At 46.6% G+C, this 72,089-nt stretch overlaps 1 pseudogene; it reads left to right on the plus strand.

The window, feature by feature from the left end:
- The first annotated feature begins 24,773 nt into the window (after positions 1 to 24,773).
- Positions 24,774 to 29,664, plus strand: LOC127225621 (iroquois-class homeodomain protein IRX-2-like; annotated as a pseudogene).
- The last annotated feature ends 42,425 nt before the right edge of the window (positions 29,665 to 72,089 follow it).

Genomic DNA, 72,089 nt, shown 5'->3' on the forward strand with positions numbered 1-72,089 from the left:
TCATTTTACAACACAAGCACAGGAAGAATGCATTGCAAAAGGATGCTAGGGAACAGTAACACACAAGGCCACAGTGCTTGGGGCTCCACGGTACTCTTATAGGAGAACTGTTATGGCTTCAGCCTGTCTGCCACAAAGCAGACTCCACTCTCTCATTTTTAAATGCTTTTCGATTTCCATTCGGATCCATAGGTTTATGAGCTATGGATTTCTTCACACTTGGCCAAGTCCCGAGTCCCAGGGCAAACATGACTAGTGTTGAAAATGTCACAGAAAAAGTATCTAGAAACATGGGTTACGGAAAGATGACTTTCTAAGAGGGCCAAATCCCACATTCCTGAGGAACACATGCTTTGACAAGACTCAAAAAGAAGGGCCTGAAGAAGATTCAGCCAAATGATACAAAGGCCAGGGGTTCATACTAAGATGGGATGATGACCCCAACCATGGCTCTGATGACCTCCCTCATCACCCATTCCAAGCTTGTGAAGTTGACTCCGACTATACAGCCAAGAGTTGCAGACTTCTCACAACCAAAGGCCAAGGCTCAAACCAAAGCCGGAGGCTGCAACTCCTGCCTGGCCCCAACTCCATCCCAGGCCCTCACGAGGGTCTTGCGGGTAAAAGCACTATTTACCCATGTGAAGACAGATGGACTGGCGTGATCACCCCTGCACACATGGCTCACGTGACTCTCCCCACTCTGGCTTGCACATGGCTGGTGTCCTCTCTTATTCCCTGTAATAAACTGACTGTGCTTAACACACACACACACACACACACACACACACACACACACACACACACACACCCATATCTCATTACATACACCGCCACTCAACCTAGAATCCAGATCATAATGTCACACTCGGCTGTCAAACCTAGTTTTCGTGTTGAACTTCTCCCACTCAATGTTTAGCAAAGATCTACCTGAGAACCAACCAGAGCTTCTAGAGGCAAAGCTGTCAGCATTTTAGAAATGGCCACCACTGTTCTGTGTAGACTTAGACTCCATGCCGAGGAAGAGTGCTTGGGGGCATGGAGTGGGGTCCAGAGAGAACAAGTCAAACAAGAACGAGTACAGCCCAGATGACACTGGCTAAAGTGCTAAAGTGTGGGCAGCACCCTGGAATTTCACACCTGAGCTTCAAGTAGAGATGCTGTCAGTGGAGCGTTTGAAAACCCTGCTGGAAACGATATTTAAATTAGGAGCACAAACACCTGTTGACCTGAAGGTTCCAGACTCCAGCAGGTAGAAATAAAATGAAGGAAGAGATGTGTGGCAGCTGGCGGGAAATGATATAGTGGCCTCTCAATCAGGGAAAATGGAGGAATAAGTTTTGTCTGGCTTAGTTTCATTCTTCAGAATATAAAGCTACCATAGAAATTTAACAAAGGGAACCATATGGTTATGATGGACAGGCCAGGGACCTGCACTCCCTCTCTCTCTCTCTCTCTCTCTCTCTCTCTCTCTCTCTCTCTCCACACACACACACACACACACACACACACACACACACGTTTGTAACAACAATGAAAATAAGAACCATAAATTTGAAAGAAAAAAAAGGAGGGATAGATGAGGGATTAGAGGGAGGGTAAAGGGAAGTAATTTTAATCCATAAAAATTATTTTTAAATGCTTAAAAGTTTTTTCTTCGACTAGATGTCTAACTATGAGTACACACAAATGAAAATAATCACCAAAGCTCAGCCATCAGCCCCCAGACACCTCCAGAGCAGCCAGGGTGGGTGGGCCCCGCCCCACACAGGAGCCAAAGATCACAGAGACCACAGACATCTTATAAGAAACATGAAAGTCAAAACAGTAAGAAAATCTATAAAGTGCTGCAAGCTTAGAAAGGCAGCCTGTCACTCTAGATCCAGTGCAAATATTCCTTAAACAAGACAAAAATAAAGATTTCCCCCAGGCATATAGTCTTAGTGAATCTGTTGCCAGTGGACAATACCACAAGAAAAGCTAATAACAAAAGCCTTCCTACTGAAACAGAGTGACATCAGAGGGGAGCCTGGATCTACCAAAAAGAAACAAAGAGTTCCATTGATTGAAGCTGAGCATGTAAATAACACAGGCATTTTTGTCACATAAACTTCCAGGAGAGCAAGTGGCCATGGAAAGCAGAGCTGGCACAGCATACTGTGAGGCTTGTGTTCCTGCTCTACACCAAGGCAAGGGAGAAGGGAAATCATCATCTTAAACACATCCCAAGATGTGTTGTGCCTGTCGAGGCAAAAGACTTCCCAAGATGTGGATCCTACCAAGTTTAAGCCCAACTTCTAGGGATCCTAAAATAGTTTAGAGGATTTTTAACAAATATACTAATAATTGAGACAAATGGGAATAGTAATTACTTTCACTTAGGGATTGGCCAGTAAATCTGAACACATTATTAGTATGATTACTGACTACTTGTATTTATCCCCCGGCTTATTTCATTAGCCCACTTATTGATTGAGTTGTTTGATTTCTTGTTGTTTATTGGGTTGTTGTTTGTTGTTGTTGTTTGTGCATTCCAGACATGAATCCTCTGTTTGATATAACTTTTATAGGTTCCCTTATTGCTGCCTCTTGTTTCATTTTATTGTACAGAGGATTTCATTTTAATTCCACTAGATTTCATTTGTTAATAATTGTGCCTTTATTTCTCTAAACTGGGCTCCATGGGGTTTCAAACTTAGTTTTCATTAACTTGACACAAACTAAAACATATTTGGAAAGAGAGAATCTCAACTGAGAAATCTCCTCTATCATAGGCCTCTGGTCATGTCTATGGAGTATTTTCTTAACTGCTAATTGATATTGGAGAGTAAAGCCCACTGTGGGTGATGCCACCTGACACAGGTGGGTCTAAGAGTATGAGGAAGCAGGCTGAGAAGCCCATGGAGATCAAGACACTCAAGCAATGTTCTCCATAGTCCACACTAAGTTCCTGCTTGGAGTACCTACTCAGGCTTCCCTCAGAAATAAACTGTGATCCAGGGAAAACAAACAAAATAAAAATCTCCCCTCCCTCAAGTTGTTCTTGTCAGTGTTTTATCACACCAACAGAAGGCAAATCAAGAAAGAGATTGAGGGGGAAGATGTATAAACTTTGAAATATACTTACATTGAAACAATGAACTCCAATGGACAAAAGAATTTAAATCTCAGTTTCTAAAGGGCACAAGAAGCAGGGAGCAAGGGAAAAGAAAATATTGAACAAATATCAACAAGGTTGATTTAAACCAAGTGAATAAAATAGTTGCAATTAAGTGTAAATGAGCTAAAAATCCCCAATTAAATGGCAAAAGTTACTATATTCTAGAAAAACAAGAAGATACTATATCTCTGATAAAAAAGACACTTCAGATGCACACATGTATAGGGTTAAAATAAAATGACACACATGTAAGAGTCATGTCAGAATGTGGGACAAAAGGGATGACTTAAGGTGAAAAATGCTCCTTGGGGAGCTGTGAGAGTGGCTCCAGGAAAAATAAAGGCTGAGCGCCCTCCTCAGTGCACCTGAATTCGTATATGGCTATCTCCCTTGCTTTGTGCTTTCTCAGATATAACCTAGTACATACCAGGCAATTATGTTTAAACTGGGTCTGACTGGAGTAAGAACTTAGAAAGAGCTCTCTCTCTGTTCATATTCAGTATGTGCTTGCTGGTGTTTATTTACATCTTTTACCAATCAGGTTTTTCCAAACTCTAACATCTTGGGTCATTGTGTTCTTTGTTACATTCACAGTTTGCAGATATTTGACCACATCTTTGTAAAGATGCCCCCACTGTGATTGGTTTGATAAAAAGCCAAATGGCCAATAGCTGGACAGGAGGCTTAGGTGGAATCCTCTGAATATCATGAACTCTTGCAAAGAAGACAGAGAGGAAGCAAGGTGGGGAGTTCACAGTAAAGTGTGTCCAAGCTGCATTTAAAAAATGTAGATTTTTAAAAATATGGGTTAATCCAAGTTATTATAAAAACTAGTTAAGAAGATGTGGGCCCAAACCAAGATTAACCTTGTACAATTAATAGTGGGTCTCTGTGGGTTTTTTTTTTTTTTTTTTTTTTTTTGTGAGCAGTAACTAAAGAAAACCTCCTTGCAGCTTTGTGTATACAAGCACACCAACACTGAGGTAAAGTTGCCTGCAGCATTAGCCTGTAGATTGCCCCATTTTCTAAGTTCTTAACATGCCAGGTCTCACAGGCAGATTGCAGAGGCTGGGACAAAAGTCAACAGGACTGTACAACACTTAAACTAACCATCAGCATAAAGGGGTGACTGCCTCGGGATCAGAGTGACATTGTAGAGTCATGTCTTGATCAGAATAAGCTTGGAGAACCATGTGTATGAACACACTGTGAGAGAGGTGTGAGACTGGGAGAAGGTGTGACCAATCCAACACAGATGTTCACAGGGCAGGATGAAGCTGGGAAACACAGCATCAGGGAAGAAACAAGGTACACAGGGGGTGTGTGTGTGTGTGTGTGTGTGTGCTGAAACATATGCCTATGATCTACAAAGTCATTCACGTATGCTTCTGACCCTTGTGGGTCTAGAAGGTAGGCACAAGTGTGTGTAAGAATGTTCTACATGTCTATATGTGCATGAATATGTAAGGAAAAATACTTAGAATAAGTCTTAGACAATGTACAAGGGATGTGAGGAGGGGCAACAAGATCTACTTAGTGGTCCCTAATGGGTTGAAGAGATGTGTCACACTAGGGAAATGTCCATGTCTAGTGCTAGTTAGATGGCTCAGCAAGGAAAAGCACTTACCTCATGAAGCAGAAAGCATAAGACTTCTGAGTTCGCAAATCCCAAGAACCCATGTGCAAATCCGACATAATTGTACACCATTACAAGTCTACAACTTGGGAGAGAGAGACAGAGAGACAGAGAGAGGAATTGGAGGATTTTTAGAGCCCAGCTCCAGGCTCAGTAAGTCAAAAAGCATTCCTGTCTCAAGGGAATAACATGGGTAATAATAGAGCAGAGCCCTGAAGTTATCATCTGGCCTCCCAAAACTCATGGGCTATTGCACCTGCACACACTTCATACAATTGAATCACATAAATAAAAATATTAGAAGGGAAATGTCCGTGTCCTCAGCCTCAGAGCTGTGCATGACTTTGGGGTGTAACTGAGTTGGACCATTTTGATCTTGTCACCCTTGATTACCCGCATGGGTCACTGACAGTTAACTTGCCTCACAAAAGACAGAGGAGGAATCCAACCCAGAACACCAAGAAGTGGAAGTGAGGGGCTGAGCCTACAAAGCCAGCAGCAGAGGAGCTAAAGGCCCTGGGAGATGGGAGGATTTCCCTAGGTCCTAGAGGGCGCCAGACCCATCTGCACCCTGATCTGGCCTCCGTGCCAGAAAGAGTGGGGTAGTTGGCTGCCTTGAGCCACAAGTTTGCGGCAAATTCGTACAAAAAGCCGGGGAATCTTAACTTGATCAATAATCTCCAAGTCATTTATGGGAACAGTATAATTATGTAATTTATGTGAACAGTGTTTGATTCCCATCGCCAGCAACAACCCTGGTGAAAGTGCCTGTCCCATATTCAATGCTCCTCTCTCCTTCCCTCCTCTCCTGCTTCTTCCCTCTCCCTCCTTTTCCCTCACCTCTCCTTCTTCTTTATCTTTCTTCCTCCCTTTCTTCCTCTTCCTCCCTCTCTTTGCAGTCTGAAAGCCCCCTTTTCTGAGGAATGGGTCTCCATGTTAAGTGACCCCTGGTTGCTTTGTTCAAGCGTCCTGGTGCCCAGCATGTGTCCACTGCCTTTGTGTCCTTTCTGCTTCAGGACTGTAGTCCCACACTCTTTACCAAGCAGCTGTGTCTATTTTTGCTGATGTCCTTGAGTTCCCAAATTTGCGTATTTCAGATTTGCTTCCCTTATTTATTTCATGCTATAATAACCTCACTTATTTCTTTGAAACTTTGGAATTCTGAAGTAATTTTGTAAGCTTAACTAAGTATTGTCATTGTCTATGGTTTCCAGTGTACCTTATAAACAATTTCCTTTATGAAAACACACACACACACACACACACACACACACACACATACCCAAGGCCCATGACACACTTCAGTACAGCTTATCTGGTCAGCACAAAACCTTTTTTTAAAAAGATTTCCATTCATACTACCCTTAACTGGTATATGCCTGTACGTAAGGGGTGTACATGTGTGCTATGCCAGTAGGGAACAGAGGGTGTTGGATCTTCCTGGCTCTGGAGCTATGGGTAACTGTGAGCCACTGATGTTGGTGGTAGGAACAAAGCAATGAACTTATGGCCTTGTCAGAGCAGAAAATGTTCTTAATTGCCGACCCATCTCCACAGCGCACATATATATATATATGTATGCATGCACAGGGTCTCACCATGTAAACTAGGTTGATGTGAATGGACAAAGACCCACCTGTCTCTGCCTCCCAAGTGCTGGGATTAAAGGCTTGCCTTTGTTCTCAAACCCTTCATTTTAAAAGAATTTAAGACTGGCAATTGAGGTGTTGGCACATATGTCTTCATTAAGACCTTGGTCTGTGATTGCCCTGCTCTTCGTAATTGGGGGAAATCTAGTTTTCTTTCTTTCGATAGGAAGGAAAAAGCTAACTAGGGGAGCCCTCTGATAAGAGCAAAGCACGTGGGGAACACGACTGAAGGAAAGCAATGTGAAATACTTGATATGAAGGCTCTTTTTTACCTTGGGCAAGCCCCACCCACTCATCTTCTGTACCTTCCACATGTCAGCAAAGCTCAAGGGATCTCAGATAAGAACCACATAGCAGTTGGATAGAGAGCCAAACCAAAACCTCTGGGAACCAGATGCTCTCTACCTCCACCACCCGTCCACCTCTGCCCTGACCTTGAGGCTTAAGGACTTAGGAATGGACACCAGTTCCACCTAGGGCTGATCTCCTGGTGAGAAACAGGCTGGACTAGTTGTATTCATCTGCACCTCTCACCTGCCTCTGAGGTGTGGGGACAGCACCAGAGGGCACATTCTTTGAGTGTGGGAGGCAGTGGGGACAGGGTGAGCTGAGAGCAGCCAGGCCTTGCACAACAGGCTGAGGCAACCAAGCAGGCACATAAGCTCCAGCACCCTGGAAGACCTGGGCTAGCCTGGGCTAGTATGAAGGGAGATTTCCTACAGATTGACACATACCCCTATAACCCTATGGAAGCCCTAACCGCTCCCCCCAAGGATGTGAGGATGCCTGGATGCAGTCCTTTGGGACAATCCTAACTTAGGAGCTCTCACATCTTCTCATAAAAGGAGACAGAGTTCATATTTTATCTTATGAGGTCACTGGAAACCAAGAGGCAGACTAAAGTCACCCTTCAGCCTCAGGGAGACTCCAAAACCAGCTAATACCCCAGCCTTGGTCCTACAGCTTCCACAGCTGGATGTGGGAAAAATACCCAGCCAGCCCTGAAGTCATCCAGTATGGGGCTGCTCTGGCACTCCTTGACTGATCTGGCAGCCTTGATTGAGGCAGTATCAGCAATGTACTGTTAGACTGGACTAAAACTGGGCACTCTTTCTCCCTTCATGATAAGACCCTTGCTCTGGGACTAGTGAATGTGAGGGAAGATACAGAGACAAGTTTTTATCCAAGGGGCATAGGGAAGGGAGAAGGGGAGGGGGTGAGGCTGGAATTGGGTAACCCTGAAAACCATAAGGATGAAAAGAGAACAAGACTCCCCAGATGCAGAAAAGGACAGAAAAATGGGAGAGCAAAAATGGCCTGCTGTGGCCATCTAGGCTAGAATCAGACACCCTACTCCCCCAGGGGTCTCGCTAATCTGTTTATTGATGGCATGGCACTGCCTATCATGCATCCTGCTCCTCTTGGGTCCCCTGAGTCTCCCTGCTTGGGGGCAGCACTTAACGGCATATGCAGCTGCATTCTCCCCAGAATATGGCTTTCAACTCTGGAGACTGAATCCGTGCCTCCCAAAGTGACTAAACTGGTAGGGGGTTCCCCAAGAATCCGGCACTTTGTGAGCTGGGAGATGTAGGAAAGACCATGCCTTCAGGCCTCCAAACTTGGCTCTGTGGACACCTTCATTGTGGGACTCCTGCTCTCTAAGACTGTATGTAGCTCAAATTCTTACGGTCTTAGTAAAAACCCAGAGTCAGATATTAGGAGATGAAAGCTTAAATGATCAGAGAAGCAGAGCCTCTAAAGTTCTTACCTCCTACAAAATCCTCAGACCGAAAAGGGCTAAGCTCCTGTCTCCAGGAATCCTCAGACTGAATGGGTGAGAGATCCTGTCTCCACCAGCCTTGCGTTCCTATCTCCACCTCCCTAGTGCTGGGATCAAAGGCATGAGATCCCAAATGCTGGTATGAAAGCTATGAGCCACCACCACCCTGCTCTGTTTCTCTTTTAGACTCGTTTTATATCATGTAGCCCGAGTGGCCTTGAACTCCTGATCTTTCTGCTTCCTCCTCCATGTTCTGTGATAAAGGAGTTTGCCACCACTAACTAGCCTCTGTGGTTAACTAGTGGTTAGCTCCACCTCTGATCTTCAGACAATTTTATGTGTTACAGCACAACTGTAGGAAGATAAATTTTTGCTATACTAAGCCAGCCATGTATGGCCATTTTACATCAGCCACAGAAGCTAACACCCCCTGACTTCTGTCCTGCAATTGGCTCCTCTTACCCCCTGATCCCTTGCTTCCTGGGAAACAATATAGGCAGGCACACAAACTAGGAAATCAGAGACCAGAGACCTTGCTCTGGACTCACAAACTAGGGTCCAAGTGGTACCCTGCAGACTCTCCATGGAGATGTTCAGTACAAAAGCATCCTGTTGAGTGATCTCAATCCAGTTGGGATGCTGCTGATCCTCCTTGGTCCTTATCTAATTACACTCACTCCTTCCTCAAGACCACACCTCATGGACTTAAGGGCTTGCCATTAATCCCAGTCCACAGCACAAGCTTCAACACATAGTCTGGTCAAGAAGACAAGCCACAATTCTTTGATAAAACGTCATTACAGTAAACGGCCTGGAATGTACTAGTAAAAACAGAGCCCACTTCACTTCCCCAGAGGAAATAGATGTCATCCAAGGGATGTACTAGAAGAGATATAATGCCATTTCTAATAGTGGGAACCTGGAACACGCCACGCCAGGAAGCAGGAAGGTAGGGTCCTCGGTGAACACCGGCAACCAAGAGCAAGAACCAAGGTGAACTATGGCCAATAGGAAGCAGATGACAACTGAGCTTCTGTCTGGTGTTTTTATGAAGTTTATAGTCACTACAACAAAATTATATGAATATGACAGGAAGGTACCAAACATAAAATTTGGCAGGGTGGCATGCCTTTAATCCCAGAACTAGTGAAGCAGAAGCAGGAGTGGGGGGGAATCTCTATACATTCAAAGCGCGGTCTGGTCTACACAGTGAGTTCCAGGCTACATGTATGTCACCATCCAGAGCTACACAGAGACCCTGCCCCAAAACAAACCAATCAAAACAAATAAAAACCCAAGAAAACAAAATGAAAAGCCTTTTAACGATACTGAACACAAAATGTGAGGAAAGGTTTCAAATTCTAACTTTGGATTAGGATGGTCTTGCCTGGAAAAGACAGGGAAGGGAATGGGTAACTGAACGTGTTCCCACAGAAGCATAGCAGCCAGTGGTCCCCACACAGGCATGATGACAGAGAACTGGGTTTAGCTCTGTACTGCAAGGGCCCAGTGAGAAGCAAGGTCAGGGTAAGCACAAAGAAAATACATGCAGACATCACAGCTGATGACACCCAATGTGACAGCGTAGGCAATAAAGGGTGAAATGGTGACACCCACCCCCCCACCCACACCAGAGCTATTAGAGTCTGAACAGTACATTAGGGGAAGGCTAAGCACATCATAACCTAAAGTAACTGTTTGGACAGGAGCCTGGGGTAATCTAAATAGATAGATTTGGATTGTGAGTCCATATCCTGCCTAGAGGGAGGACTTGTCAACCTTGGCCACATGTAACAGACATGGTGACATAAGAACCAAGCATCAGGGAAGCTGGAGAGGGTGCTTGAAGCTCAGCATGATCTCTGCCATTTTCTGTAAATCTGAAATTATTTCCAAATTTAAAGGTCTTTTTTTCCCCCTCAAACTCATGAGCATAATTGGAAAAGAGAAAAAAGAAAAAAGTAAGATTATAAGATTATAAATACTTGGGGATATTTAATATGCAGCAGTTTGATTTCAAGCAAGTAACTAAATGAAGTGAACAGGGATTTGGAGAAACTTGATTTCTGTTTAATAAATATTACCTCGTGTGACTGAAAGTTTAAATTTAAGATAAACAAAAATAGTAATTGGAAGACCCAATAGAGTAAAAAAAAAAAAAAAAAAAAAAAAAACAAAGCACAGATGTTTTTAAGTTTTAAGTTTAAGTACTTGGAAAGAATTGTTTCTAGTCAAACAAAAAGTCATAGCCCATTTGGGGGAAAAAAAAAAAATCAAGATTTCAAAAATCAAAAGTTCAAAGACTCTTTTTATAAGATTATAATTTAATTATAACATTTTCCTTCCCTTTCCTTATGCTAATTCCTTCCATATATCCCTCCTGTTCATCTTCAATTCGCATGGCCTCTTTTTTTTTTTCTCTAATTGATATTTCATGTATATATTTTTTTCATGTGATGTATATTCCTAAATATTACCCATTTGGTGCATATAAAAATGTATGTTTTCAGGGACAACTGGCACTGAACAACTAATTGATGTGTTCTTCCCTAGGGAAGACTACCCCTCCTTCCACACATTACTCAGTCACTTATAGTTCTCGACGTTTTAATGAAAGATAAAAATCCAAGAGGAGCATAGTTTTAGCTATGGATATCAAAGGTATAATAATATCAACTATGAAGGAGCTCTTCACGAAGACAGAAAGACAAAAACAGCAATGGCAAAATAGCAAAGGTCGGTACCTTCAGAGTTCCATTCAGACTTTGCTAAATGGAACACCACGACCAAAAAGTAAGTTGAGGAGGAGAGGGTTTATGTCAATTTACACTTTCAGAAGATAACCGTCCTTCACTGAGAGAAGTCGGTACAGAAACTCAAGCAGGGCAGGAACCTGGAGGCAGGAGCTGATGCAGAGGCCATGGAGGGGTTATATTTACTGGCTTGCTCAGCCTGCTTTCTTATAGAACCCAGTACCACCAGTCCAGCGATGGCACAACTCACAATGGGCTCGACTCTCCCACATTGGTTACTAATTAATAAAATGCTCTACAATGGATCTTATGGAGGCATTTCTCAATTGAGGTTCCCTCCTTTCAGATAACTCCAGCTTGTATCAAGTTGACATAAAACTAGCCAGCACAGGCACCAAGGATTTCTTGTGAATGGAAAGAGGATAAATGTAAAATGATGCCCAGAACCTAGTATAATAAGAACGCAAGGGCTGGGGAAGTGGCTGAATGGTCAAGAGTAGTTGCTGCTCTTCCAGAGGTCCCAATTTCATTTCAACTGCCTTTCCAACTGCCTGAGATGCCAGCTCCAGGAAATCCAGTGACTTCTTCTGGCTCCCACAAGTACCTGCAGTTATGTGACATACACACAAACACACATGCACACACACATACACACACACACCAGATACATACACACAGATGCATGCTCAGACATGTACATAGACATACTCACACACAGATACACACAGATATACACCCATATTGAGGCACACAAACATACACACAGAGAGACACACAGATACATACATACACAGAGACACAGATATGCATGGCATGCCCTCTCAAAGACACACTCACATACAGAGGAGACACATGTGCACACATGGACACAGACACACACTGATAAACTCACACACACAGAGACACAGGCACACTGAAATACACACACAGATACATATACACACAGAGACCAACATATTGGGGGGATATTTGATCTCACTGTGTAATGATGTATGCTTGGTCTAATACAAAGTTAAATGGCCAATAACTAGGCAGGAGGTATGGGTGTGACTTCTGGACAAAGAGAGCTCTGGGAAGAAAAAGGATGGGGATGCCAGCCATCTGATACAGAGGAAGCAGGACATGCAGGAGGGAGAGGCAAAAGCCAGGAGCCATGTGGCAGCACGTTGATAAACAGAAATGGGTTAGTTCAGTTATAAAAGTTAGTTAGGAACACATGCCTAAGCTAAGGCCGTGCTTCCATAATTAATAAGAAGTCTCCATGTTGTAATTTGGAAGCTGGCTGGTGGGACAGAGAAAGACTTATTACAGAGACACATCATAAACATATACTTAAAGGGAAAACAAAAAAAAATTGATCCAAAAAGTAGTTAGGCTAAAACCAGAATATTCCCCATCTATCATCAGATAAGCATTACTCAGAACAACTGCTTTGGCAAGAGTTTTAGACTCTGCCATGCAAATATGAATTCTTCATTCTTCGGTGAGTATTCAAATATTAATTCATCATTTCAGTAAAAACATAAGCAGTCTGCTTTGTTAATGGAGATGAAATTTAAACGTCATGTAAATCACAAACACTAAGTTTAATTTTTTTTAATGTTGTGACGCTGATTCTTATAAAATCCCTCCTTCATTTCCACCACCCCAGACTTCACATGACCTTCGTAACCCTGGACACTGCCTGTTGTGAAGCAAAGATACACAGGGAGGGGACTCACACCACGCACATCCTTGTATCTGCCACTCACCCACTGCTTCCGGAATTCATCTGCGCCGCTTACCATTCACACATCTCCAAACCTGCATGTCTGAATAGACCAAAATTCAGTGGTCCATTCATCTGCTGACACTCAGGGTGTCCAGGCTGAGGCTGAGGTTGCCACGGGCATGGGTCAAAAGGTATCTTTGGTGTGTGTTGGGGTGAACATCAGGAGCAGAACTTCTTAAATGATTGGTTAGTGAATTCTCCATGTTGTATTACGTGTCACAGTTACATGCACAGATAGGGCCTTGCTTCACAGCTACCAATGGCACTCCACTGCCTCAATATCCCTTTCTCATTCACTTTCAATACTGGTATTTTAAATTTAGCCATTCTAGTGGCTTGTCATGTGCAAGTCAACAAGGTTCCGTTGTGGCTGCCGATGTTAAACATTTTCAAAATAATTAATAGCAAGTTTTATATCTTCTTTGAGAAGTATCCATTTGAGACATGAAATTTTTTTTATCTGATTATTTTACTGTGGTAGATGCATTTACAACTACAAATACCTCACTAAAGAATATACTATAATAATAATTAATAATGACATCTAATTTATACAAGGATTGGCTGTGATTTGCCTTTTCATTTTAAAATTCACTTATTTTATAGTCATATGCGGGTATGTGCATGTGAATGCAGGTGCCTGGAGAAGCCAGATAACAGCATCAGATCCCCCTGCAGCTGGAGCTGAACCCCCTGGTGTGGATGGTAAGACCTAAACTCAAGTCCTCTGCAAGAGTAATATGAATTCTCAACCATTGAGCCACCCCTCTCCAGCCCTAGGTTGACTGTATTTTCCACTCAAAACAACTTTTCAACCAGAGTATGCTTTTTTTTTTTTTTTTTTTTTTGCTACAATAAACAACTTTGGTTGGATAGTAAGAAAAACTTCTTGAAGACCTATAACTTGTGAGATTTCAATCCCTCTTTTTTTCGCAAGATGTTTTGTACTTTGTTCCATGAGCAATTTCTAAATAATTCTGTAATGCCATGAGGTGAGAGGCATGGTTAATCTGCTTCTTTCACTGGGTGTATGCTTGTTCTAATGACAGAGCATCCATCTCAGAGTTAACAGGCCAGACCTGTGGAGCCTGCTGCTGTTCCTGTGTTTCCTGACAGCAAGGCAGGAAATGAAGTCACTAGCTCTTAGGCTGGTCCTCCTGTCTCACTTCAACATTATAAACTTCCATGATTCCATACCAACTTGAACATCAACGTTCCCATTGCAGAACAATGGATACTGGGACTTTGACTGACATTTCACTAACTCTGCACCCCACTCCAAGAAGAAGGAGTTTCTCATCAATGAGGCATCTCAAGCCATAGCTTTTGAATCTCATTGTATTTTAGTGCCTTGACTGACTTTCCATACTGTGCTGTGATTTTAAGTGTTGTGTTTGACTTCATTTATCCCTGCTGTTTTAATATTTTGATAATACCATGAGTGACATGTAAAAAAAGTAAACATACTTACTGGTTTTTACTATAATTCAGAAATATAAATACATATTTTGGGGGGGGGGAACCAAGAATTTTGTACTAGTTATTTTTATTGCTGTGATAAAATACCATGACCAAAAAGCACTTGTAGAAGAAAAGTTTATTTTTGTTTCTGGTTTCAGAGTGATGAAAGGCCACAATGGCAGAATGGCATGCCAGCAGGCAGTCAAAATAGCCAGCCTGGGCAGACAGCTGAGAGACCACATTTCAGTGCCCACATACCAAAAGCAGTATGAACTAGAAATGAGGCAAGACTATAAACTCTCAAACTCCTCTCCCATCTTTCTGACATACTTCCTCCACCCAAAGTTCCAAGCCTCCCCAAACAGTGCTACCAAGGGGACTGAGTGTTCGGAGACATAAGCCCTGTGGGGGATAGTACTCATTCCAGTCACTGAGTTTTTAATCCTGTGGCCTCTTTAAACTCTCATGTGGAGATAAGGGAACATTATGAAGACAGCTGAGGGGGGGGTTGTAGACACTTTCCAAGTGTGTCTCTTTTCTGTCTATGTGTATGTATGACTGCCTTATCAAACTGAGGTCCAGTAGTACAATGATGAGTAGAAGGGGATACACCTTTCTTTCTCCTCAGCTTCAGCACACTTGTGTTTCTCACCCACAATAGATCGCTTTAATGTCAATTCAGCAGGGTAAAGACTCTGTCTCACCTGCATTCTCCTGGATGATCTTGATTCAGGAGCTGCTTTTGTTGCTGTTGCTGTTTGGGGTTTTGTTGTTTGATTATTTTGCAGTTCTGGGGATGGTACTACAGTTTTGACCATGCCGGGGAAGCACTCCACAGCAGAGCTACAACCTCAAAACCAAGAAGCTGTAAAATGTTGAAATAGTCTGTAGCTGGTGTTTCTTATCCCACCATGTCTACAGCTGATTTGCCCCAAATAAACACTCAGATGCTATATTAACTATAAAACTGTTGGCCAATGACTAGGGCTTCTTATTGGCTAGTTCTGTCTTAATTATTAACCCATTCCTATTAATCTATGTATTTCCACATAGTCTTGACTTACCAGAGAATGCCTGGACCTGTTACTCCTTTGTGGTCTATATGGAGTCTCTCTTAGCCTCTCTCTGCCCTCTCCTGCCTTCTCCTGGTCTGGCAGCTCCACCTATCCTTCCCGCATGGTTATAGGCCAAACACTGTTTTATTCATCAACCAATAAGATAAACATATATACAGAAAGACATCCCCCACCAATAGTTCCGTGTGGTTTTTCCCTAATATATTAAGTTCCTGCAGAGAAGATGTCTGTGCTGCCCATTGGTATGAAGCTTTGTTCTCGAACATGCTTGATGATTTGGGTTCCTATGCTCATGAGAGACTTGGCCTGTAAAATAGTCAAGTCCAGTGGGTGGGCCTCAATAATGCAATCTGAGTTCAACTTTTGAAAATCAAGTAGTGAAACACATATTGATAGATTGAAATGGAATTTCTTTTTTTCATTAATATGGAAAAGTAGTTCCAGAAAGTTCAACTGCTATTCACAAAAGCCCTTATTTGGCTTAAGGGGTGACAGAAAACCAAAGTCACAGCCAAATCTGCTGCTGAATGAAGTGCCAGAAGCTGACCTCTCCCAGGACAAGGATGAGGCAGGGCTTCCTCCAGACTACCCACCCAATACTAGGGTAGCGAAAACAAAAGAGGTCATTGGTGAAAATAAACTTTGGGCATGGACATAATGAGGCCTTAATCAAGCCATAAAGGAGAACAAAATCATGTCATTCACAGGAAAGTAGATGGGACTCAGGATTATCCTTCATGTTAAGTATAATAAGCTAGATTCGGACAAAAAAATATCGCATTTGCTCTCACATGAGGAATCTACAGGTAATGATGAGAGTAGAAGGGAGGCCTTCACAGAGTAGAAGAGGATTAGGGGAGAAGAGGTGGGTCAGAGGTAGGAACAGGTGTTGTGGGATACCTTGATCCCACTCTCTCACTCCCCAGACTGTTTACCTTGAATCAAGGGGGAGCTAGCTACTAGCTGACCAGAAGTAGTCATAGAGGTTTTGGAGGACCCAGGACATATAAAGAGACACAGGAAGTAGTAGGTAAGCACTTAGAAAGATATCTGGGCCCCTTTTAAATTGAGGAAGGAAGGAGAGAAGAGGTCACTGGTTGCTTCTCAGCTGCTCTTTTTCAATCAGGTTTTTACTTCAATGACTGACTCCTGAATTTCACTCAATAATGGAACAATATAAGTAATCACTTTACAAGAGGAAGTAGGCATGATCAGAGTACTTTATATACAGGTATGAAAATGCCATAATGAAGCCCACAGTATTTCATACAATTAATATTGTATAACTAATGAAAAAGAAGGCAAGTAAATCAGAAAGAAAGACATAAAATTTTGGTGGACATCCAACAGAGAATGTTTTTTAATTTACAAAAAGCTAATGTAATTAACTGCCAGGTGCTAGGAAGGTTGAAAAACATAAAGTCAGTATACAAAACTCACTTTTATGTCTCTAAAATTGTCATTAAATTTTTTTGCATTTTACATTTGCTTTTCAATAGCAAATAAATAAAACATTGTGGAATATTGTTAATAAGTACAGTCAAAGTTTGCATGCTAAAAGCCATATAGCAATCCCAAGAAAACAATTTAGGAGTCTTACTAAGGGGAAAAATTGTAATATTTGCACATTGAGTGAGGCAATACGCTTTTAAGAAAGCAATCTCCACAGATTGATCTCCTTTGCCAATTGAAACCCAGTCAAAACTCAGCAGGCTCTTTGTAGACATTGCAAAGCTAATTCAGAATTTACGTGGAGTCCCCAAGAAGACCTTTATCAACGCAGAAGTAACTGGTGTTGCAGCAGGGTGGAGGGACACAAATCTGAGACTTTGCTATTGTTTGCCTGCAATGTGCCAAAGTGAAGCAGACTGGAGCTACAAGTGCAAGTGAGGTTCTTCTGACTTCAGATTAGACAAACACAGGCTCATCTAAAAGCTCTCCAGGTGGGGCTGGGAGTGAACGCCTCAAAGAAATGCCTACACCATGTTTTCCTCCACATCCAACCCGACCGATCCTAATGCCTTCCAGAAATGACCAGCTAAGAGCCAGGTATTTGTTGCTTGTGTATGTATTCATTTCATTGATCCTTATCTAGTTTGTACACTGGATAGCATAGAGATGGGTATGAAATAGAGAGGCATGAAGCAAGCAGCTATGTTGACTAAAACATTACCCCTGGAAACTCTTGTAAAATGGAAGGCTTTACTGGGGAAAGTGGCCAGAAGAAGAACCCCTGCTGTGGACAGGAGGGACAAACAGAAGAGGCAGTATCTATCCCAAGGCTGCATTCTTATCAGGTTCAAACCACAGAACAAAGGAAAAGAAAGCCTTGGAAATATATTGCCCTCCTCTCTGCCTCTGTAGCAGGTAAATACAGGAAGACCTTCCGTGTTAAAGAACTTCTCCCCCTGAGACTTAGGTTTGCAAATACCCATACCTCTAGATGCAGCAAGGACAAGGGGGCCTTCAAGAAAGGCCCAGGTAGCCTGAGAGATGCAAGGGGGCGGTGGCAGTGCCTAACACTCCTTCTTCTCTGTCTCCTTCTCTTTGCCTTTCAGGTTTTATGCTCTTTTCCCAGGCTCTTCCCATCCCCTGGCATCCCCTCTCTAATTGTTATTTGAATTCTCTAAAAGACCTTCACTGTTCACTGTGGTATAATGAGAATTCTATACAGGGCAGGAGTCAAGCACTTCCCACAAAGGCATACAGGTGACCTGCCTGCATTATACCTCTTCTAGTAGGATCTATGCCTACCAGACTTCCCCTGTATACAGTCCAGAACAGAGCAGGTCCACATCCCAGATTTCCTGTGAGAAAAACACCCTGCCCAAGTCCCTGCCAAAAGTCAAACAGCACCCCCAAGCACACACACACAGACACAGAGAGAGAGAGATACTATTTGTTTTAAAGGTTAAACTGCAAACTCATACATCTTTTATTTATTTATTATGAAGAGAGAAGAGAGATGCAGAATAAAAATGTTTAAGTGATGTTTTAAAAATCAAACATTTCGCACAAGAAGCACATTGCATTTCCATGCCTAGGATGCTCCTTTGTAAGGCTAGTGCCTTTCAGAAACATAAATAACCCACATACAGTCACAAAAAGTGCACAGCAATATAGCCCCATGCAACTGTTCTTCCTGGTTAAGAATTGTTAGTGCCCTGAGTTGTTTACCTACCTCATCTCAGGAGTGTCTTTCAGGACAGAACCTTATTGACAGAGATGAGAGCCAGCCAGCCCGCCCCACATGAGTATCCATCCAGTGCCTGAAACAGAGTGCAGACTTTACTGCAAGATCCCCCCTCACTCTGTCTACAGGCACAAAATGCTGCCACTTGCTTTTAAATTCCATCTTCGGCAAAGTCCCTCTCTGCCCTCTCCCCTTCTTCCCCAGTCTCCTATTGACAGGACTGGGTCCACTCACCTCCACGATGGGCAACATTTGTGTACCAGGGAATATACCATGACCCCATCACCAGGATTGCCACTGGAGAGTCTGAAGCCTGACATTCTGTACCACAGTCTCAGCACCCATGTAATATTTCTTGTGCTCTCTAAGTGGACAGCAGCTCTTACCGCTGGATTTTCTGGTGTCACCAACTGGACCCCCCCACACACACACACATTTCTTTGAAGTAATTTGAACTGTCACAGCCAAGATAGTTGGGGTGCCTTCTACTCTGGGTCGTGGATGAAGTGAATCTCTTTGTCTGGAGGCCTCCCCAACACAGTGGATCCAGCCATCTTCAGGTTCTTGTAGATGAGAAATCTGCCCCTGTCTCCCTCTGTTTCTCCAGAATCTGAGTCTACATACCTTCTTACCCGTACCTGCACCTGAGCCAATGCCATTCTCTCAGTTGATGTGCCTTACTTTTGATGCAGACTTACCCATTTTTAAAAACCTACATTCCCTGTCTTGTCTCTCTCCATCCCTCCCGACGTCCACTTTTTCTTTCTTAAAAAAAAGTATAATGCTCCTTACACTATGTCCCTGAGTGTGTAACAGCATTCTGAGTGAGAGTGTGTTCGAGGTTAAATGCCGCCCAGACTCTGCCCCACCCCCCCCCCCCACACACACACACACTCTACAGGGTCTGGCTTTCCTGGAGAAAGAAATGTATGAAGACTTAGGGTTTGGTGGCTTTCTTGCTGCGCTTTCCTTCCTGCAAAGACACCTCCTGGGTTCAGGCTGATTTGCAGTTTCTCCTGAGGCCTGGCTCAGGCACCAGGTGCACACTATGTCTGCAAACCTGACTGTGAGAACCCTGAGCAGCTACCCCTGAGGGTAGGGGGGACGTTGTCTCCCAAGACTGCAACTCCTAGGAACCCCGAGGCCAGCTTGTGTAGGTCGGGGACCCGCATCTGCAGTGTGGGCTACAGGCACACGTGGGTGCCCGGCTCAGGGAGCCCGCTGTTGAAGTTGCTCTAGCCGCTCTCCGACTAGTGGCTCTCCGACGTTTCTGGAATGGAACAGGCTCTCATTTTAACTCCCTCACGGGTTCCTGGACTGCAAACTAGCGCCTTCTCCGAAACGTCTCTCAGTCTGCTCGCGCTGCGCTCCTCCTGGCGGCACCGCGGACTCCCAGGAGCTCCGGCCGGCCAGCGCAGCCCCAGTCCGGCGGGGTGCAGGGATCTGGGCCCACTCGGGGGACGCCTTGCTGTGAACACCGCAGGATCGCATCTGAGAGACCTGGAGAGGGGAGAAGGAGCGAGCGGAAGCACGACACCAGCAGACAGGGCAAGGACAGCGACTGGAAGATGTGGGAGAAGTTAAGGCTTGTTGGCCGACTCAGCTCAGGGAGAGAAACTTCATGAAGCCTGTGCTAAGCTGGGCGTCAACCAGAGAACGGGAACTCACGCTGCCCACTTAACGAAAACCAGGAGATAACAACTGGCCGAGTAGGATCTGGGGCGAGCCAGGAGTGTTAAGGAGGGAGCACTGGTATTGGAATTCTCTATCTTCGGAAGGGAAAGGGGGGGGGAGTGCGTGCTTTTAAATTTTATTTTATCTATTTTTAGGGAGCTCCCTGCTCCGCAGAGACAGGCGTCTCGGATGCCCACCAAGGAGGTCAGGCCTCACAAGACAGTTTGAGAACCCCAGATGAGGCCCAGATTTCTCCCTTCCAGGATGCCGGTGTCAAAGACCACTCACCTTCAGTGGGCTTTCCCCGCATGAGCGTATTTTAGGAAAGTGCATTGGCTGTAGAAACTAGAAATACCGATGCAGCCCCAATACAACCGAAGCCCGAGGGGAGATTGCCTTTGCATGTGGAATTAAAGTTGGTGCAATGAAAATCTTTAAAAGAAAACAAAACAAAAACGAAACTAAAAAAAAAAAAAACAAAACAAAACAAAAGCGCTTTCTCTCTCTCTCTCTTCCTCTCTCTCTCTCTCTCTCCTCTCTTTCTTAATGAGCGCCACGAACATGCCAAAACGTCCTGGCTGCGAATGTAATAGGAATATGATTTAATACACTGAAAACTACTTACATTTTAAATGTCCCTCATTAAAGTAAACCCACTTAAAAAGGCGTTTTTTTTTTTATGAAAAAAAAATCTGCACACACCAAAGTGGCATCTATTTTGGGTCCCAGACTTAAATAGTTCACGAACCCTAGAATTGAAGCAGAATGAGTTAGAGCCTCTGGCTTTATTGAAATGCCCTGGTATTGTTTTCCTTCTTTCCTGAATAAAACAGGCATGGAAAGAGGCAGTTTCGGCCACTGGCTGGGCGTCAGTTACGCGTCGGTGGCGCGGTGGCAGCGCCAGGTTTTCGCAGCTGGGCCAAAGCCGGCAGGCGCGAGCCACAGCGCCCCTCGCCGCCTGCCGGGAGACTCTGGCCGGCATCGCCTCCAGAAAGCCACAGGATAGATAGGACAGCGTCGAGCGACCACCTGGGTCTCCGAAACCAGTTTTGAAGGTGCGGTAAAGCCCTGACCATGTTAACAGTAATAGTTTTTATTCTGCTACAAAACCGAGAGAATCCACAGGAAGTACCCACAACCTAGGTAACTGTTACAGGCGGTCGCTTTCGCTTTCCTCAGTGTCGCACATTGTTCACCCCATTTAAGTATCTGGGAAAACAGGACCAGGTTTCCTAAGAGACTGTTACACCTGAACACCCTTCCTACCCTGGACCACATCACCCATGACTTTTGTTCTGTTGTTGTTTTGTTTTTTGTTTTGTTTTTTTTTTGTTGTTGTTGTTGTTTTGATAGGGAAGTTGTTGGATAAGAGTCTTAGCAGTGAGTCTTCAGAGCAGTTTGAGCTAACCCCGTGTATGACCTGAGAAGCCTCAGTGAGGACTGTCTCCCAGGCTCCACACTTGGAAGTGATGAATTTTACTCATTGATTTTGTTGATGGTGGTTTTAAAAGATCAAGCCAGCTTTAACCCAAGAAAAGAAAAATTGGCTTTTTCAGACTTAGGGAGCATCAATGTGAAAGGGGAGTTTAAAAAAAGCCAACAATAGGGAACTCACTCGTTAATGTACCTGTATGGTCATTTTAATTCGCCATACTTGATACCAATAAAATCAGCATGTAGTCAGAGTTGATTGTTTAATTGCACAAAGCCAATAAAATCAGCATGTAGTCAGAGTTGACTGTTTAATTGCACAAAGTAGCCAGTTTTTTTTAAAACAGGCAGCAGTATGGAAATTTTATATTTTGGTAGAGGATCATTGCTAGAAGAAATACAGGGATTTGATCTAAATAGGTTGCACCCAACAAGAGGGCTGTATTTCTAGGATGTTTTGCACAGAGACCCTCCAAAGTCAAGCATGCTTGTCTAGTTATGTAGCTAACTGATGTCCAAATCAGCTGCATCTAGGCATAAGGGACCTGCTACTGGCTTTTTATAACTGGCTATTTTCTCTTCCATCCTTGGCAAAGGTTAGAGGGTAAAGCCACCCCCACTGAAACTGTGGCAGTAAACTAGTCTTTACAAATGAAAAGATCAAGATTCTTACAATCACCACCCCCCCGTAAAATGTAGAGACTTCATATAAAAAACTTAAACCAATCTAATTGGTAGTTAATTGAATGCCTGAGTCAAACCTGTGATTGTTATACAGTATGTGGGATCTCATTGAAGGCCTCTTCCCAGAGGAATTCCTTCCCAGGAAAACATAAATAGCTGAATATGCAGATTTGGCTCCACCCAGTTGCCCTGCACTGAGATGCTGGGTTGGCAGGTATTTCTGTCTCCTCTCACTCTCTCACCCTCTGTCCTCCTCCTCCCATCTCTCTCTCTCTCTCTCTCTCTCTCTCTCTCTCTCTCTCTCTCTCTCTCTCTCTCTCTCTCCCCTCCCTTCCCCCCTCCTTTCCCTTTCTTTCTCTCCCCTGAACTAGGTAGACCCAGTGTCGTGGTCCCAGTAGATGCTTTGCAACATATCATGGCCTAGTTCTGGGTCTTTGGGGGAAGTGAACTCTGCAGATGCACCAAGACTCTGAGGGTGCTACTGGCTAAAGGCTCTTGAAAGTTTTGTAGGGGAGAGTGAGAAGAGCCCTGAGAAGGGAGGATGTATTGGTATAGTAACACCAGTGTTTGTAGAGTGCATGGGAAGTACATACCAAAAGAGATAGACACTCTTGCCTGCCTGAATGCCTGCCTGCCTGCCTGCCTGCCAGCCAGCCTGAGGAAAAAGAAAAAAAAAAAACAATACTCAATCCATCACTGCAATTGACTCCTGGTTTCTTGAAACTGGGAAAAACAAAACGCAAGCTGGCTGCCTACTGCGTTCATTGGGTGCCTTGGATCTGGAACCGGGGAGCTGGAGTGCCACTGCCCAGGCCCACGCAGAAGCTGGGCACTCGCACTGGAGACCTCTGCCGCCCTCTACTAGCTTCAGAGCCCACCAAGGATGAAATGGCAACTGATCTGAGCTCCAGGCTCGCACCACAACCCGAAGCATCGTCCTCGTGCACCACCTAGCCGGCTTCAAGGGGAAGAGACACCTGTTGGGTGGGCGCCCCCTCCCGGGCCAGCTCACACCTGACCCCCTGTGAGTCTCTGAGCGCCCCCCATTGGCAGTCCTTCAAGTCCAGTGGACTGGACCGGTGATCCCTCTGGCCACCTATCTCCTCACATAGGGGAAAGGGTGCAGGTATGGGCGGGAAAGTTTAGGGGCGGGGGTCCCAAGGGTTTTCGCTAACCACTTAGCCCGAGGGACCTGCCAGTCACCTCCCCTGAACCTCAGGTTACCTTAGCTACTTGTGAAGCGATGTGCCACCTCACTGGCTGGCCTCTGTCCCTTCAAGAAGTGGCGGTGAGACTCTAGCAAAGTCAGAAGCAACTCTTCTGTCGGGAGCCTTCCCCAAATTCGAAGATGCGTTCAACTAACAAAGAAAACAAAACCCTTTTAGGGCCAGGGTGACTGGGGTCTTGTTAGTTACTTAGTTTGTTTTTTGAGGCGAATCACTCGCTGACGCGTTCCAGACGTTAATAGGCACGAAGTTCCTAACACGTAGTCTGACATCTTCTCTCTGTACTTGGGACAGAAGCCGCGTCATCTAGGGGCCTCCTGGGAACAGCTCCAAACCAAAAAACGCTCCGGTTCCGGGTCGATGCTTCGCAGCACGGGCGCCAGGAGCAGGCAACCAGAAGCGAAGCCACGCGGGCAGCCTGGGCGGTGAGGCTAGGCAGACAGAGGACCGTAGAAGTGAGACCGCCCAGCAACTCTGCAGGTGTCTCCAAACTGCCCTGGAGCTCTCTGCGGCATCTGCACTGGACACGGGATGGAACCTCGGCTGGTATATTTAAGGGGACGAGGGGTGCCTGCCTGATCCGTACGTCCCCCAGGTGAATCGGACCGGCCTGACTGTGGAAGGCCTTTGCAGATCAGTGCGAGGCGAGCCAGAACGCCGGTGGTGGTTGAATGGGGCCCGGGAAATGAGGAAGGTGGCTGGGCCGAGGCTGGAGTCGGCGGCATCGGAGTGCGCGGACGTGGCTGGAGGACATGCCAGTGGGAGGGGGTGAGAGCTACGCCCAGTTTGGCCGGGCCTGACTTCTCCGCGGCGGGCCGCGGGCTGGGCGGGAGCTGCGAGAGGAGGCTGCGCGACAAAAGCCTGCGCGTCCCTCCCTCCTGCCGATCGCTGCCACTCCTCCGCCTTCCCCTCACTCCCCTCCCATCCGCTTTCTGCCCCTCCCCCGGCCTGGGCCAGGGCCTCGTCAGCGGGCGGAGCAGGGGAGGGGCGAGCACCAGAATATGCAAATGAGAGTGTGACGGACAGCTCCGCGTTCCAATGTCCCTCGGAAACTCTAGCGCTCCTTCCTCAACTCCTCACTCCCGACTGCAGACTCCCCCCAAACCCCGACCGCCGGCCTGGCGCGCGGCTGCGCGCCCACCGGCTTCGCGCTGCTGCCGCCGCCGCCGCCGCCCCGCAGATCCGCCTGCCCGCGGGCCTCCCAGGCTAGTGCCTAGCCCAGCCTGGCCCGGCCCGAAGCCCCCGGTGCGCCCCCGGCCGGGCGTGGATGGAGGGCGCCGCGCGCGCTGCCCGCTGCTCTGCGTGACGCGGGCCTCGCGCCCCGCGCCCACCATGTCCTACCCGCAGGGCTACCTGTACCAAGCGCCCGGCTCGCTGGCGCTCTACTCGTGCCCGCGTACGGCGCGTCCGCGCTGGCGGCGCCGCGCAGCGAGGAGCTGGCGCGCTCGGCGTCCGGCTCCGCGTTCAGTCCGTACCCGGGCTCGGCGGCCTTCACAGCGCAGGCGGCAACCGGCTTCGGCAGCCCGTTGCAGTACTCCGCAGACGCCGCCGCGGCAGCTGCCGCGGGCTTCCCGTCCTACATGGTAACCGCTTTTGGGTGGGGGCGGGGAGACCCCCATCCCTGGCTTGGGTTGAGCGGGGTACTGAGAACACGGCGCGGGCGGAGGCTCCGGAGTCACCCGCTGCCGCGCGAAACAAGGGACCGGGCTGACACGCAGCGGTTGTGCGATGATTTCCCCTAAGCCTGTGCGAGGTGCTACTCCACCCGGGCCGGGACCATGAGTTGTCTCTAATCCGCGCCTTCGGATTGCTGGGGCTGCGGAGTCGGCTCGCTGCCCTCCCGCATGGTTCCAGGCCGAGGGCCGCCGCTCTCCGAGCCTCTAGGGCCACTGCCGCACGGTTCGGGTTTCTTGGCCACGCTAGTGGCGGGGTCACCGAGTTAGGTGAGACACCGAGCCTCTGGCTGCCGCCCCTACATCCAAGCCCAAGCTTTCTAGTCTTGGCCTTTAAATGTCTCTCAGATCTGACTTTCAAAAAAATATGTTGACCGCTTTGGGACCCGCTAAGTGCTGCCAGAGTTCGTGTGCGGCCTATGGGCACCAGCTCCAGAAACTGAACATCTCTGGGTTCTGAGAACGGGCCCCTCCGGAGTGGGTCGTAGCAGTTTGGGGGGCGTGGGAGGACATGGGGTGGCGGGGGCGGTTAATACCCTAGGTGGAAACCAGGCCTTGGGAGAAGGTTACAAGCATCTCCTATTTAAACGTTAAAAGATGAATTAAAATGCTAATTACTACGTAGTTGAAGAATTGAAAAAGCTGACCGGCTTCTGAGTTGCAAATTGGATTTACTCTGCTTTAGAGGGTGAATAGCAGAGTAGGATTCCGAAGTATTTTTTTCTTTTTCTTTTTTTCTTTTCTTTTCTTTTTTTTTTTTCTTTTTTTTTTTTTTAACTATATAAAGGACGGAAGGGGGTGAGAGAGTAGCGCGGGAAGCATCCGATGAAATTTAGATATCAAGAAACTACCTGCAGAACTGCGGGGCTATCCAGAGATTGTGTTTGCAGACACTGTTCCAGCTACTCGGGAACTTAGGTAGTTTGGGGAGGGGGGAGTGAGATAGTTAAAAATAAAATTCTCAAATCAAAAGCCAGGAGTTTTGTTTCCAACAGCTGGCCTTGTATTTCTCCTTGTGTACTCTCTCTGCAGAAAGGTTCACAGCCCAGAGAAGCCAAACAAGAAAGGCAGTGGGGGGGGGCGATAGGGTCGCCTTTGGGGGGGGGCTACGCCTGAGGGCCCATTCACCCTCCACTCACAGGCTGTTGTGGCTTCCAGGGCTCGCCATACGACACGCACACCACCGGCATGACTGGCGCCATCAGCTACCACCCATATGGCAGCGCGGCCTACCCATACCAGCTCAACGACCCAGCATACCGCAAGAACGCCACGCGGGATGCCACTGCCACACTGAAAGCCTGGCTCAACGAGCACCGCAAGAACCCGTACCCCACCAAGGGAGAGAAGATCATGCTGGCCATCATCACCAAGATGACCCTCACACAGGTCTCCACCTGGTTCGCCAATGCGCGCCGGCGCCTCAAGAAGGAGAACAAAATGACCTGGGCCCCGAGGAACAAAAGCGAGGACGAGGACGAGGACGACGGAGATGCTGCAAGGAACAAGGAGGAGAGTCCCGACAAGGCTCAGGACGGCACAGAGACCTCCGCCGAGGATGAAGGTGAGCGGGGCCGAGGTCGTGCGAAGGCTCAAGGAGCCTTTCTTCCCAGGCGGGCTGTGGTTGGGGCTGAAGCTACGCACCTGCCACGCAGGGCCAGGGCCTACAAAAGCGGCCAAACGGCTTCGTTCTGGCCCCCTGGGATTTGGTTTGGAGTTCTCAAGGCTTAACGCTGCCTTGGGGCGAGGTGCAGGGTCATGGGGAAGCCCAATGCAGGACATTTGGGTTGGGCGGATGGGACTGTGGGTATCCGCTCTGGCCCAACTTTGCGCCCATCGTGTCTGCGCCCCGCAGGGATTAGTCTGCACGTCGACTCGCTCACGGACCACTCGTGCTCGGCGGAGTCAGATGGGGGAGAAATTGCCCTGCCGCCCCGGGGATCCCTTGTGCGAATCGGGCTCAGAGTGTAAGGACAAGTTTGAGGACCTGGAGGATGAGGAGGATGAGGAAGACGAGTGTGAGCCGGACCTGGCGCCTCCCAAGCCTGTGACCTCCTCGCCACTCACGGGCGTGGAGGCACCCCTGCTGAGCCCGACGCCTGAAGTCGCGCCACGCAGTGGCAGCGGTGGCAAGACGCCCCTAGGCAGCCGGACGTCGCCTGGAGCGCCGCCGCCCACCAACAAGCCCAAGCTGTGGTCGCTGGCAGAGATCGCCACTTCGGACCTCAAGCAACCAAGCTTGGGCCAGGGTTGCCGGACCTCCGGGGCTGCCAACTGCCGCTGCGCCCGCCTCATCTGGGGCCCCTCCGGGAGGCTCACCCTACTCTGCTTCTCCGCTGCTGGGCCGCCACCTCTACTATACGTCGCCTTTCTATGGCAATTACACAAACTATGGGAACTTGAATGCAGCCCTACAGGGCCAGGGCCTTCTGCGGTACAACGCAGCAGCCTCCGCACCAGGCGAGACGCTACACGCCATGCCCAAGGCGGCTAGCGATGCGGGCAAAACGGGCTCGCACCCGCTGGAGTCCCACTACAGGCCTCCGGGCGGCGGCTACGAGCCCAAGAAAGGTAGGCTGCCCGAGGCCGGTGGGGAGGGATCCTGGTGAGTCAGAACTAGCTAGAAACCTAGAAAAGGGCTCCTGGAGTGGGAGACCTTTGGACAGACCGAGAATTAGGGAAGCCAACTTGAGGAGGAGGATTGTAGGTGAAAGCAAAGAGGACTAGCCAGCCCTCTTTTTAGATCTACCCTGTTTTATTTACTCTTTATTTAATTTACTGTTAATACTATCATCATCGTTAAGTATTCTGTTTTGGCAAACTTACTGCCAGGCCAAAAAAAAAAAAAAAAAAAAAAAAAAAGAAAAAACTGAGCTTGCCTCTCTGCTGGGTGTAGTCTTCCCTCTGTGGTGTTGGTTAAATGGATTTTAGCTGAATCTTTCTGTTTTGGGCTCGATGAAAATACAGGTCGGGAACTCTCAGAGGCCCAATTTTCTTACACTGCCTACATTGTTCCTAATTTGGTATCCCGAATGGGGTACTGATGGGGGGCTCAAGAGAGGAAAGAAAGGAAGGAGCAGGTGGGGGGGGGAGCGGCGCATAAATAAACTGGATCTTAGATTCCCTGGGAGTGTGTGTTTCTTGCAGAGATAAAAGCTGATAGGTACTTAGCTGCCAGGGTTTGCAGCCTGTCCTCACTAACTGCCCCTCCCTGACAGATGCCAGTGAGGGCTGTGCGGTTGTTGGAGCAGGAGTCCAGCCCTACCTATAGAAGGGCCAAGCTCAGCAGTTCAAGTAAGTGGGTTCCCTCTGTGTCCTACCGTCCTACAGCCCCAAGCCTATGCCCTGTGTGGTGTGGTTTTGTTTGTCAAGGGTTGGAGAATAGAGTCTGGCTTCCTTCTGCCTCTTTGCCTTCTGTTTTATAGATCCCCCCCTTCTCCCCCTGCTCAAGTTGTGCTTTGGAGAATCACTTCTTGAATCTGAACACACACACACACACACACACACATCACAACCATACACACACATCCTCAAACATGTAACATATACCCCCACCTCTACTCCCATTGGTCCATGATGGTTTAAAAGTCGGGGCATCTCCTTGTCATTGAGAATTGTTTTAGATACATAAAGGACACCTTGCTTGATGAGTGAGTTCTTCAGAAACGGGCATTAAAATCTGTAACGGATGTTGTTTTCAGAATAAGATTGAAGGGATATTGGCAGGGGCTGGTCTTTCATAGAACACACTACTAGACTCTATAGTTCTCCTAGCCCAGAGCTGTTATCAAAATTTACTTTCCTACAAGGCAGCATTACTGTTCCCAGACCCTAAAGATGGCAAAGAGGCAGAGCTAGTAAACACAAGCTTGTGGGGTTTTTTGTTGTTGTTGTTGTTTATACTTTGGTTTGGTTTGGTTTTTTGGTAACGTGTTGGTGTGAAACTGAACAATCTGGCATGATTTGGTTTTTTCCTTGGTCCACAGGTAGGTGTCACAATTGCTTTGGAAAAAAAAAAAAATAACAGTCAGGAGGCCATTCTCCTTCCCCAAGCTCATAAATACACAGATACAAACCCCAGATGTGGAAATCCGGACCACATCTTGTGCCACTGTAAAAGAGGATGCATACTGCACTCCAACCCACAGACATTAAAGACTGGACACACATTGTTGGGCATATGTGAATCTGTTGGCATAGTATAGATTCCCCATGTTTGTGTTTGGAAACAATCTGTTTTTTTCTCAGGATATCTTGATCACTTCATGCCACGGTATATATTCTATAGGTGTAATAGGACTTGCTGTAAAATTTATTTGTAAAAAAAAAATGTACACGGTAGAACTAATGTGATTGAAGAACTTGAGTCCTTCAGAAGCGGAAACAAATTTGATATTTATTTTTATAATGATATAAAGCTTCTAGTAATTTATGCAAGTTGTATTGCAATGATATCTAAAACTTTTGTAAATAAATTCTGCCTGGTTTTTATTTGAACATTGCTGGTTATACAATCTCTGTTGGTTGTCTAACATGAATTCTCTACTAATTTATATCTAAAACTGTAAATAAAAACAAACTAGCCTACAAGAAAATGGTGTTCAGGGCTCATTTTTACTGGAGACTGATTTGGGTAGGGAGGCCTAGTAGCCCGTGGTTCCCCCTCAGCCCTCCCCCCACTGCCAGGTGATCCTACCTCGTTTTTTTAAATAAAGAGCCTAGGCAGTGAAATAAACTCCTTCTTGAGCTTATTTGAAAATTAGAGACAGGAGCAAGACATAAATGTTCAACAGGGAGATGCCTGCGGTTCCAGCTGATTCCCATACAGATGTGTTGCAAAAAAATAATTCAGATGTTCTTGTTCTCAGAATATGCAAATCCCTACTTAGTGTACATTTCTAAAATGTGGAAAAATAAAAGGATATGCCACCTCTCTCGGTATTTTATCTTCTTTTGTGGTACTGGAGAAGGATCTTCCCATTAATGCTGGAGAGGACCCTCGCACAAGAAATTGCTGATGGGAAGAGTTGTTTTCCTGAGCCTGAAATGTCTCAATCGACATAAGATCCTGAACATTTATTGAAGGGCTCTTTCCTTTCCTTTCAGTTTAGTTCCCATTACCAGGAGAGGGGCGGGAAGTAGATTCTTTACTGTGGTGCTCTGCTACCCTTACCCTCAGGGAAAAGAAAAGTTTAAACATCCTCAGACATTGTCTCTTTATTGTCTCCTCACCTCGTAATTACAGGACCAGCCTGGAATTTGCAGCCAAGTAACCCAGCCCCTTTGATTAGTATCATAAAAGCAGCCACTCTGTCACTTCAGCTTTTCTCAAATTATGTAGATACCCATATAATAAAATTTCTGAGAAGTGAACAATCATTTATTTCCTCTGCAGAGATAAATTGAGTGAATATAACTTACGTTTATAAAGCAAGAATAATGGTTCTTTAGATTGCCCTTTAATCAATCATACGCTTATTTTCCAAGAGGCTCACCTATTTCATCCCATGATTAATAACAGTACGGCAGGGGAGCGTTATTGGAGCCCAGCGGGGAGGTCTCTGGTGCTTTGGGCTGCTCTGGAATGGTCAGTTGGGGTTCATTATGGGCTGAGATTGAACGATTTATAAAATCTTGTCTAAACATCTGCCAGCTCCGATAGGCTGATGTGGCCGAGGATGGGAAATTGCTAGGCCAGTTGATATTGACAAAAGGATCTCTCTCCAGTGGCTTTTTGTGCCATAGAAATTAGTGGCCTCTTGCTGGGGTCTTGTTAGAAAGGGTATTGGAAAGTCATCTTATGTACTTGAAGCAAAGCCCCCAGCAGGCCAGCCTGGGGAGGAACTGAGTCGGTATCTCTAGAGGGGGGAAATGAAGGCTACTTGGGCTTAGGGGATTGGGTTGAAATGCATGGGCATTTAGAACTTGGATCTAAAGTCCTGGGTTTCTGGATAAGAGATACTTTCCTCTCCCTCCCTGCCTGGGGGGGGGGTTGCCTTGAGCTGGGGGAGGGGGCAAAAGAAAGTATTTATTTTTAAACAAGGACCCTTGCTACTCTGGAGAGATTCCAGGGATGGCCGGGGGAGTCAGAGGGTACTTTGGTTGTCTGTCTGTGTGTCTGTCTGTTTGGGTTTCTTAGGATTTCCAGAGATGCCCATCTCTCATCCCAGATGCATTTTACACTGCACTACAGCAGTAACACCGCCCTGCTTTACTGAAGTCAGCCATGATTCATAAATATCAGGGAACTGAAAGGGCTGGGTGTCAGTATCTCTATCACGTGTAATGCTGTAAGTTGAATATTTTGAAATTTTAGGGGAACGTATGAAAGTTAACAATATTTAACAAACCGACAGCTCGAGATAACTGTAACGAAGATGCATCATTTAAGGCAGAAGTGTGGCCACTTCGTGGCAGGAAAAATATCTCAAACCCAAAATATCCTTCCTGCATGTAATCAGAATTAGAAATCTGATTAAGTGGCTAAAGTGGCCCCTCTCCTAGGGCAGAAAAGATTTTCTTACCTGGGCATACAATCAGGGTTCCTTTTGCAGCTCAGGCCTCCGCACCCCCCACCCCCTCCCAGAGGACTGGCATGCTTCTCTGGGTGACAATTCAGAGGCCCTCAGGAGATTAGCCAAAGCTAATGAAGCTGCTTTGATGTTTATATGCCCAACAAATTATCAGAGATTTCCACAGCTTATCCACCTCCCTCCAGACCTGAATATATATCTTACTGGGGAACTTGGTTTTCAAATAAGCACTAAGAACATAAAATTGCAGGTGTTTAGAGGGACCTTTTTAGAAATGTAGAGTGATTTATGAGGGGTGGGGGAAGAATCACTGTTTAGGGAAGTGACCGCCTAGGAGAAATCAGCCTTGTGGAGCTGGGTCAGGGCAGCCATACTGCCTGCAAGCCCCATTGCGCCAGTGGCTGCTGGGCCCTGCCACTGTACTGTCAGGCCTCCGCAGCCTTTCTGCCCTCCACAGCTCGGGCTGCTTTAGAGCTGATTTATCAGAATTCGTGCTTTAATCTCAGGTGGGACCCGGGGCCGGGCACTGCTGAGAGCTAGAGCACCCGGGGCGCTAGCCGGGCGGCGGGCCGGTGGGGTGCTGCCTCCTGCGCTCGTCAAATGTCAACATTTGTTCCCAATAAAAGAGTTATTGTCTCAGCAAAGCTGCCCAGCAACTGCCTTTGAAACTTGAAAAGAACTTCATCCACCTTTGTCTGCGTGTCAGGAGGGGCAGGGAACGGGGGGGGCAGGGGCAGCCAGCAGCCTGCTAGGATTTGGGGTGAGTCTTCCAATGCACCCCCTTGCGGGCTGCACCCGGTGTTCATTCTGAAAGCAGGAGAAAGCAAGGACTGCATAGTGCCAGAGGTCTGCAGAGTTTTGTGGCTCGGAAAGCTCCGCGAATTTCCAATTGGTCCAGGTGCACTGGATGGCACCAAAGCCCCATGCTTTCTAGGGTCAAGAACAGACTTTGAAATAATTATGGAGGAGGCTAAAAGGTAATGAGCGCCCTTTTGAAACCCACCTAAACTAACATTATGAGATAGTAGTTTCACAGACATCAATTTGGAAAAAAAAAAAAGTCATTTCAAATCAATACAGGGAGTTGGAGAAACCTTTCTAAAATTTAAATGTACTTCGAATTGTTATAAAGTTCACTCTAACTAGCCACATACTTATAATGATTGCCACCATTTAATTCTTTTAGTTAACCAGTCCATCAAGATCTCAAGAAAACATCCACTTAGACCCCAAATAAAATCTATTGCTACATTAAATATGCTTTAAAATCGCTTTTATGACAATAGCATTTCAAGTGTTTTAAGGATGTTAATCCAAGTGGATATTGGAAACAATACACAGCTGTCTGCCGCGAGTGAATGTTATGTTAACGTCATTTAAATTTCTACAGATTGGGAGGGGGATGTAGCCCTTTGATGTAGTCTCAAAACTTCATGCAAGTGACAAATCCCTACCAATATTTTAAAGGTTTATTTTGAAGAGAATTAATCTATGACAATATAATTTCCCCCATCCTGGTGGGGGAATGCTCACAGCCTGCCTCGGACCTCAGCCACAGCTTAATGAGGGAGAAAACCCAGCTAACCCCACATTCCTAGGTTTTCCTAGGAGTCTTTACCAGAACTCTCTGCAGTCTCTCAGGGCACCTCCATCCCCTCCAAACACTTAGCCGAGTCCTGACTCTCGTCCCCTGGAGTGGGTACAGAGTGCTGTCTTTTCTAAGAAAAATGAACATTGAAGACATTATTTAGGAAGACAATACTGATAATACAGTTAAAACAGTTATGAAACACCCTGTCTGTTCTCTTGCAATCCTAGGTAGAAGGGGGAAGAAGAAAGCTTGTTTGTTTAAATTTGGCCCCAAGCTGTTAGGGGAAAAGCTTTCAAAAAAAAAAAAAAAAAAAAAAAAAAAAAAAAAAACCAACACTATTTGTATCTATTTGATCTATTTGGAGCTGAAAAGAAGTTAAATCTAATATTCTTCAAGGACTGACTGTGAGGATCCAGGCAGCCTGTATAAGCGGACTGGATCTTCCTAGGACATGCCCAGGGGAGGAAACTGAGCTACACTAGCAAACATTTTTTATGGGGAAATAAATTGACAATTTATTGTGTGTAACTCCTGATCAATTATTAATCGTTAGTGTCAACAACAGGGTTATAATTACCTTCGGTGATTTTAAAAATTATTTGCCTTTTCGTGGCTCTGATCTGGTGATTAGTTAATGCTCTCCCGTAATGAGTTCCAGGAAGCACTGATCAGACCCTCCTCCCCCTTCCTTCTCCTCTCCCCTCCCTCTCCCCTCCCCCTTGCCTCCCTTTTGATGACCTTTAAAAGGAAACACATTCACTCTCTTGTTTCTCAGAAATTTACTCCTTGCCTCGGTTGTTTCCAGGGAGCACCTTTTATTTTTCTGCCATAAATAATGATTCCGGAGGAAAGGGGGAAAATGACAGACAAATAGGGCGCAGCTGGAATGAATAAGGCCGATCAAAGGGTGTGGGGCTGGGCTGCCAAGGCAGCACAGGTCTGAGCGACCAGCGTGCCCGCCGCGCTAGTCTCAGCCCGCAAGATCAAGGGCAGGGTAACCCGAACGCGTCTGGAGGAGATGGTCTGGACTGAGGACCCTTCTTCTGACACCTTGTCCATTCTGGAACACTGGCCTGTGGTGCTGCATTTTCGCCCAGCGAGGGTGCAAGTTCCCGTTCCCCAGTCGATCAGAGAGAATGGAGAGATAGTTGGCAGGGGTTGCGGAACAGGACTGATCAAAAGTCAGTTATCAGATTAGGGGAGAACATGAATGTAGCCCCCAGACCAAGAGTTAGGAACACAGCCTTTGCTCTCGGCTTTAGCTGAGCAGCAGTGGCGCACGCTGAAGGATATCGGGCATTGTGTCCCTGATGTAATCCACCACCCCAGAGCCTGCCCTGTGCTGACCACACTGTCCCAGACCAGAGGCCTGAGCTGAAGGCATCTGAGGCACCACTTACTGTGCCCTGAGGGGGGCTGCCCTGACCCCGTTTGTCCGTGGGATCCTCGTTTATGGGTGCCGTGTGTGTGTGTGTGTGTGTGTGTGTGTGTGTGTATGTGTGTGTGCGCGCGCGCGCATTATGAAGTACATTCATGCCCTGAGAATGACACCAAGGTCTGCTCCAAGCACACGTTTTGCTAGTCTATTACAATCCTTGTATTTCAAGGACTTGTCCTGTGCAAAGCTCTCGCTCCATCCATCCATCCCCATCCCTAGAACCATCTGAGCCCAGAAGCCCTTCAGCTGATTCCTTCAGGCCCCTTCCTGTTCTTCTGTCCACCAGAACAGAGCCTTGCCCACGTGTGCTCTTAATTATCACATCGAGGTCGTATAAGGCCAGCAGGCAACCCGGAGCAGAAGCTGATGTGACTGAGAGTAAGAGAGCCGCCTCCCTGCAGGCTTTCCAGGCCTCACCGAGTTTTTTTTTTGGGGGAGGGAATGGGGCAGAGCACCTGGATGTGGAGGACAGGGAGGGAGAAATGTCTCATCGGATTCTTAGAATTAGCATGCTCGCGATGTGGAATTAGGGTCAGGTTCCCTAGGCCTGGGCGACCCAACCCGCCCTGGTGTCAGGACACATCTCCTGGGGAGACAGACTCCATAGAGGACGCCACAGCCACCGGAGCCCTTGGGCTCTGGGTTTCTCATTCCCTGCTTCCGATGCGCAGAAAGGCACCCATTCCAGAGCTACCCATGCTCGGTCCACAGGAGGACTAGCCCTTGGTCTCCTGCCGGGATCTGAGCCCCAATTCCCTCCTTCTCTGGCAGTAGCCAGCCAGCCTAGCGTGGCAGGATCGGGCTGGATGGACCAGAGCTCCTGAATCCGGAGCTTAAGGATGCGGCGCTATAGAGCGCTGGGCAAAATCGAAAGCGACTTCTGGTTCAGGGCGATCGAGATTCCCCAGCCACAGGGAAGAGAGGCAAGTGTTCAGCATCCCCCCAGCTCGCAGCTGCATCCTCGCCAGCTGGAACCGCTCCCAGCCAACCCTTTCCCCTCTCTGTTGGCTTTTATTGGGTTCCTTCCTTGCACACGTCTCTGTCACACAGAACTGGATGTTCCCCAGACTCTAAGAAGACCTAGAACTGCTCAATCAGCGCCAGTAGAGCAGCCGGGAGGGAGTTGGAGACCAAGGCTGGGGAGAGAATCCACGGAGCTCCACGTGAGCTTCTGGCCCTCAGTTCACACCCTCCAGGGTCGTAAAGGGGGCAGGTGTGCGTGTGCGAGGCTGGTGATCTGCTCCATTGCCTGTAGGCACGGGTCTGTGGAATTTCTGCGGAGCTTATGCATAGAAATAGAGGTGCCACTGGCCCCATAACTAACAGCACCCTTCTCCAGCCCCTTCTTAGGAACACAGTAGGAGGCCTCTCTGCAAATGCTGTTGGTCAAGATGGGGGGCGCCAGAGAGCACTTCAGGTCACCAGGTGCTTTCTTGATAGTGTCATGGGGAGTCCCGAACCCCTATATTTACTATACATTTGTAGTAACCTTTCTTTGGGACCTCATTCAGAAACCTTGCATCAGCTTCCTGGAAATGATGAGAAGATCTTCAGGGCTTACTGGAATTACAGGAAAATGCAGCCCCCCCCACACACACACACTCCATGCTAGAAGGCGGTGGTACCTGCACCAGACACACAGGTGGAGGTCAGATCCAAACCTGCAGAAAGCTGTACTTTGTAGTCTTTCCTAGTCAAGCTCTGTGGAAGGTGGGGGGGGGGGAACAGTGATGGCACCTACCACGGGGGACCTCCCTTAATTTTCCTCACCATGGAGTATCTTGGGGAACTGAACCCTGGAAATCCTCACATCCATAGCGGGGGACAGTGGTCTGCCCTGCTGCTGCCCACCCCACATCCCAATGAGGGGGTCAAGCCTGACAGCTTAGCCAAAGCCACAGTGGAGGAGGGTAGCAGAGCAGGCTCCTTATGGCCTTTAGAGTGACATTAGTTTGTTTAAATAGGAGTGGGTGGCAGATCCAGGTTCCTTCCCCTTGGCTATCACACAGTGGAAAACCGATTTGTTTTATAATGATTATATGATACTCACCCTCTCCACTAACTAAAACACCTTCCCTGATAATGGACCCAGACATAAACAGGAGGATCCAACGCCCAACCAACTCCTTGAGGGTGGCTCTAAGGCAGAGAAGTGGATGGAGAGAGGAAGGGAGGGAGAGAGGAAAGGAAGGAGGGAGAGAGGGAGAAAGACAGGAAGGAGACAGGCCTGTGGCAGAGGAGGGTTGACATTTCTTGTTATTTCTCTGTGACTAGATGTGAAGGAAGAAGTTGGGTAAGGTAACACTGTGGGGACATAGCAGATGCTACCCTCTGATGAGCTACATTTAATCAACTCTGTCTTCCCCTTTCATATACTGATGCATTAGTTGCACAGCCCTGCTCTTTTTCCGACTAGGCAGTACTCCAGTATCTGGCAGGCCTGGGACTACAAGTTGGTAGGAGCACTATGCCTAGCCTGTCACCCTTAGTCTGGCTGTTCACTGAGGCTGGGAAGCCTATAGGGAGAACCTTCCAGGGTAGGGAAGTATAGTGGCCCTAAATTCCCCTGGGTATTGAGGGCACCTTGGCTTCTTCTTGAAGAGCTAGCAACAAATACTGGCTCCTAGAATCAGTTTCCTAGAGTATGTTTGACATGAGATAGAGCCTGAATATCTCTTTGTACCAAGAGGGCATCTTATGTGCAGTCCATGTCCCTGTGTTTGGATACTGCCTTACAGAACTAGAAGATAATTCCTCCAAATTTGGGGCGCTACTAAACAGGGGGTATTTATGAGAACTTCAGGACCTTGGAAGGGAGGGTGCACTCAAGACATCCTACTATGCCCCATCTTGTACCCGCCCAGCTCCTGCAGCTATGTTAGTCTACTGAGTCACTACATTAGGGCATTTCTCGTGCTTACTTATCTGCTTCTCTTCCTCATAGGATTCAAGCTGACCAGGGATACAGCTCAGTGGGGTGCTTACCTTGCATGCATGAAGCCATGATCCCCAGCACTGAATAAACAGAGCATGGTGGTGCATTCCTGTAATCCCTGGACTCTGGAGGTGGATGCAATAGGATCAAAAGTTCAATGTCATCCTCTGCTACATAGTGAGTTCAAGGCACCCTTGAGCTTCATGAGACCTTATCTTAAAAACAAAACAAAATGAAGGAGCAGTCACCAGGCCCCATACTGGAAGGAAGCTCTCAGGTGTTACAGAGAGTTTGATCAGAGCAGATTGACCAGTTCATAGTGAGCTATCTAATTACCTAACCTGGTCCATGGATGCCTATAAGAGTGTCCAACAGCCATTGATGCTCATAAGACAGGAGAAATAAAACCCACACTGATGTGGGAATGTCCTTCTATATGCTGTGAATATGAGGTGATTGTGTTTGCACTTGACCAAAGAAAGCAGAATTCCTAACTTACATGGCCACATTCATCTAGTGTACTCTTCCTTTTCCTTTATTGGGGGCAGGGATGAAAGGGGTCCCACTATGTATAGCCCATCACTAGCTGGAAGCTCCCTATGTAGAACAGGTCTTGAATGTATTGAGATCCGCATGCCTCTGACTCCTAAGTGCTAGTATTAAAGACATGTGCTACCTTGCCTGGTCTGCTTTTGCTTTCTTTACAATGGACTCACACTTTCTAACCTTGCAATAATCAGCATCTTTTTACAAAATTTATGTTTTATTGGCAAGAATGATCTGAAAAATATGTAATCATATTCAAGATATACTCAAATACAATTTTCCATGTAACAGGGGCTGACAAGAAGGCTCAGCAGGTAAAATCCACTTGGTACAAGTCTGGTAACCTGAGCTCCATCCCCAGGACCCACAAGAAGCTGAATTCTATAGATTCCATCTGTGATCCCCAGACTATGTGAAATGACAGACAGACATAGAATGACTCAGAAGCTCTGAGGCCAGCACAGCATAAACAAGAGAGGGAAAGGAAAGAATAGATGGACCCCCATACACTCTCTGAGGCATTTACACACACACACACACACACACACACACACACACACTAAAATTATAAATAAAATAAAAAAAATTAAATTAAATTATTTTTAAATGACATAGTTCACCAAAATGAAAAAAATAAAACAACATCACAGTTTTTTTTTTTAATGTATCTTCTAAAATATTCCAAGTTATTCATGAAGAGTTAAGGACAAATTCCTGTCATAATTTATAAGCATCAAATGGTTATATACAAAGCAAAAGATACATTTGAATTGTTTTCATTTTAAAAGTTGAATCCCTGAGACAGAATGACTCTTTAAAAGTTCCAGCAGAGGGGTGAAAAGAGTAGAGAAAGGGTATATGTTTAGGATACTGGGGTTCAAATCTCAGCCAGGAGAACCTTGACTGCAGCCTCCAGAGAGAAGTTGAAGTGGCATGTTGGGGGCCTTGTTCTTATAGCAGCTTCTGAAAGAGGTTTGGGAAGATTAAACAATAGGCCATTGTGTAGGCTCTAGGGGGACTAAGGATAAGGATTTCACTAAACCAGGACCTAAAAATCATTGGGCATGGCCTGAATGTGTGGCAGGGCAGTTTAGGTGTAGGACACAAGTTGTGTTTTGGATCTGAGGCATCTCCCCAAGGTTCATCTGTTAAAACCTTGTTCCCAAGCTGATATGATTGGGAGGTAGTAGATCCTCAGTACAGTGCCCTTGAGTGGCTCCTTCTTCCTCTGGATGTATGTGCGTGGCCACAGCGGGACAGTTTTCTCCATCATGTGTTCTCTGCTATAACCCATGTTCAAAGTAATGGGGTTACCAAACCTCCAAAATTATGAGTCAAGATAGCCCTTTCCTCATTATCAGTTGAGGGATCCAGGTATTTTGTCATAGTCCAGAAAACTGACTAACATAGGGGCTGAGAAGCAGAAAAAAACAAAGTAATGGTCCATTGGAACATGGGTGGCATCAGGGCTAGGATCCAGGTCAGGATCAGGGGTGCTGTCAGGGTCACAATCAGAGTCTGGGTGAGGGTTTGACTGAAGGAGGGGCTTTGTTCTACTTTGCTTCCTGTTGCTGTGAAAAACACCATGACCAAGAATTACCTGGGGAGGAAAGGATTTATTTTATCTTACAGGTTACTGTTCATCATTGAGAGAAGTCAGGGTCAGAGCTTCAAGAAGAAACCATAGGAGGAAAGCTGATTATGGGAATACTCCTCTCTCCCCCCACCTCTCTCTCTCTCTCTCTCTCTCTCTCTCTCTCTCTCTCTCTCTCTCATTCACTCTCTCACTCTCTAGCTTGCTCAGCTAGTCTTCTTAAGCAGCCCAGGATCACCTGCCTAGGGATGACACAGCTTGCAGTGGGCTGGGTCCACCAACATTACTTAGCAACCAAGAAAATGTCCCATAGACAAGGCCACAGGGCAGTCTTATGGAGGTGATTCTTCAATTCCTCTTCTCTCTTCCAAGGTGACTCTAGGTTTTTGTCAGGTTATCTAAAATGACAGACATAGAGGAATTTCTTTTCCTTAAAGGCCAGTAGTTTTTTGTTTGTTTGTTTTTGTTGTTGTTTTCTTATTTTACTATCAATCTCAGTTCCCTCTCCCTCCCTCCTATGCTCCCTGACCCCCTCCCACCTCATCCCTCCCCCATTCCACAGGTAGGGTGTTGCCTTCCAGGAGGAATCATCAAAATCTGTCAAGTCATTTGGAGTAGGGACTAGGCCCTCCCTCCTGCCTCTAGGCTAAGAGAGTATCCCTCCATGGGGAACGTGCTCCCAAAGTCCTTTCGTGCACCAGGGATACATCCTGGTTTCACTGTCAGAGGTCCCTTAGACTGCCCAGGTCTTCTAACTGAGACCCATGTTCAGGGGGCCTGAGTCAATCTAATGCTAGTTTCCCAACTATCAGTCTGGGGCCCATGAGCTCCCCCTTGTTCAGGTCAGCTGTCTCTGTGGGATTCTGTAGCCTGGTCTTGTCTCCATTTTCTTATCACTCCTCCCTCTCTGCATTTGGATTCTAGTTTGACTGTTTAGCTGTGGATGTCTGCCTCTGTTTCCATCAGCTACTAGATGAGGGCTCTATGATGGTCTGCAAGTTAGTTATCAATCTCATTATCAGGGAAGGGCATTTAAGGTAGAAAGGCCAGTAGTAGTTTGTTAGGGGAATCTGTCTCAAAGCCTACAGCTATGCAGTGTTATTGTTACCTCCTTCTGTCCTGCATTGCTCTGTGCTGCCCTGAGCTCTCTTCACTGTTTCTAATTGTAGTGTTCTTGCTGTGATATCCAGCCTCACGAGCAAGCTATGTTGTACTCAGCCCCCCAAATATCATCCCAAGCTCACCACATGTCACATACCTGCCTCACCCAGGATCTGCCAGGTGACTGTACCACCTCCTGGTGGACTTCATTCACCATTCAGTATCTGTCTCCCTTCCTTCCTTAATGCCCTTACCACACCTACTTACATCTAAGGGTCCTGAAATACACCCTTGTGTCAGGGCTCTATATAGATCAAGAACCCCAGGAATCCTATGAGAATCACCACCCACAGCCTTGTGGAGAGGGAGAGTTGGAAGCTGTTTAGACAGAGCTGCTCCTGCCTCAGGGATCCTGGACCTCTTGCCTTGGGAATAGGAGTCAGAGAAACAGCAGTAAGTCAGGCTGAGGTCAGAGAAACACCAGCTTATGCATTAGGAAGCTTTGGCTTCTTCTCTTACATCCCACCCCCTTACCTCCAGCTCTCTCTGTCTCTTCTGTCTCCTCTCTCTCCATCTCTCTCTGTCTCTCCCGCTTCTCTGTCCAGACTCTGGATCGATCTCTCTTTCTCTCTCTGTATCTCTCTCTGGCTCTCTCTCTCTCTCTCTCTCTCTCTCTCTCTCTCTCTCTCTCTCTCTCTCTCTCCTGCATGCCCTTGCTTGCTCAATCTCTCTCTCGCCCTCTCTCAATGGGCCTTCTCTCATCTCTTCCCTGCACAGGCCTTCTCACTATGGCTGGTGCCTGTTCACAAGAATGGGTCCATGTGCTTCTTCAGATATTCCAAGGCAGATACAGATAATTAGAGTTTATCATAACCATGTGTTCTTACTGCACCCTCATTAAACAACCCCAAGGCTTAGAAGGGTCATAGTTGGATAAACCATTTGTACAGTGAGGAGGACATCTTTGGAGAGCAGGGTGAGAGGCAGCAGCGGGGGTCCAGTCCGTCCTTGTCCACTGTCTGTTCCTCACAGCTAATTAACTTGATGAAGTCACCTTTCTCCTCTGCAGAGGGGCAGCCAAGCCTGCTTTCTCAGCAGAGATGGCTTCCGGGAGGAACTTATATATGAAGAACAGAGTCCTCATGAGGTGAGGTTCACGTGCTGGGGGAAGTGCGGGTAATTATTGCTTCCCTGAACTTGCAGCCTCTTTGCTGCCTAGAGGAGAGCATGGCTTTCAGCAAAGGTATCAATTAAGTTCACAATTCAACTTACAGATCCATGCTGTGTGTGTTGCAACCAAAGATAGAACGTTGCAGCCAACAGTGTGTGCACCTGTGTGCATATATACATGCAGGTGCATGTGTTATCAAGGACAGCAAAGAGTTCCTCCGAGACCTCTCCACTGTCAAGGCCCTCTTCCTAGCTCCCAAGCCTCAATGCATGACATTTTGATGAAGTAGGAAGCCCAAAGGTGAAAAGAAACTCATGAAATTCAAAACCATTTTTATTAACACCAACTGCTATTAATTTTAATGAGTGTCCTCGACAAGAGACATTAACAAGGCAAACACATAGGAAATGTTGCTCCCCACCCAATAGTGTATTTCTGTAATTAGTGACTTCGGAGAGCATTTGTATCAAAACACAGCAAATTGTTGTTACAGAAACCCACAGAAGGAATAGGCACACCTGGTCCTTTTCCAGGGGAGGGGTGTGTGTGTCGGGGGTGGGGTGGGGCGGGGCTGTGCTGAGGGTGAGGGAAGCCAGGTATAAACGAAAGAGCATAACTAATGTGGAGTCTGGTCCTCACCGGTGTGCCTCAGAGCTGCTCCTAGGCCCTTTGACTTGGAGTGTAAGGGATAGTCTCCCATGCTGTGGGTGGTGACGGTGGTAAGACTTGTGTAGTCTCTGGTTCATGTGATGCTGGACACAGGTGGTCCCTCTGAAAGTCACACTTTCTGGGACCAGAAGAACTCCACCCAATACCGCTGTGTTTCTGTGGCCAGAGTGGAGCCAGAAAATTCCATCACTCTTAGGGGAAATTGAGGTGTGCAGCATTTTGGAAGAGAAACTGGGGTGCCATGTGCTGTTTGTTTCCTTGGGAAGGGAGGGCCCTTGAGAAGGCCCACTGGTCTTGGTATAGGATTCCCTCAGGGGCCAGCAGCAAGCCCCTCCCCTGTACCTCAGCGGCAGCATCTTATGTAAATGTCACAGGGACCCCCTCAGGTGGCTGTGGGGTTGGCCATTCACATTCTACACAGGAGGGTGCTGAATGCTAAGTGGTGGTGTAAGGACTCTATTGCAGGCATTTGTGCAATGTACCTAATGCTGATTGACTGATGTCTTTTTCTTGGTGCTACAGAACAGCAGAGGGTGACATTCCTGAGTAACTCACCGGTTTCAACCCGGTGAGAGTTAGCCCTGTATTAACTTCCGGAAAGAATTAGCCCCTTGTTCCCTGTAACTGACCTCCTCCTGAATTGCCCCAAAGCCTCTTCCAGGCTAGCATTTCCTATTTTGTATTACCTGCCTTCAATATCTCACTCTCCCCAGCCTCGCTCTTCTTTCAAACAACCCCCCTGGTGAAGTAAAGAGAGTAGACCAGGGCCCCCATGACTGTGGGTTCCTGTTTTCCAGCCAGGCAGCAACATCAGATGGTCAGAGCTGACACTCAAACTGTATGATAACATTATGATAACTGTGTGATAATGCTTCTGTTCATAATCTGGCAAGGCTGAGGCTGTTTTTACTAGCTGCGGCTACTGTGTGCTAATTTCCTAAATTAAGCTGAGAGAAAGCTCACACAAAACATGCATTTTTGTATCTGAAAAACACAAACCTTATCTCTGAACCCCATGCCATGGTGTTGTGATGCTGTGGTAGGAGCTTCCCACCTCAGTGCCCAGGCCTGGTCACATGGATTCTGTGATGTTGGAGACACAAGAGACATCATGGACTCCTGCCTTCATGCCTATACAACACACACACACACACACACACACACACACACACACACACACTCACACACACACACACATGAGATATGCACACATATGAGTTGCAGTGTGCCCAGCTCAGCAAACCATTCACACAGTGTGCCCAACTCAGTATATTTAAGCCCCACATCTGAAGCCAAAGGGCCAGTCCTAGGTTTCTTTTCTGCGACTTCATGTTCTTGGTTGAACACATTTGTGTCTATTTATATATACATACATACATACATACATATATATATATATATATATATATATATCCCTATGTCTGCATTCTCTCCATTTCTACATCATTCTCTCCCTCTACTCTTTCTATGGAAAACATGTATTTTATATGTATCTATTTCTACATTTGCATCTCTTATTGATGTGTATCCTTATCTCATAGAGTTTAAACAAGTAAAGGAGAGCATAGAAGGGAGACTAAAGGCACGGTGGCTCCCAGAGGCCTTGCGCTGGCTTCTGGCTTTCCTCCTCTTCTGGTTATGCAGGTAGGCTATCAGGGTGGAAGGGCCCTGATATTATGGGGACTACTACAAGCACATAACGTTCTCTGCACTTTTTGCCAAGCTTAATATTAACCCTAACCCTAACCTAACCTTTACCCTAACTTAACACTAACCTAACCCTAACTCTAATTCTAACCTTCTAACCATAACCATAACCCAAAGTCTAACCCTTCCTTGCCCTATCTTTTCTGGGATTTCTCAGATTGAACATTATTTTAAACTATTTAAACTTTAATAATATGAATCTTTGTCTTTTGGTTCTCTTTCTCAGCACTCATTGATACAATCATGAACACACACATATGGGGGACACACTGTACACACACACACACACACACACACATACACACACACACACACAATCCAATTCCCTCTACTCTCTGGAGATCAGTCTCCCTAACTTTACTTCATGCTCATACCTTCAGCTTCCTGCTTACCTGCACGTCCTTTTAGAGCCAGAAGCTGTGTCTATATAACTTAATCAGGGTTTACATCCACAAAGGAAGGCAAAAAAAAAAAAAAGTTGGCCGAGCATCTTAAGAGAGTTTGGGGCTTGTCAGTCATTGCCAATCAACAACCTGGTGCCATTTCTCCCATAGCAGTTGTGCGGAGGTGACTGCAGGCACAACTTACCACTTCCTGTTCCCTCAGAAGACATCTCTTTCTAGTGTATGATGGGTTGAGCAAGGGCTTTTCTGGCTCAGCAGATACACACTACCAGTCACTGAGTGTAAACAAGCATTTAAAAATTCTACCATATGCTGAGATTCCGGAAACAAATGTTTCTGGCAAAAGGATGTGAGGCACAAGAATCTTCCCTCTCCTCCTCTCCTTTTTATTTATTTATTTTTATTTTTATTTTTTGGTTGCATGTGTATCTACCTATGTGAGAGTGTGTCAGATCTCCAGATCTCCTGGAAGTAGAGTTACAAATAGTTGTGAGCTGTCATCTGGGTGCTGGAAAATGAAACCAGGTCCTCTGGAAGAACAGCCAGTGCTTTTAACCAATGAGCCAGCTCTTCAACCCCGATTCCAGTCCTCTTCTTGATATGCAGCCAGGGTCTGGTCTGTGGTACAAGCATCAGTACAAAGTTGGACTCCTCAGTGGGGTCCCTGGGCCTCCAGAGAGTCCTTGTGGACACTGCTGATCACACAGTGGGTACTTCTGCAAGTATGTCAGGTGGATGTCTGGGACAGAGCTACCTTTGCTTAGCTGTATGGCTCCTCTTCTTACAACTTCCTGGTGTATTATCAAGAAATTGTATTGGGCAATGGTAGCACACACCTTTAATCCCAATGCTAGGGAGGGAGAGGCAGGTGGGTCTTTGTGAGTTTGAAGCCAGCCTGCTTTATGGATCAAGTTCCAGGACATCCAGAGCTACACACACAGAAACCTTTCTTGAAAAATAAAATAAGAACGTTCAAGAGAAATTGCCAGACTTAGTTTTTCAGATGTGCATCCTAACATATACTTATTATATACACCATGTAGCCTGAGAGGAGGAAGGAAGACGTTGGGCATCTGTACCCAGCTTCCTCTGAAGGACTGAGCCTCCAGCAGCCCTGGTCTTTGCTGCCTCACATGTATTGGTGAGCAGCACCCAAATTATTTTCTAAGTCTGTACACACAGACCCTGGGGCTCAGTTCCCTGTGTCGGGCCAGACCACTAGGTGCCTTCAATCTTTTGAACTATCTGAAAGAGTGATACGATGATTATCTGGAAGGTGAGTTAAGTTTTGCAGTAGACTTTTATAGCTTCAGACTGACAGTGGAAGTAACAAAGTTCAGACTATTTCTTGAGGCTGCAGTTAGAACACATACACAGCGCACAGAAATAGGATGCTTTCAAGATGCTATCAAAAGCTATTAAGTCTATCAGCTAAATCATCTAATGTCAATGACTCTACTACACTTTCAAAAGGACTTAGAATAGGTGTCAATAAGAGGTCTGTGTATTATTCATAAAGATAACTCAAACCTACCAAGAAATTTCAGTGAAAGAGTATGAATGGCCTTTCGACAGCTGAAAGGGGAGAGGCATGGGGAATGGCTTCTTACCAGGGAAACCTACAAGTGTGTGTGCCGTGGACCCAGGGCTTCTGTTGGTGGCTGCAAAGATACTGTGGACAGTTGGCTGTCGCCTCAGGAGAGATATCCTGAGGTCCTCGAGTGTCATGTACTCAGCCAGGACTGAGCAGGCATGTGGTCACTCACAGGATGTTGCTCCATTAGTTGAATTTGTATTTGCATGTCATTCTTTATGCATTTCCAGAATGAGAGAAAGATAGCCCACTTCTAAGCACAGAGATCCTGGTCCATGTAGCACAGACTACTTGCTACACATAAATTGTCTACGCCCTGGCAGTGGTGGGAGGCAGGAGTGGGATGAAACAGGAGCCATGTGCTCCAGAAAGAGTCCCAGGGATTACAAGATAGATGGAGCCTGTCTTACCTAGGAGTGTGTCACCCTGATAGCACATCCCCCACCCTGTCTGTCACACTGGAATCACACTGGATATGCTGAGCCCACACTGGGCTTTGCTTCCTTCAGGAGAACAATCATTTCTCTTCAGCATTTCCGCAGTGTGGTTGTGAGAGAACAAATGGATGGTGATTAGGGCACCGGTGATAGGCACACTGTGACTACAGGACTTGTCCTCTGTGGCTCTTGGAAGTGATAAAAGTATCGACAATGTTCAAAAATACCTTTCGGTGAGATGGGAAGAATTCAGTGCGCTTCGAGTGAATGTTCTTTGCTGGAAAGACAACAGCAAGCCCTCATTACCCCTCACTTCCAGGAGTCATAAGCGCTTAGATCCCACCCCGGTTCTGTTTGAACAGGACAGCTCACGTCTTCTATTCATAATTCTTCCCAAACAGCAATGATGACTAAAATGGTCATGCATGTTACAGATGAAGAACTTCCTACCATATGTTAATGAATGATGAGACCTGAAGGGTGTATAGGCCCCTCCCAGACAATTTTCATTCCCAAGTCTTAGCTCAACTTCCCTGGAGCTGTTTCTGGCAAATGCATTTGTACAACATCCTTCCAGTGTGTCTTTATTTCCAATCCAACCCCATCAGACCCGGAGCTTAGGAAGACTTGTTATGTGGGCTGGTCTTCCCCATGGGCGTGCAGAAGACTAGTGACTTTCTGAAACCGGGACCCACATGTTGTGTTGATGCAGAGGTCTGCAGATGAGGCTAGAATCTGCAGATGGGTGTGCATGACAGTGGTACTGTCGACCTTCCTGCAAAGGTTCCAGGAATACCAACTCTGATGATGTGAGCAGAGCTGCCAGCCACTATGCACTGGAGGAAGAGTCCCCACACACTTTGACTTTAAATCCCATTTCTTGACCTTCTAGGCTAGGAGGATGGATGAGTGATTTTACCCAGTGATTCCCAGGGTAAAATTCTTTTTTAAAAAAATAATTTTTATTTAAATTAAAATCGACCTTATTTTACATACCAATTCCAGTTCCCTCTCCCTTCTGTCCTCCCATCCTGTCCTCCATCCACTCCCTAGGAAGGATGAGGCCTCCCATGAGGGATCATCAAAGTCTGACATGTCATTTGGGGCAGGACCTAGGCCCTCTCCCATGTATCTAGTCTGAGAGAATATTCTTCCATAGGGAATGGGCTCCCAAAGCCCATTTGTACACTAGGGATAAATACTGGTTCTACTGCCAGAGGCCCCATAGACTGCCCAGGCCTCACAACTGACACCCACATTCAGGGGGCCTGGTTCGGTCCTGTGCTGGTTTCCCAACTGTCAGTCTGGGGTCTGTGAACTTGCACTTGCTCAGGTCAGCTGTTTCTGTGGGTTTCCCCTAACATGGTCTTGACCCCTTTGCTCATCATTCCTCCCACTCTATAACTGGATTCCAGGAGTTTGGCTCAGTGCTTGACTGTGAATCTCTGTTTCTGCTTCCATTGGTTACTGGATGAAGGTTCTAGGATGGCATCTAAGGTAGTCGTCAATCTCATTATTGGGGAAGGACATTTAAGGTAGCCTCTAAATTGGGATCTCCCAGGGCAAATTTTTTCAGGAAATCCAGTAGGGAATGTTATTCTGACACCATTTAATCACCAGATCTGATCAATGCACAGGGCTCTTCAGTATAGCACTTAGAAATTCTCACCGGCTCTCTCCTGCCACTTGAGTGAAGAGAAGGTGGTGAAAGGCAGTGCCGCAATGTTTGGATCTCAGTCCCGATGTGCTTTGAGGTTCAAATGCATAATTATACTGCCATAGTGCTTTTCCTAAACCCGAACCTGAACCTAAGAGCTTACATGCTTGACTTTTGACATGCTCTGCTGTGTTTTACTCACAGTGGGTATTCTGGAAATCATGGAAGCTCCATAAGCCAGGTCTTTGTTCTGTCAGCCAGACTTACACTTTAAAGCCCAAGGGACTTGACTGAGCAACACAGTCATGGGCATGGTTGACCAGGTGGGTTGTCTCTGCGCCCACAAGCACAGTGTCTAGAAGTCACTTGCATCTCTTGCTTGCTAGTTGGTTTGTTTGCTTGTTTTGAAGTACTAGGCATCAACTTCAGGATCCCATATATGTTAGGCAAGTGTTCTACCTCCAAGCCATATCCCAGCCTCTAAGTAGCCAGGACTAGAACTTAGGATTCTCCTGAATTAGTGTTCAGAGTTCTGGATATCAGGTGTGTAACAGCACACCTAGCTGTAACTATGTCCTTCTAATTCATCTTGCAGATGAAGACTTCTCAGGAATTCTGCATCATGTTTCGTTGTTGTTCTGTGACTACATACAATCCCAACATTCCAGTTTCCCAGGTTACCTAGAATATGATGCACAGCAAGTCCTTATTTAAATCAACAGAACCATTGCTATTGAGAACCAAGCTTGGCATCCCTGGTATATTGTGGACCCAGAGGTGCCTGGCTGCATAAGAGGGCTCACAACCCATGGGGACTATGATACAGGTAACTCTCCACAGGTAAAGCCCACTTCAACCCCCCTTCATCCAGACAGGGGCCACTGTGAAGTAACAGAGAAAGAGGGGGAGCTGGACCCTGGCTCAGTGGCTCTCCCCTATCACTCACAGTACTCCAGCAATAAGTTAGTGCCCCATAGGCTGTTCTGCCCTACAGCCTGATAGTTCCTCCCAGCAGGAGGACTCCATATGATTAAAGTGAGAGGACTCTCCTAGGAATAGTCCTCAGGGCCCCCAGAGCATGAGATGAGAGTCTCCAGCTGAACAAACGGTGGTTGTGAGCCCCCGGTTTGTCTTTCTGTTTGGATCCCCCTAAAATCTTACAATAAATATAGACACTCCAAGCTTCCCACTAGTGCCAGAGATGACTCTAATTGGCCAGGGAGATCCCTAGTAGGCTCTTGCCCTGTGGGGTTTGGGGCAGAGACACATTCAAGAGCAAACAGGACACACTCAGAGTAAGGTAGGGAGGCCCTCTGGGGTTCTGTCTCCAGGCAGTCTTCTGGAACCTTGACTGCTATGTAGATGACCATGTAGGTGACAACCCAGGCTAGCTTCCTGTCCTCTGGGGTTGAGGTCCATTACCACCCAGTTCTTGGACCTTTTTGTTGTTAAACATTTTATTTATTTATTTATTTATTTATTTATTTATTTATTTATTTATTATGTATGCTTGCATACCAGAAGAGGGCACCCAATCTCATTACAGATGGTTGTGAGCCACCATGTGGTTGCTGGGAATTGAACTCAGGACCTCTGGAAGAGCAGCCAGGGCTCTTAACCTCTGAGCCATCTCTACAGCACCCCCACCCCTTGCACCTTTCTTATATACTTGCACCTATCACTGGAGGAGGGGGATTGTATTTATCATCTTCCCTCAGCTCAAGAGTTTTCCTACCCAGTGTCACTTCTATGTACTGGAGAGAGTTCTTGGTGGGGATCCACAGAGGAAGAGGAAAAACAAAACAAAACAAACAAAACAAAAACACACCATCATCCTGGCTTGGAAATGGGCCAGCATGGGTGGTGACTGATTTCAGATGATCACTGTGGCCATCGAGAGACTGTATTGTATTAGACTCCAGTCCTTCTCCTATGTTCAACTCTGAATTGGCTCTTGAATCTACGATGGCCCCATGGATGGTCAGCCAGGCCATTTGTATCAATCCCAAAGAAAATGAGGGATGATAGGACCCTTGTTCTGGGTGAAGAGGGGTTATCCCATCTGCAACATGGGTATTCTAGAGCATGGCTGGATCTAAGGGACAGAGTTCGGGTGGGTATTAAGGTCAAAAGTGGCAAAACCAGTTGTGATCCACCTCATCTGAAGTATCATTCCAGAACTTCCTCCCTCTGTTGGTAGGAACAACATCACTATGCCAGTGCTCAGCCCACTAGCATACTCTTTCCATCCTGTGGCATTGCAAGGGTAACATTGTGGCTCAGGAAAGTTCATTGTTCTTGTTGTGAGATGTTTGTCTTCCAATTCTAGCTGGCTAAGCTTAAAGTCCCAGCTAAGCAATGACTTCCCCAAAGATTGGTGCCTAGAGCTAGGGAGGAGTAAGCCACAGACCAGTTAAGGACCAACTAACAGGAATTAGATATTTATTAGACTAAAGACAAACCATTAGGAAACATTGCAGACTATGAGATCTTTATAAGGTAAATATTCGAGAGGGACAATGGGCTAGAAAACTTCAATAATTCTGGAAACTAAGTTTGAAGAAAGCTCTTTTCTGAATTCTAAGGCCGTCTGAGACCAACCAGAGCAGCCAAAGGTGGTTGCCTTTTTCTTTAGATCAATATTCTATCCATCCACTCATCCATCTATCTATTCATCCATACACCACCCACTCACCCACCTACTTTTCCATCCACTCATCCATCCATTCATATACCCATCCACTCATCCATCCATTCACATACCCATCCACTCATCCATCCATTCACATACCCATCTACTCATCCATCCATCCATCTGCTCACCCACCCATCTACTCATCCATACACCCATCCTTCCATCTGTACATCCACCCTTCCATCCATCCACCCATTCTGCCTGTCCATCCATCTTTCTATGTAATTCAACTTCTTTGTTTCTTCATTTATTTCTTCTATCATCAGTTTATCTATCATCTATCTATCATCTATTTATCCATCTATCTGTCTGTCATCTATTATCTATATATCTAGCATCTATCTATAGTCAGTGTGCCTGGTATATTTTCTCTCTAATGACCTTTTATATATCCTGGCTGTATCCTTATATGAAGCTGATAGACTCTCATACCAAGGCCTCTCCTAGGGCAGGGGGAAGGCTTATTGATTCTTAGAAGCCATTCCAAAGACTAGTTAACTAATTAACGGAGTCTTTTGTCCACTTGGTTAAGAATTTACTGCTCTAACACTAACCACAGGGGAATTCCTATAATAGACCCTTTTCTCCCTATGACCAAAGATTTCAAGTGGAAAAAAAAAAACAGGCTGAAATATTACTGAATACCAACACGAAACATAAAACCTTTAAAGTACTAATTGTCCATTCCAAAATCAGGAGGTATTTGAGAGTGGGATAAGGATAGATTTCATAGCATGAAATAATGAGTAAAGCAGAAAGAAGCCTGGAGAAATGTTTTCAGAGTTCAAGACTTAAAGCCTTTAAAATCACTTTTTAAAGATAAAAATTTCCTTTATGGAAATCATAAGCCATGTAACTGCAGACCCCGTTCAACCTACTGCACACAGAAGCCCATCGCCTTGCCTCAAGGTAGGAAAATAAAGTTTACTGCTATTGAGTCATTCTAAAATATTCATCTGTCAGTACTTTGTCAACCATGGTTTTGATGGCATTTAAATTGAATTTAATATAAATCTGAAGGCATCTCCATTAGATGTAATGACTAGTGTGGAGCCACCACCGGCTTCAATTTTCATACCTTGAATGCAGCAGGTTCCGGCTTCCTTGATGCATTTAGAATTGGAAGTTACTCATTAGAATATATATGGATTAAAAAAAAGAAAGAAAGAAAACACTAAGTTTGCAAATAACATTGAAGCTAGAAGTGGGATCCTTAATTTCAGTATCATGCCCTCAAGTTGGTTCTGGGAACTCCTTCCCAGACCTTCCTGTCTTCCATGGGCTTTCGTTTTATTTAATGTGTGTGTGTGTGTGTGTGTGTGTGTGTGTGTGTGTGTGTGGTGTGCATGTACATATGTTGGTGCCCATTTGTGTGCATATGTATGTGTGTGACTATGCGCATATGAATATATGAATGTATTGTGAAGTCACATATTGACAGTGAATGTCTTCCTCAATAGCTCTCTCCACTTCACTGGTTTATTTAAAGGTTCTCACTGTGTTGCCCTGGTTAGTCTGTAACTCTTCATGAAGACTAGCCTGGGCTCTGGCTCACAGGAATCCTCCTGCCTCTGCTTCCCTAGTGCTCTACTATATTTATTAAGACAAGGACTTTCACTAGCACTGATTGGTCTAGTCTAGACAGCCAGTTTGTTCAGAGGAATCCCTGTGTCTACCTACTGAGTATTGGGATTTCAGCTGGGACCAGGCACACCTCCATAGAATTTACACTAGTGCTGGGGGTCCAACGCAGGTCCTCATGCTTGTATATCAGTGGTTTTGCCTATCAAGCCATCTCTGGTGGTTTTAACATATTCACTGCAGCGTGGGTGAGGGATGGCTGCCTGAGTGTTCTGGAAATGTTCATTCTAAATCTGACAGCACTAGCTTGACTGAGCCATTCTCTAAGGGTTTAATTCATGCTCCATGGGTATTTTTCTCTCCCATAAAGTTTCAGAGGCATTACTGAGACTTGAGGATCATGAGGCTGCAGAGCAGGACATGTGGGTGATCTCAGGTGGGAGACACTGGACAACAGCAGAGTGATTGGAGGCAAAGAGGTGGTGACATATGGAAGGAGCATTTGAGGGGGCGATTGAAGATCCTTTGAAGGGTACAAGGAAGCAAGCAGATAACAAAGTCACCAGGACAGGACTGTGGGGTCCCTGGTGGCAGATTCAAGGGCCAGAACATCTCTACTTGAGACCTGTGGGTACGGATAGCTGTGTAGCACCAGTTCTAATAGGTCTTAATAGTAAAAGCCCGGAGTCAGATACAGGTATAAATGCTGAAAGATCAGAGAAACAAAGGAGCAAGCCACAGCCAGACCTTACCTTGCCAACTTCCCAGCCAAAAAGAGAGCAAGCTCCTATCTCCTCTCATCTCATATCCCTCTCTTAGAGCCTAGCCTTATTCCCTGCCTATCTGTACAGACCTCCAGACCTCTATGGTTAACTAGTGGCTAACTCTGTTCTTCAGACAAGCTTTATTTGTTAGAGTACAAACAAGATATCAACACATAGCTCGTCAGGTGACTTGCTAATTTGTAGCTCAGTAGATGTCAGCTAGGTAGCATATCCTACAGAGTTTCCAGGGCGTGCAGGAAGTAGAACTGTGGTGGATGACATTTCTCTCAGGCAGAGCAGAAAGTGAGGCAGGAAGACTAAAAGGAAGGACCATCACCTGGGATGAATGGCCTGAGCACAATGCTCAGGCGGGGGAAGGGGATGGTGGTGGGGGATATCCTCTTGCCCTGGAAGAGGAATCCAGTGGAGACAAGGGAAGAGAGGGCCCATAGAAGCTGAAGGAGTTGCCATATATTTTCCAGGCCCAGACCAGGTGTTTTTTTTTTGGACCAGGTGTGAGCTGTCAGGGCTCATTTTCCCCCTTGGTGGGTGCTCGGGGGGCCTTTGTGCCTTTGTCCTACATCTGCCTTCCTGTGCAGCATCCCACATCAGCCCAGCCTGAGGCTGGATCACTTCAACACTGTCAGCCTTGTCCCAGGTGCTCACCAGCAGCCAGTGACCTGTGACACAGAACCCAGGTAGTTCCTGACTGGTCCCTCTTCCCAGGCTAAGCTTGCAGGCATTCTAGAGGAGCACGAGTCTCCTCTACTAACACAGGAGGGCCCTGAGGGCCAGGGCCAGCACCATGGGCAAGCTGATCCTTGTAGCCCCTGCTGTGAGTGCCCTCAGGAGAAATGAGGTAATTAAACCCAGCTGCAGCGAAGGTGGCAGTGTGCAAAGGGGCTCCAGAAAACCCATCCTGGTTCCTGGTCTGTATGGTGAAAGTGGGCCATCTAGAGAGGGAGCAAATGAGGGAGGCAGGCTCATCATCCCCAGAGACCTACACAGTACAGATGACTGAGAAGACCTAGTAGACCTGAGGACAGATGGGGCCCTGCCTCTAAAAGAGGACCATATATGTGATAGCATGTCTCCGTGTGTGTGTGTGTGTGTGTGTGTGTGTGTGTGTGTGTGTGTGTGTGGGTGGGTGTGGTGCTTGTTCATGCAGCATAGGTCTTGGGCTGATGAACCCTAGCTGAAGGGAGCCCATAGACACCCGTGAGGCTAGAGTGGAGGCTCACCTGAAACTGAAGAAGCTCATAGTTTCAGGGAGGCAGTTTCAGGCCAGCTCCTCACAGAGGTCCAGAGGTTATACCACAGTGAGGTGGGCTGCTTTCATCCCTGAACACGAGGTGAGCTGCACAACCAAGACCTGCACTTCGATTTGTAGTTGAGTGGTCTATTCTAATCATTGGCCCTGACTCTACCGTCACAGAGATCCCATGCAACGTCTGGGCTCAGGGTTTCTCAGGAGGCCTTGCATATAAACTCAACACTCTTCACTCACCTCTGTTGTGTTTGAAGTGGAAGGGAAAAGAGGCAACATTTACTCCACTTACCCACAGGACCTTGAGGTCTAAGGAAGCTGTGTAAATAAGGGAAACTTGCCTTAAGGGACTTGTAGTGGGCTATAGAGCTTACACACAAAGTCACTCCCTTCTTGTGTGGTCATAACAAGTGGTAGAAAGTATCAACCAAAAACAACATTCCCGTGCAGCCTGATATACTAGCCCAAAAGGAAAGTCTATGTGAGAAACTTTAGCAGACTCTTCAAGGGCTCCCTGGTGTTCTGCAGCACACTAAATGCATTTGTTGATCTTGGACAAGAAGAGGACTATGGTAACAATGCCAGGCCTCACTGATTGACATAAATCTCACACAAGTTCTACACAGTTAATCAACAAGGAGGGGAGGGAAGAGAAGAGGAGAGAAGTTGTGGGGGGAAAGGCAGGTGGTAGGAAACACAAGGCTTCCCTAACTGCTCTAGGTATGAAAATGCAACTAATCTTAAGTGTGTGTAGCTGAAAAATAATCACACAAGAACATCCTGGGTTAATGTCAGGTATACACCTGTCATCCAAACTTCTAGAGAGCAGAGACTGCAAGTTCCAGGACCGGACAGCTGGGGCTGACCTGTCTTAAATAAACAAAAGGCGAACTTCTAGGGTGATGGTTTGAATGAGGACACTCCCAAACTCTCATATGCTTGTTTGAATGCTGTGTGCCAGGTTGGTGGGACATTTTTGGGAAGGATCAGGTGTGGCTTTTGATCGAGGTGTGCTACTATGCCATTGAGAATTCTCTCTCTCTCTCTCTCTCTCTCTCTCTCTCTTCCTCTCTTTCTCTCTCTCTCTGCCTCATGCTTGTGATCAGGATGTAAGCTCTCAGTTTCTGCTACAACACCATGCATACCTGTTGCCACCATGCCCTTCTCCATGATGGTCACCTACTGAAACTGTTAGCAAGCCCCCAACTCTTTTATCCCATAAGTTGTCTTGGTCACAGTGTTTTTTCACAGCAATAAAAATGCATTATGACTTTGCTACCAGGGATGGGTTATTGCTGTGATCATGCTGGTTTTTGGAGGAATGTGGGAAACATCAGTTCTTAGGATTAGAAAACAGCTGAACACTGTTAAGGGGCTCAACACTCCACCCAAGTGGGAGCTTGGTAGTGCTGAGAGCAAGGTGGACCATGGAGGCCCAGCTCAAGAGGTTTCAGAGGGGAACAATATTAACAATGGGTTAGAGACCCTGTTCTTGTGGTATTTTGGCCCAAACCATGACTGCTTTCTGTCCTTATCCTAAGAATCTCCATGAGGCTTAAATGAAGAATGTGGGACTAATTTTATTGTCAGAGAAGACATTAAGACAGAATAATATTGACTTTGTTGTGCGGTTATTAGTGAACACTCTTACACTGATTTACAATGAAAGAGTGAGTGGGGCAAAAAGAAATATAAAATTGTAATGCCTGAGGAGAAAACAAGAAATTTAATGTTGATGCAGGGCTTTTGCTGAATGAGATAAGGAGAAGAGAAATAGAGGGAGAGATACTCTTAGGGCAAGACCTAGCCAATGCTTCAACTTGTGAAAAGAAAGGGCCTAAGGAATTACCAGTTCTTAAAGAGCGACAGCAAATAAAAGCATATTAAAGAGCAATTCAAGGACAGAGCCAGATTCTATACCAAGCAAGCCAGCAGAACTGAGCAACATCGCCATGAGGTTCTAGCTTTAGGGTCAAGAAGGATACAGGAGAAAAGGGGCTATAGAATCTTAATCTGAGGTAAAGGAAACTGGTCTGGGAGTCTTGGCATGGAGGCCCAGAGGGGTTCTTGCATGAAGCTGGGTTGAACTCCCCGAAGATGTTGGTGAAGCCAGAGCCATGGATATATGCCAAAGGACACTATATACAAGGAATATTGCAGTCAACAAAGCTGGAAGGACAAAGATATCTAAGTTTGTTCACACCAAACATGGATCTACAGGGTTTGGAGTTGGTTTTGCTGGGTTTGGGTCTTGCTTTGGTACAACATTTTCTCACAGTGTCCTTTCTCCTTCCCTTTGAGAGACCACACCATTCCAAGTTATCTCCCTCTGCCTCCTACTGTGGATAAGGACATCAGCTCTCACCCTGCCAGCCTGCTGCCATGTGTACCACCATGATGGCTATGGACTCTAACCCTCTGAACCTGTAAGTCCCAATAAATGCTTCTATAAGATTCCTTGGTGGTGTGGTCTCTTTACAGATATCTACTAAGTGTCTAAGATAAGGAGGAAGAGAAGAGCACATGGGTTCTGCCCCTTGGGAGCACCAACAAACTTCTCTCCTTACAGAGCTGTGGTTCCAGCAGCACAGAGAAAAGCTACACATGGCCCAAGAGAACAGGGGACCTCGGCACAGTTTACAGGCAGGTATGAGTTACCTTTATCACTGCTATGACAGAATGCCAATCAAACCAGCCCAAGGAAGCAGAGGTTTGTTTGGGCTCATGGTTTAAAGGACTGTCATGGTCTCTGGGGAAGTTACATGAGCTGTTGCTCACAAAGCGTTCACAGTTGGATTCATCACTCATTGAAGCCTCAGAGTCTGAGATGGTGCTGCCCACAATCAGGGTGGGTTTTCTCTAGTCAGTTATACCTCTCTGGAAGTGCCCTCACAGACACACTCAGAGGTGTGTCTCCTGAAGGGGGTTCTAAATCCAGTCAAGTTAACAGTGAAGATTCACCATCATGGGGTACATCTCAAGCCATCTGGACAGAGGAAACTGGCATTATGGGATGTCAGTAACTATTTCGAAGAAACAAAATTTGTCTCATCTCACTTGAAATGACAGAAAAAAAAACTTGAGACAGATCTGAAATCTGCATCTAAAATTAATTCATTGACTAAATAAATAGTGAGGCCCTGACTGCAACAGAAGAACACATAGACAAATTCCTGCTTACAATGACCAGGGGAAATCCTCCAAGGAAAACCTAAGTAAGGGTGCAAAGAGGAAAAAAAGTTACAAATTTAGCAATGTGCAAATATTTGTGTGCTGTCCCTTTCACCAGAAGTTGCTTTAAACAAAGCCAGTAGCCAACTATGAAAAAATAGTAACAATTTTTAAGTCAATTAATGACTCAAACTTATGATTTATGTAGATGTTTTGGCCAGTCATAAAAAAGACCAAACAGGAGCAAAACAATTGGTAAAGAACAGAATAGAGTTTTCACCGAAAACCACAAATTGCCCCCACATGCATGGATATGCACAACTGGGATAGGGTTGGGGTGTGTGTCAGAGTGTAGAGAGAGTGTATTAACTTCTCTCCATGCTACAAAGACATTTCCCTGGTGAAGTCTGAGAGCTATACTAATCTATGGGTAGAGACGTGTTTAGAGGACAGTTTAATACTATGTACGCTTAGAGGAATAACTAGTGGATTTATCTCTGAAGTCAGTGGGTTATTAAAAAAGACAAAAGAGAAAACTAGTTTGGGGGCCACAGAGGTGGGGCATATGTGGGAGGAGCTAAGGGGATAGATTGGGGTTTAATGTGACCAAATATATTATATAAATCACTCAAGGAATTGATAAGAATGTTTATTTAAAAAAATAGTGTAGAGGGATCCTTACTTGGTGACTCTGAAACAAACTTCAAGGAACTGAGTGAACATTTGTCTCCAAGTGATGATGGTGGAACCATGGTACCCTATGTACCAGAATCATCAATGGCTGTAGCAAGATACTCAGGATGTCTGGATCTGGAGGGCTCGATGACAGCCACCATGAAACACTCACATTCAACCCCCAGGCTATGTGGGCACCTCACTTGGAAAGGGGTCTTTGCAAAAGCAAATGAGTGGAGAATCTTGAAGTGAGGCGTCCATTCTTCAGCACCCACGGGGGCTCCGGGTCCAGGAATGGGTGTTCTTGTAAGAGTGAGAAAGAGAGGGTTAGATAGGCACAGGGGAGATGCCATGAGAGGACAGAGTTGGGATACATAGCCACGAGCCTCGGGATGCCTGGAGCCATAGTCATAATCGTGCATGTACAGTCACATATTAAGAGATGTTTCTGGCCACATGTTGTTGTTTTGAGACAGGGATTCTCTATGTACAGTCTGGCTGTTCTGGAACTCACTTTGTAGACCAGACTGGCCTCTAATTCACAGAGATTGCTTGCTTCTTCCTTCAGAGTGCTGGGATTAAAGGCATGGGCCACCACACCCAGTGTTTCTGGCTCTTTTAGCCTGTACTTAGTTTTACAAATGATGCTTTTCACGTTACTGCTGGCCTTGTTTGGCAATTCAAATATCACTCTACCTTTCCTGAAACTGTGGGAGCCTGGTGGGCACAGCCCAATGGGGCCAAAGATCTGTTCTAGAATCTAGGGCAGTGTGGCCTAAGGCCAGAGGTAGACAGGGTTGTTGGAGAGATCTTGTGGAGAAACTCTGTCCACCTCCTAAGGTGCAGCAGCTGAAGACAGAACCCTGAGACCACAGGAGGGAAAGTTTGGAGACTGGAGAGCATAGGGAAGGAGACACCAAAAGTCCTGGCCCTTCAAAATGAGGGGGTGTGTTGAGTAGTCCCAAGTGGGGACAAACTGAAGAATGTGGCTTCTCAGGGGAGTCCCTGGCCAAGGCTATGGTTTCCCAGCCCTGAAGAGGGTGTTTCTGTTCCCAGGAAACTAGGACTTCGGGACTTCACTTTGGGGCAACCCCTTCAAGGTCCTCAGGGGCCTGGACATGAGCTTAAAAGCAGGGAAGCATGCATGTGGATACATCCTCACAACCCTCAGAGCCACATCATGGGGACAGGGAGGTAAGGTCTGTCCATGAGCCACCAGAGATCCAGTGTTAACAAGAAGAGGTAGGGTTGGGACAGAGGCAGCAGGGCCTCTTTGGGGGAGCTTAAGCCCTGGTCCTGGGTCTCCATTGAGTAACATGGGGGTGAATAAAGAGACCCTTCAGTATCCTCTGTGGTCACTAATCTAAAAGTAACAGAGCCAGCCCTCGAGGCCAAGCTAGGCCCATGGAGCCTTGTCCTGAGAGGCCTTCCGGAACTCTTGGGTCACATGGAGTCACAGGGACTGCTGCCTCAGAGAGGGGCATCTCCTTGAAGTGTAGATCACCAGAGAGCTTGTTTTTCTAAAGAGGGGTAGAGCAAAGTTTTCTGGGTGAAGAGGAGACACAGGGAGAGACGCAGATGGAGAAGCATTCAGCTGGCCAGAGGGAGCCTAACAGAGTCTGCAAAATCGCAGGGCCACACTAGAGTGGCTGGCTGAGGGAGTGGAGCGCCTGGGGCAGGAGGAAGGTCAGCTACCTAAACTGTAACCAAAGATTGATGGACTCCTCTGAGGGAATTCCTCTCAGGAGTCATGTATATAGAGCACCTTAATTCAACAAAGTTTCCAAGCCAGCATCAGAGGGACTTAAGCTGTTTTTTTATTTGTTTGTTCATTTTTGCTTGTTTTATTCATGCAGCTGTTTTCCTTGGCTTCTTGTTTCCAAGAAGGACCTCATGAGAAGGTGGTGATGTAGAGGCTGAATGGGTCTCTTCTAGTTGAGGAAACATCCATGGTGGGAGACATGATCAGCAATTGCCTTTTCTTTCAGGGAGATTTGCAGTAAGAGAAGGAGCAAGGCTCTAGGCCCAAGTTTGACACCATCTTATGTCCCTACAGAAGGTCTGGGTTCCTGGCCAGGTAACCCAGAATATCCCATGGTTTAGTTTTTTTTCTGGCAGTAATTCCTTCCCACCTATTTTTCTCTTACCATTTATTTTTTTCTGGGTCCTGGATCTAGAGCCTGAGCTTCCTCTAGAGCTACTGATTTCTCTCCACACCCCAGCCCTCCCAACTCCCTCTACACTCTGCTTCATCCACAGTCAGCATTAACCATGTTTTTAATTGTTCTTGACAACATAGTTTGAAAACAATTCTCTATATTTTCTATATTTTTGCCTTCAACTCTCTTATCTATTGCTCCAGGGTGGCATCTGTAAAGGATTTGGAGAAAGTAGGTTTTGGGGGAAGTGATCCCAGAGGCCAGGAGGAGCAGATAGGTGTGAACAGCTAATGAATGGCCAGGCTCCCCTAGAAACCCTTAGGGCATCAGGGCAGTCCTTGGTGTCTCTGGTTTTAAGGACAGATTACCCTCAGCTTCCACACCTGGTCTCCAGGCCACCATGTAGACCTTTTAACCTAATAATTAGGACACCTTAATCTCGGGATTCCTTTCACCAACATGCTGGGGCTCTCTCTTTTCCCTAAGGGTCTGTTGCACTTCCAACTACAGAGAGCTGGCCAGGAGGGTGTGTTGGTCCTGCTCAGTAGCCTCTAAGCTACCTGTCCACTCTTGCCCAGTCTGTAAGGACCCTTAAGCCACCTGTCCAATTTCTGGACCTGGGCTATTACAGATGAGCTGAATGCCATGCCCTGTCAATAACTTTAGCACTGGTCACGGGACAGTGACAGATGCACACAGATCTCTGACTAGCAACCACAGAGGCCTAATGGTGTGCTTTGAAAATACAGACACTTCTGTGTTTGCCCAGTTTTCTTCTGTGATGCCCAATTTTAAGCTTTTGGGGAAAAAATGAGCTCTGGGTCTTGTCAGCTGCACACTAGGAGTACTCTGTCACCAATCTGAGGACCTCCAGCTCTACCCGTGATAAACATAGCCAGACATCCCTTAAATGCAAGCTTCGTTCCCTCCAACCCCTTATGATAGGACATTTTCTTGTTGGTGTGCGATGCCTGCCTCAGGTCCTCTCTCTGGGAGTAGTGAGAGCTATTGCTAGAGTGAGGCAAATCCCAAATAGCTGCCCTTGTTGGGCATCAATGGGTTGAGACCTTCTTAACGTGTTTCGCTTGTGATCTTTTAAAGCTGTCAGGCTAGAATGATTTTCAGTCATTTTGCTCTGGAGTGGATTTAAAATCATGTCCCAAAGGTGGTAGATTAATAGATTAAAAAGGCAAAGTATTAATCTAGCACATCGTCCTGTCTCCTTCCCCGGTAAGATATAGTATAACTGTCATCAGGCCCTGGCAGGTCTTCAATGAAGCGTCAGCACACTCTGAACAGACGCCTCAGAGATGCATCTGCCAGCCATTAGTTACCCTGGCTTCAGGAACCCTCTGGAGGACCATCTGGGGGAGAAGAGCTTGTCCCCACCCTGCAGAGCACACCAGGTCCCAAGGCCATCCGCCCATCTGGACCTGTGAGCAGGAGCATGCTGACTGTCTCCCACACAGGGGTGCTGGTCACCTGGGCCCATCCCTCTCCGTTTCCTGGAAATAAAACCATATTATTCTTCATTCCTTCCCCCTGAACTTCCAGGAACACTGGTGGAAAGTGGTAATTTAGGCATGGATTCTGTTTGGCCCTGGGCTATCAGGAGCCCTGGGTAAACAGGAGAGCTTGAATCTATCTTAGTCCAAGAACTTCCCAGCTTATGGGGACATTTCTAGGCCATGAGGTTGCTGACTCATGGCTGTATTCGGGGAAGATTTTGCTTACATTCTGCGGTTTCATGGACAATATTTGAAAGCAGATTTAGACAATCAAGGTTGTAATAGGGAAAGGATGGCTTCTATTCTTCAGGGCAAGACTTCCATGGGGTCCCGAGCCAGACCAGAGAGGTCAGAGTTCAAGCATCCCCTGGTGCTGTGGGAAGATGTCAGGGAGATTGCACTCATCGCTGACAGAGCACACACACTCCAGGCGGACTGTACCTGCTGCAGAATCTATGAGCAGATGGGGACAGTGCCTCTGCTTCATTCCTCTTCCCCAGAGCCTAGTATGCATCAGGTACACAGTAGGTGCCTGGTAATGGCTCCATTCAAGGCAGCAGGTTTGGCTATGTGCTAGATGTGGGTTTGCACACTCCTTCAGGAACAACCACCATACCCTCCCATTCCCCATCCTCAGGAACACTCTGAGAATGCTGTCTTTTTTGCTTTATAAAAACCACACAGGATGTAGCTCTGATGCCACCTCCAGAATAGACTCCATCATAGTGACACAGACCCTCACTGTAAACCCCCCTCCAGCCTCAAGGCAGACACAAACAGAGCCAAGTTCATGTGGAATTCTAGGTGCCTCTGCCCAAGGTCCAGCTCAAAGACAGATATTCTACTTCTGATATTTCAGCAATGGCAACAAAAAATACTCCCAGAAACCTCTTAGCAGTCTCGCCTCCTAAATCAGGAGGCTGTCTGAAGCTTTGTGTCACCGAGACTATATTTTCTATGGTGTCCTTTCAGAGCATGTCCCTGGAAAAGTACTTTGGAAGGCTGAATCTGAAAGTCTCAGAAATTATTATTATTTTCACTGCTTCACTTGGCAATGGGGTGGAACGGCCCTCACGGCTCAGTGCCAAGTATGGTCCCCGAAGGGCTGCCTGTGTATCTCATCTAGAGGGACCCCACAGCTGGGCCTCAGCCCCCCCAGCCCAGGGTACTACTTTACTGCAGAGCTTTGCTTATTCTAAAGCCAGCTCCGTTCAGCTGCCAGATGATGCCAGAGGGTGTCGATGGCTTTCACAAAGGCAGAGAGCCTGACTTCCAGGACTCTGTATATGTGTGCTACACATAAAACCCCACTGTAGGGGCAACAGACTGAGCAGAGCCTTGGGAGGCCCCTGGCATCTGTGTGCTCTTCAGATGACCCACGTGACTGTCTCAGTCCAGAGACTGACAGCGCCCTGATGAACAGGGCCCAGTTCCCTGAGTGACAGACAAGCAGAAGGAGGCAGAGTTTGGCTGCTCGATGACTGAACCTTTCTTAGAACAAAGGTATCCTTTTTGAGGTCCCCAGTATGGCCAGAGAGGAGGCATGCCTGAAGACCTATACGATAACAGCCTGGTTGAAGAAGAGAGGGGCTGAACATCTTCAGGAATCTGAGTGCATGTCCTGCAGTTTTCGGGACCACCAGCTTGCAAAGAGAAAAGATTCCTCCTGGATCCCAGTTTTGGTGGATTTGATACCTGATGTATTAGCTTTGGATCTATTGGGTAAGGCGGCACCTTGCATCCAAAATCCATAGAAGAGCCAGACAGCGAAATCCACAGTTAGAAAACAATGGAAAAAGGAACAGACGAGGGCCCCACACTCTCTTTCAGGGTCTACAGTGATCTAAGATATCCCACCAGGCCCCAGTTTCTAACACTCTACAGCCTCTCAGTTCTAGCACCTGGGACCATGCCTCCAATAACACCCACTCCATGGCTCAATTCCTGCAGAGTGTGGCATGAGGAGGTGGTGTCTGCAGAGAGTGGCATGAGGAGGTGGTGTCTGCAGAGAGTGGCATGAGGAGGTGGTGTCTGCAGAGAGTGGCATGAGGAGGTGGTCTCCGCAGAGTGTGGTATGAAGAGGTTTCCCAGGAAGCAGTCTGGGATCCCTTGCAGATGGCTCTGAGGTGACCCTTTGGAAATTTCTCCAACTGGGTCAGAAGTAGGCATCTACTGCCTTTTGGACAGGATTATACTGTGTCCCATCAGGATGCATAGTTTAAAAGGACATCATCTCTTTTGTTCAAGGGCCTCAGGGCCTGGTGTCTGATGGTCCCCCATTCAAACTGCCTGCCTGTTGATGTGTGGAGAGCTATTCAGATCACTTCTGTAATGGGGACAAGGATGGCTCTCCACCTCACCCTACGGTGATAAAGCTTTTCTGGGCCTTGCGGCTGTTGGTCCCTCCTGCAAGAGCACCTGTCTGGAAGATCAGAGTAGCTATGAATGCAGTCCAACAAGAGGATCTCTACTCCAGGTCATGTTCCCATATCCTACTTTGAGAAGCCATGCCTGATTCTGAACTTCTGATGCTCACCAGGTCAACATGCATAAAACCATCTGTCCTCCTCCACAAAGGACATTTCTGAGGTCTACACATTCTGACAGGGAAAGCTCGAGACCTGTGTTCATCTTGAAAGTGAACTTTGTTGTCCCAGCGTCCCTTGGTTCTGAGCCATGGGAGGTGACTTGCTGGCCCATCACTGTCACTTTGCTCCGAGTGTCCAAGAAAGGAGATGTGGCTCAGAGCAGTTCTGTGAGTGAGTGAATGAATGAATGAATGAATGAATGAATGAATGAAAAGTGGCACCACAGAACAGTGTTGGGTGTTTAGGTAACATAAGAGCCTCTGGCAGCTTTCTGTGGGCCCCCTGTGGTGTAGGATTGAGCCTGTATTTGTCCATGCCTGATGAGGACATAGGCTGTACTGGTGAGCACACAGTGCCCTAGACACAATGTATACAGGGCATGAGAAGAAGTCTGTCTCATGCAGAGATGAAAAGCTTCCTGAGGAGAAAAACTTCCTGAGGAGACAGGCTCGTCTTTCTCCCAGGCAACCGAGGGTGGCTGCCTCACAGAGCTGAAGTCTGAGGCCAGTTGGGCCTGTCGTTTTGTTCCAGAGTGTGAGGGACAGTGTTTCATTTGCCGCTCTTGGTATAAGGACATCTCACTCTTATCCTGATTCAGTCTTCATACCTCATTCCTTTCCCTGAGCCCTTGGATGACAGATTTAGGACCCATGACTACATTTGTATTGCTGTGATCAGATGCCATGACCAAGGCAACTTTCAGAAGACATTTTATTTCAGCTTGCACTGTGAGAAGGTTAGAGTCCATAGTGACAGGCCTGGCAGCAGAAGCGGGATGTTTAGAGCTGACATTTTAAAACCCCAAGCACTAAGCATAGAGCCATTTGGAAGCATGTGGAAATTCTCATCCTACACCCCTCCCCCCCATTGTCATCAGACTTCACCATGTGGGTCTTGGTCACATTTTAGATGATCTGAGGTTCAAGATGACATGCAGTCCCTTGGCATGTTAAGATGACCTTGGCTGCTGTCCTCCGGGGCTCTGGAAGCAAATAGGAGGCTCCTCTGACAAAGTTTTTCTGCTCGCATATTAGTGAAAATCTACTGTGGTTTATGTGCTGAGTACAAATTCGGTTCACCTGTTCGAAACCCTTGGTTTAAGGATGACCATCCCAAGAGAAATTTCTTACTTGCATATTGTTTCAATGTGCACATTGTTTTAAATTTCTCTTGCCCTGGGAACTTGAGAGTCTCAGAATTTCTTGAGATAAGGACTTTATTTATTGTATTAACTATTGTTCTTATCAACTATATGTTTTCCTGTGTTGTGTGGGGAAAGCTGCTTTATTCTAGGCATCTTAGTAGGCTGGGATCTTTCAATATCCTCTTGTTTAAATTGAGAATTAGTAATAATAATAAAATAACAGTAATATAAAACAAGTCTGTATGTTGTGTTGTGATGTTTTGCAGACCTTAGCTGCATTTGCAACAGGTATTGTCTCCCTAAGGACGGATTTGCACCAGGTCATCAGCATTAGCTAGGGTCCTCCAGAAGGGCAGGATTGGTGGAGCACACATAACTTCATAAGAGAGGGTTATTAAAGGATGCATTGAGAATCCCGGTAGGCCTTTGTAGGCAGAAGACCCTGTGATGGCCATGGCTGGGCTCAATCTATGTCTGAAGCCACAAAACTCAGTTGGAGGTTGAAGCCTGGATATGGAAGACTTCATGGATGTAAACCTAAGATGCTCTTGAGAGTACACAAGTGTCTCAGCCTTCCGCAGGAGATACTCTCTCTTGCTATACCTGTCTTTCCAGGCCCCCAGGAGACCGGATGCTTTTAACAAAACATCTGACGAAGGCAACTTAATGATAGAAGAGTTTATCTCAGTCCATAGTTAGAGGGAATGATAGAAGAGTTTATCTCAGTCCATAGTTAGAGGGTATAGTCCATCACACAGGGAAGGCTTGATGATTAAGAGTGTGGGGCAGATGTCACATTGCATCAGCAGTCAGGAAGCAGAGAGATGAATACAGATGTTCAGTTTTCTTTTTCCCCAGTATTCAGTCTGGGACCCCAGCTTATGGAGTGGTACTACCTACATCCAGGGTGTCTTCTTTCCTTAGTTTAATTGTCTGGAAATACTCTTGTGATTCTAATGTCCCATGTGATTCTAATGTCTTTAGGTTGACAAGATTAACTATCACAATGTGGTTCCATAAAGAGGGTGGGTCTTTACTAATTGGCCCCTGCAGAGTTATCTATTGGCCTCTTTTGGAAATGCACATGCATGATACCCCAGATATGAGTACTAGGTCCCATTTGGTTCTTTCATCTGATCAAGTTGATTCCTGTAAGTCACCATCCCAGCACAGAAGGAGGCGCCCTGGCCTAGGGCAGCTACAGCATGGCAAGGTCAGTATCAGAGGAACAAACTTGGTCCTGCCAGGGATTTGGCTGGGGCCACATCTGAGGTCTCATGGACGGACACAAGAAGAGGGCCAGTGAAGCAGGGTTGTGATGTGGAGTGAGGAGATCTACTTCCCTTTTCTTGTTCTCGGCTGTGCAAGGACACTGGGCTGCAAAAAGCAACCATCTTGGGGCTAGTGTGGTATTTATTAGCAGTGAGTCTCCTTAAATGTGGACCATTGTGGGAATGACACCCCAGATCTGGGCAGCCAGAATAGGCCTTCCAACTTGCTGGCCAGCACCGCTGAGGACGGATGGGAATCTACCCCTGTAAAGAGACAGAGAAATGGGACAGAGGGGCTCAGACAGGAGTGCTGGAGCCTGAGGATTTGTGATGAAGGTAAGAAACCAGGGAAGGGAGGCCCTTTCCACAGCTCCATCAGCCTCCGTGGGGCTCATTCCAAGGACAGCTTAGCTCTGGTGGGAACTGGACACCCTGTTAGCCACAACTCCTCAGAGCCCTGCTTGTTAGTTTAGTAACTCCTCACCCAAGATCCTGCAGGTCTGACAAAGAGGGAAGAAAAGGTTTATGCATATCAGATAGTGCCATGGGGAGTGGAGTGCAGCCATGTGTGCTCCGCCATACTCCTACGATAGCAGAGGTGTGGGGCCCTTGGTAACCAGGGAGATGCAAGAAACATCACTGAGAGGAGCATCAACATTCTGCCAGTACACTATCAGAAAAGTCACATCTCTCTAGCTCAGCCTCCCCTTTAGAAGTACGAATTAAAAGTACCAGCCATAAATCTAAATTTTCCAGTCTTCAGAGGCAAGACAGCAGGGTCCTGGATATTCCTGCTACATGTACTAGCTTCTCTGAAATGATATGCAAGAGAACAGCAGAGTGGGCCAAGGGCTTGTCACCTAGGGTGGAGGTAACTGGAAGCATCCTTCGGAGTACATTGATAATGAACAACAAACTGGCCCCAAACACAGATGCTTTTAACATCCTGTATCTGAGCATGACACAAAACAAGAGAAACAGCTCTCCTCACACTGCAAGGAAGGGGTTAAAAACAAAAGTGGCCTCATGAGCAAGGACCTTCCTCACTACTCTCCAGCACTGAGCAGAGTTTCCTACCAGGTCCAAGTCCTGATGTCTGGGGTTTGCTAAAGTGGAACATCTATAGTCACACCTGGTAGGCAATCAAGATAAGCAGCTCCCTGAGACAGAGTCCTTTAAGCTTTCAAGACACACACTGGTGGTTAGTTCTCTTCCACCTGGGAGCCCAAGAGCCAGGCAACTGTGGCAATGGTGAGTCAGGGGGACAGAGCCTGAGGGCTCTGGATTGAGAATGTCCAAGATGAGTCTTCATGAGCAGTTCCTTCTACCCCAGGGTCTGGGAAGTGAAGCAGCTGTAGGTCCTGACTCTAGGGCAATTACATTTATGGGTAGCATGAACCTGGGCTGTGTAATCATGGAGAGGTCCAGAATGTGTCTCATCTTCCCAGGAGTTACATCACCTTGGAGAAGGTCTTAAGAGACCTTCTCCAAGGTGGTCCTGCATTGTGTTCATCTTCTCTGGAGGGCCATGGACTTGTTTTTCCAGCATCTATAGGTTTAGCCATTCTCATGATTCTGCTAGGCAAGCAGGCAAGGTGCTGGTCAGGGTCAGGCTGAAAAGAGTGTTCAGTGTAGCTCTGATTACCTTACAGTGAGTGTGGCTACCACTCCTCCTCCTGCTCTTTGGAGCTTCCAACACAGGTTCAGAAAGGAAGACAGAGGTGCTAGGTCTGGAGGTATACCCTTGTAATCCAGACATTCAAAGAAGCTGAGCCAGAAGGACCACTGTGACTTTGAGACCATCCTGGGCTATATAGTGAGTTTCAGGCCACTTTGAGAGAGACCCAGCCTCAAAAGCAAAATAGAACAGAGCTCCCAAGCAGCTTTAGAAAGAAAGACAGATGGCAGACATCTGAGTGGTCTGGAGATGGAGGCAGGAGGTTAGAGAGTTCTGGGCTAGCTTATGTTATGTAGGAAAGAGAGGGAGTGGAGGGGAGAAGGAAGGAAGAAAGGGATAATGAGATGCAGGGATGTTAGGCTGATGGAGTTGAGAGCTGCATCATTCAGGGCAGGTAACAGCTTGGCTGAGCTCTTCATGATGCAGTAGTTCTAGACAGAGACCACTGACAGAGGAGAGACATTCAGATAAGGTCTGTTCGCCGGAAGCAGCTGTCAGTATGTATTCACAGTACAGGCATCCACACTGCAGACAGCAGGTGCAGTGAGGACACACAGTACACCCTACCTTCCTGCACTGTTGGCTCTTCTTGAGCCAGACACTAGCACACATCTTGAGGACTCTGGCTAAGGGCATCCTCGACCTGGAGAGGCAGGCAGCTCAGATTCTGGTCCAGGATTACACTCCCCTGCTGACTCCTATGCCACCCAACAGCTAGGCTTCCCATATTTTCAGTAATTTCACATCACATGCCACATGTGTCTTGATGGGATGTCTTGGAGTCCCTGGACATCTAGAGTGCTATCGAATACTGGCTGTGCACATGGTCTCACTATGTCACCTGATGGCTTCATGGAACAGTTTATAGTTTAAAAAGAAGTGTATTATTATTTTCTTATTCTCTCTCTCTGTCCCTCTCTCTGTGTCTCTCTATCTCTGTACGTGTGTGTGTGTGTGTGTGTGTGTGTGTGTGCATCAGTGCATATGCTCAAAGAGTCCAGGAGTCGAGAAGAGGGACTCAGAGCCGCTGAAGCTGGAGTTACAGGTGGTTATGAGTCATCTGACATGGGTTCTGGGAACAAAACTGGGGTGTGATGTCACTCTGTCACTTTGGCTGGGGTATAGAACTGGTGGCATCTTTAGAGCAATGCAGGTGGCTCCTTCCATCAGCACTCTCTAGTTGTGAGCAGCATCTTCCATCAGGTGGTGTGTAGTGAGCCTCATCTCATCAGGGGTGGAAAGCATTGAAGAGAAAGCTGATGCCCATACCTACAGGGCTCCCAATAGACAGGCACCAGCCTGCCTGCCCACTGTTCGATGGGCTTCCAATTTGTGACACACAAATGCATAGGACAGTTTTCACAACATATTCCTTTGTATGGTTTCCCTCTTACTACTGGCTGGTTTCTCGTTACTCTGGATCACACAGCTCACAGTGGGGACCAGGATGGTGAGGCTGGCTTCCTCTCCACTTACAGGTCTCCATTGTGATGCAGGTGATGACCCTGTAACATGAAAAATAAATGGATCCAGAGACAGATATTGGGGTTCAAACTTCAAGCTAAATAACAGAAAAGGCAAAGTATCAGGCCACTAGCTCTTACCATTACCTCATGCTAAATGGGCTGACCCACAAACTCTCCTCTGAGGCAGGAATGTCCTTATCTTTAGTGTGGCTGGAGACTGAATGCCTCCTACTGAATAATGAAGACCCTGCATCGATCTTTTATACCTCTCTAGTACTGGGATTAAAGGCCTGTGATCTGTTACTCTTTATACTAATTCAATCTTGTGTATATCTGGGTGGCCTTGAACTCACAGAAATCCATCTATCTCTTAATCCTGAGCCCTAGAATCAAAGGTGTGTGTCACCACCTCCTAGCTCCTGGCTGTGGGATTAAAGAAATGTATCACCACTGCCTGCAATTTATAGATCCAGGCTGACTTCTCTTTCTGAATCCTCAGGCAAGCTTTAATAAATCATAAATAATATATCACCATTTGACCCTATGACAGCCTATGACCTGAATTCTTCACACTGCATCAGTTTGGGGAAGGATATTGGCCAATGTGACTGGCACAGGAGTTTGGAGACCTGAGAAAGTTTGGTTTCAAAGCCAGCATGTCCTGCTATCAACATGAGTTCTAAGTTCTGCTGGAAACAGCATCCATTCTGTAGCTCAGACCTCTTCATCTTCACCTTGCAATGTGCAAGAAGAAACCAGGTGAGATTTTCAACACTGTGCTTCAAAATCCCCTGAGTAGAATCAATGTGTAGAGTACATTAACTAGGGGTCTTTGTTCCCTTAGTGACACATCCCAAAATCATTTCCCATACTTTCTGAAGTTTGTAAGGACACCTCCCACCAGCCCATCCTCATTCTGCTCAGTGTCTCATCTGGCCCTCCAGTCTCAGGAACCCAACACTCTCTATTTTCAGTCTTATCCTGATGGCATCTCATTTCCAGCTACCACGCTCTACTCCAGTTCCTCTTTATAAGGAAGTGGACCAAACACATGGGTTATCTGGCACATGTGTTCAGAGGACAGGGATTTAAGCAGGTGCAGAGAAGATGGGGTATCTCAGATTCATGACGTCTGGGGACAGGGGAAACAATAAAGGGGCTGTATGCATCGTAAAGCTGAGGAACAAGAGCACTTCGAGATGGATTTGGCAAGGTTGTCCCATGCTAAGATGCTGAGGCCAGCATACACTGCTGGCCTGCTTGTTCCCATGTGGCTTGCTTCTTAGTCTCCCCCATGACTGTCCCAGAGAACAAGGTGGAGCTGTGTGTTCTACAGGGATACAGGTGTTGTGAGATATTCCTTGATCATTTAGTGTCAGTACAAGTCAACTGGGCTATCAGAGTGGCTTAGACCTGTAACTAGAAGAAACAGGTATCAAGCATTCTCCTGTCCCCATGTAGTGTGCAAATGATGTTAACCAAACCAATTCCCAATAGTGAAACATCTAAGCGCAGTCTTTTTCTTCTCAGCGCAAGGCATCTCCTCGCTCTGGGACTGTCAGTGTGCTCCTGTGTTCA

The sequence above is a fragment of the Phodopus roborovskii genome, unplaced genomic scaffold (assembly GCF_943737965.1).
Source record: "Phodopus roborovskii unplaced genomic scaffold, PHOROB, whole genome shotgun sequence".
Classification (NCBI taxonomy): Eukaryota; Metazoa; Chordata; class Mammalia; order Rodentia; family Cricetidae; genus Phodopus; species Phodopus roborovskii.